Source organism: Lissotriton helveticus, chromosome 12 (genome assembly GCF_964261635.1).
Source record: "Lissotriton helveticus chromosome 12, aLisHel1.1, whole genome shotgun sequence".
Taxonomy (NCBI): Eukaryota; Metazoa; Chordata; class Amphibia; order Caudata; family Salamandridae; genus Lissotriton; species Lissotriton helveticus.
The window spans coordinates 18,846,007-18,918,095 of record NC_136073.1 but is presented as its reverse complement, the minus strand read 5'-3'; the positions used below and the strand labels follow the sequence as shown (position 1 = coordinate 18,918,095).

Genomic DNA, 72,089 nt, shown 5'->3' with positions numbered 1-72,089 from the left:
ATTTTTAAAACTTGTATATATTTTAGTCTGCAGCTTTTAAATTACCTGTTACACCTCGGAACGAGATTAGCGTCGCTCCGAGGCTGCTCTTAAGCTTCCCTGGCACAGCGCTGCTGTTGTTAGGCACTGGAAAGCAGTTCCTCGATCCATCTTGGCCGCCATTTTGAGTTGGGTAAGGCTGCCGGTCGAGTTGCTCCCCCCTCCCGCCCTCCCAGATTACTTAAGGGCGTGATCAGTTCCTCGCGCTCATTGCTTACTTCTCCCCTGAGGCGGAAGCCGGGGGTTCTTTGCTATCCACTTTTTACATTTTTAAATCGTTATTGAAATAAAAATAACGCGATTTTTAAAACTTGTATATATTTTAGTCTGCAGCTTTTAAATTACCTGTTACACCTCGGAACGAGATTAGCGTCGCTCCGAGGCTGCTCTTAAGCTTCCCTGGCACAGCGCTGCTGTTGTTAGGCACTGGAAAGCAGTTCCTCGATCCATCTTGGCCGCCATTTTGAGTTGGGTAAGGCTGCCGGTCGAGTTGCTCCCGCCTCCCGCCCTCCCAGATTACTTAAGGGCATGATCAGTTCCTCGCGCTCATTGCTTACTTCTCCCCTGAGGCGGAAGCCGGGGGTTCTTTGCTATCCACTTTTTACATTTTTAAATCGTTATTGAAATAAAAATAACGCGATTTTTAAAACTTGTATATATTTTAGTCTGCCGCTTTTAAATTACCTGTTACACCTCGGAACGAGATTAGCGTCGCTCCGAGGCTGCTCTTAAGCTTCCCTGGCACAGCGCTGCTGTTGTTAGGCACGGGAAAGCAGTTCCTCGATCCATCTTGCTATCCACTTTTTACATTTTTAAATCGTTATTGAAATAAAAATAACGCGATTTTTAAAACTTGTATATATTTTAGTCTGCCGCTTTTAAATTACCTGTTACACCTCGGAACGAGATTAGCGTCGCTCCGAGGCTGCTCTTAAGCTTCCCTGGCACAGCGCTGCTGTTGTTAGGCACTGGAAAGCAGTTCCTCGATCCATCTTGGCCGCCATTTTGAGTTGGGTAAGGCTGCCGGTCGAGTTGCTCCCCCCTCCCACCCTCCTCCCTCTCTCCTCCAATATGGATAAAAACAATAGGCCACCCCATCCGCGCAGCGGGCAGGCGCGCCTAAGGCAAGCCCGTCTGCGCCCGTCCGCGCCTTGCAGCGCCCAGGGTCCAGGCCCCCTGCCCAACCATTAGAGGATCTGCCCAACCAGATAAGGTATGCCTCCGATCAATTAAGAACTCTCATGCCCATCCTAGAGGCCCCATGCTGCCATTCCATATATCTAGATGCACCTGCGGGAAAGTGCCCCCCATTGCCAGTACACACCTAGCCCTACATTGGAGCAGTCCGAGTTTATAAGTCCCCCTTTTAAAATGTTCCTTTTAAATTGTCGCTCTCTTACCAAACATGCAGTGGAAATGTCAATCCTCCTTGAGGACATTAACCCTGATGCTATATTCCTAACGGAAACTTGGTTAAGGGAAGAAGCTGACCCTGACATTGCCGCTATATTACAGAAAGGATACGGACTACAAAGGGTTGATAGGGTAGAGGTCAGAGGAGGAGGATTAGGCCTACTTTTTAAGGACTGCTATCAATGCAGAACCAGCTCTGCGACAATTCCTACTTGCGAAAGTATGAATTTCGCACTTGACCTATCCCCAACCTTAACCTTCTCTGGCCTACTTATTTACCGCCCCCCAGGCCAAATGGGCGATTTTATGAACTGTCTCCCCTCTAAGGATCGCTGAATCAGCCGTCTCTCTGCCTCATTTCACGGTTTTGGGCGATATGAACATTCACTTAGATGATCCTATGGATCCACTAGCCACCACCTTTCTGAACAGTCTAGCTACCATACAAATTGTCCAGAAGGGTTTTCTACCTACACATAACAAAGGTCACTTGCTAGACGCAGTTCTAAGTAACGACCAGAGACTTAAAACTGGGAACCCAGTCCCGCTCCCATGGACCGATCATTTCTTGGTCCCACTTCTCTGGCACATACCTAACCCCCTCTCTGCACCTCCTCGAGCCACATTAAGAGGAAGGGATTGGGCGAAATTATCCACAGATAAGTGGGTGGAGTGCCTCTCTACCACCCCTCGACAGACCGGGGGCGACGTAGACACACTATACACCCATTATGCTAACTGGCTACAGACCACCTTAGACACAATCCTACCCCAAAAACCTCTCAAAGTGAGAACCAAGTCCAAAAAATCACCGTGGTTCACTCCAGCGTTAAAAGAATCAAAACTAAATTGCCGGAAGCTGGAGAGAACGTGGAGACGTACTCACAAGGAACTGGACAGAAGTAGCCATCGAGAGGCAATTAAAAAATACAAAGCTAAGATTATATTGGCACAAGCTCTATTCTACGAGGAAAAAATTATAACATCCGCCAACTCCCCGAGGGAAATATTTCGGATAGCGAAATCCCTGATTAGTATCCCCTCCAACTCACAGGACCCCCGTGAAGCCCAAACTCGCTGTGACAATCAGGCGGCGTACTTTCATCAAAAAATTCAAGCTATCTCCTCATTATTTGACCTGGTTAGCCAACAGCCAGGGGAAACAGAGACCCCCCCCCCCCTCCAACCACGATCTGTCAACCAGCTGAATTTCCATTACTTGAAGAAGACTCGCTTAACACTCTTATGCTGAAAGTCACAACAGGTTCCCCCTCAGACCCGGCTCCCCCACGATACCTCCTGGAAATTGCGGATACCATCAGACCAATAATCGTAAATATGTCAATCACCACAGGGAGAGTTCCAGAAATCTGGAAGTGTGCACAAGTCAGGGCCCTATTAAAAAAATCCAACCTTGACCCTGAAAAAATGACTAATTACCGCCCCATCTCACTCCTTCCTTGGGTAGGAAAGCTGCTTGAGAAACACATCAACACCAGTCTGATGTCTTACCTGGAAGCCAACCATCTGCTCCATGACTCTCAGGCGGGCTTTCGCCCGGAATTGGGGACGGAGGCGGCACTACTGACTGTCACAGAATTAGCCCGCAGGCACAAGGATCAAGGTGGCACTACAGCAATTTTGCTGTTGGACTTAAGTGCCGCCTTTGATACCGTAAATAGCAACACTCTTATCTCCCGACTAAAACAACTTGGGGTGACAGGAAGTGCCATCTTATGGCTACAGTCTTTTCTGGAAAACCGTACATTCCAGGTGGTGGAGGGTAACACTCATTCTAAAACCTGGCCTCTTAATCAAGGCGTGCCTCAGGGCTCCTCCCTGAGCCCCACGCTTTTTAATGTTTATATGCAACCATTGGCGGAGGTCGTTCACCCTTTTGGTTTTGAAATTGTGACCTACGCTGACGACACTCAGCTTGTGCTGGCCCTGAATCAGCCAGGTCACACCCCGTCGAACTTGAATAGTTGCCTAGTAGCAGTTTCAGAATGGATGGCCTCGTCCCACTTAAAACTTAATGGGGACAAAACTGAACTGATGTTCCTGGGAGAAACAGCTGACCCCAGATCACCTCTACAATGGCCACTTTGTATGGGCCCTCCCCCAGAACCAAAAAAGCAAATTAAAAGTTTGGGTATGTGGCTGGATAATTAATACTCTCACTTTCAACCAGCAAGCCACAGTACTCTCCGCCACCTGCTTTGGGTTGATGCGCATGTTGCGGAAAATTTTACCACTCCTCCCTTTTCAAGCCCGCAGGATAATGGTCCAGGCCATCATCCTGTCCCGCCTCGATTACGGGAATGCCCTATATCTGGGTGCACCGACCAGCACTCTTAAGAAGCTGCAGGTCACCCAGAACGCAGCAGCACGTCTATTGCTAGGCCTGCCCCGTAGCCATTCAGGCACCGATGCCCTAAGGAAATTACACTGGCTACCCATCCAAGCCAGAGTAAAATTTAAGGCGATGTGCATAATGCATAAGGCCATGTGGAAAAACGCCCCCGCAATGATCTGTTCCTTAACCACACCCTACCATCCGCAAAGATCACTGCGTTCAAGCACGGCCTCTTTAGCAATAACACGCAAAATCAAACGAGCTAGGTGGGGCGGACGCTCTTTCTCCCTGAATGCGGCCGTGACTTGGAACTCCTTACCCCCCAGGATTCGCAACGAGTCCAATCTCTTAAAATTCCGTAAAACCCTCAAAACCTCTCTCTTCTCTGAATAAACCAGTAGACCCCCAGAAGTATGCAATTATAGCGCTACGAGGCCTTCGGGTAGTAATGCGCTTTACAAAACCCACTTTCATTTCATTTCCTTTCATTTCAGTGAAGACGTTAAGAATGTGATTAAGCGTTTCCCCTGTGGTGCTCCAAAGAAGTGTTGCCTGTGCCTACTAGCCCTGAGCCATGGTCTACAATTGGCACCTGGAGAAGGACTACGTGAACTTCAAGCAGTCAGAGCCTTCCTAAGCTCGGGCCTAAACTTCTGTCCTTGGTTGTGAAGGAGGATTCCAAGGTTGCTCTGTTGAATTGCGGTGCAGATTAACTATCTGCCTACACAGAAGACTTGAATCCTGCTGTGGAAAAATAGAGCCCCCAGGTATTCATTTGGAAGTTGCAGAACTGTTTTGGGACGTGGTCTTTTTGTCAGATGTGTGCTTTTTCTGCTGACTCCAGAAGTATTGTTTTTCCTCATTTGTCACCGTCAGGACTTTGTCAAGTCAGTGTTTCGCACTGAGATGCGCTTTTTCCAATGTGTTCTGACATATATAACGTTGCGTAGGAAGAGGTTTGTTGTTTCTTGGTCTGTGTGTTGTAGTGTAAGCGACATGAACTGGTGTGCATTGGTTCAATAGCTGAGAATTGACACACCTGATGGCCAACTTACAGCAATGAGTGGAACGTGGCTCTTGCACATGGCACATGCCTGTTATCCAGTATTGGGGTATCTTTCATAGATTCACATGCTTAGAATCATCCCCGACGACGAGGTGGGAGTCTCGCGGTACAATAAAACATATACATTACAGTCATAATAACATCATACTATAGGCTATAGTAGATAGCAAAGTCACTACACTAGCCTATCTTAGTACTTTTGCAAAAAGAACCAAACTTGGAAACCAGCCAATCAGGCAGCAGCACCCTCTTAGAACTTTCCCCACAGAGAGGCAAACCCTCAGATTTTCTACCGCACCTCGTGTGTTAAGGAGTCTCCCTGAGCCCTGCTCAGTTTTTTCCTTAAACCTTTACTTCTTGAGAGAAAAAAGGTCTGATTCTTCCAAGAAAAGTTTGTTTTTGGCCTGTTCTTCATGTGGGAAGAAGAGATTACACTTTGAGGATCCACTTAAAAAATGTATCTACTGCCTTTACCCAGCTCACAGGTCAAGGATTGCAGGATCTGTAGAACCTTTCCTGTCAAGACCTTGAAGGATCGAGAGGGACGTCTTTTGGTTTGGCTGGAGAAATTAAAGTTGTCGCCTGAGGTGGTATCTGAAGGAGAAGGCAGTGTAAGTCCTCATGCATCCACCCCTCTACCCAAGAAGAGGAATAGATCTGGAGATCCACCTGAAAATCAGAGTAAGACCCTGAAGAAATCTCACTCTGAGATTGGTCACTCTTCCTCAAAAAAGAGACATCCTCATTCTCTTCCGAGGTGAATTCTGGAGAAAAGGTGAAGGCTTCATTGAAAACTACCTCAAAATCTCTTCCGGAGCCTCTGTCGACGTCTAAAACAACTTCGACGAGAAAATCTCCTCAGAAGGTAAGTGGATCTTCAGTGTTGAAGAAAATTGCATCGTCGATGAAAACCCCGTCCACGGCGCCGTCGAGTATTCCATCGCCGTCGACGCCTGCTTCGTCGTCGACGATCCTGTCGAAGATGCCTCCTCCGTCGACGATGATTCACCTTCCGTCGACGATGCTACAAGTCCCTTCGGCGAGCCCACCGTCGACGACACTATAGTCGATGTGCCCACCATCGTCGACGAGCCTACCGTCGACGATGATTGTACTCTCGACGACAACGAGCCCGCAGTCGACAACAACAACCTTGACATCGACGACCACATCGCCGGCGATGACTTTTCCGTCGACGACATTCATGATTACAACGTCGACGGTGTCATCTATTACAACAATTTCCACAGAATCTGACTCGCCATCCATGTATATTTCAGCTACACTGAAGCGTAAAAGACCTGCGTCTTTGCAAATTACACCAGTTTTGAGCTCCAAATTAACATCTTCCAGACAGTTTGACCAGGATGTATCTCACATTTCACCTTAACCTCCTAGCCATTATTTGAAGGAGTCGGATGATGATGATGACCCCTTTGGACAAGCACATGACCTTTCTCAACTCCGGATAAAATATCAGGAGGATGACGATGAAGAGGAGTTTTACAAACCATGTGAGTCTTTAAGAGGACCTCAAGAATCGTTCCACCAAGAACCTATGGTTCAGATACCTGCAGCTTTGCTTTAAGACCGTACATCAATGTTAAAGGACTATAATAACCGTTTTCCTCCAGTCACAGTTCCAGAAAGAGCTCCTGCACCTACAGAGATGCAGCCTGCAACACCAGTTTCAGATCCCCAAGTGGCGTTGCCTTCACAATTACTGCAGGATGATGACGGAGACATGGTGGCAGAAGACGAAGAAATTCCAAATTCACCCACTACTGTGGATGAATGGGACGAATATCTTATCTCAACACCAGCTTCACCAGTTCCTCTAGCTGTTGACTCCCCTCCTGAGGACATAGGAGGTTTCCATGCGATTATGGAAAGGGCAGCCTCTAGATTCCATCTTTCAATGCCAGTACAGAAAACAGAATATTTTCTCTATGATTTTAAAGTTCTGAACAGGAAATTCACACCCTCAATTCCTATTATTGATCATATCTGGGAGGAAGGGGTGAAGATTATGAAGACTCCATTTTCCAGTCCGGCAATCCTCCCTAGGATTGACAATAAATACGAGGCGCCAGATGACGCCCCTGCCTGCCTTTCTGGTCACCCTAAACCGAACTCCGTTATCTCTCAAGCAGCACAGAGGAAGTCTCGGAATCCTTCTGCTCCAATAACAGCTCCACCTGACAAAGATGGTAGGCGCATTTACAACATAGGCAAATGCTTTACCAACATGGCGGGCGCTACAGTTCGAGCTACGAATTGTTTAGCTGTCTTAGGCAGATACGATCGACAATTATGGTCGGACATTTCACCTTATATAGAGTATCTGCCTGGTGACAAGAAAATAGAAGCAAAGAAAATTCTCATGGAAGGTGAAAGAGCTGCTTCTGAAGTCATCGATATCTCTATGGATATAGCTTCTCTGGGACTTCGTCAACTTGCCGGAGCAGCTACCCGTAGACATCAGGGCTGGCTGAAATCAACTAACTTTTGCCCTGAAATCCAAATAAAAGTTCTAGACATGCCCTTTGACGGCAATCTATTATTTGGTAAACACATTGATGACACATTGCAAGAGTTAAAAAAGGACACCGATACTGCTAGATCATTAGGTACCTTGCAGTATAGAAAACCACCTTTTCAAGGAGCAAGAGGCAGAGGTTCTTACATTTTTTGCAGAGGTTACCAGAAGTACCAGCAACAAGGTGGCCAGGGTCGTTACGGATATCATTATCAACAGCAATCCTATAGAAGTCCTCCAATGGCCGCTTACAGGCAATAGGGCAGGAAACGTCAACCTCAGGGCAGAGATTCTGTCAGAAAACAGTGACAATCTCATTGCACCTGCACCAGATATGCCAAAAGTATTCAAAATTCCAAGAATTTCCCAACATCTCAAAAATTGGAAGAAAATAACCACAGACAAGTGGGTATTGGATATAATAAAATTCGGTCACACCCTGGAGTTCACCAAATTTCCTCCTCCTCTTCCACCTTTAAAGAAAGACCCACTGCATCTTCCTCTACTCAGAAAAGAGGCGAAGGCTATGTTGTCAAAAGGGGCGATAGAAAAGGTTCCTCGCTCTCAAACAGGAAAGGGATTTTATTCTCGCTTTTTTCTGATAAAGAAAAAATCTGGGGATTGGAGACCAATCTTGGATTTGAGAATGCCAAACAAATACCTTCAGAAAAAATCTTTCTGCATGGTAACACTCCAGGAAATCCTTCAGCTTCTAGATCATGCGGATTTCATGACAACATTAGATCTTCAAGATGCGTATTTCCACATCCCAATTCATCCCAAACATCGAAAGTTCCTGAGATTCACTGTGGCAGGTGCACATTTCCCATTCAAAGTCCTTCCATTTGGCCTGCGCTCGGCTCGACAATTCGGCTAGTGCCTCACGCACGGCTAAGAATGAGACCAGTTCAAGAGGAGCTGGACAATCAGTGGCTCCAAATCTCAGGTTCGTTCGACGACGTAGTTCAAGTAACTCCAGTTATGAATGAAACTCTTTCTTGTTGTAGGTTTTCCAGAAATGTCTCCGTAGGGCTCAGTTTTCAACCTCTAATTCCGGTTTTACATCCTCACTACTGATGCTTCCCTGGAAGGTTGGGGTGTCCATCTTCAAGATCTCAGCATAAGAGGAAGGTGGTCTACAGCAATGGCAAAGATGCACATCAATTTTTTGGAGCTTTGAGCAATTTTCCTGGCCCTGCAGTCCTCTCTACATCGACTCCAAGGGTCTACAGTTCTCATCAGAACCGACAACACGACTTGCATGCATTATTTAAACAAGCAAGGGGGTACCAAATCTCACATTCTGTCCCAAGAAGCTCAAAATATCTGGAAGTGGCTTCTCTTGCACAATATTGCAATCAAGGTGGAACATCTTCCAGGAATCCAGAACACCTTGGCAGACACTCTCAGAAGGACAACAAAATCTTGCCACGAATAGGAACTGAATCAAATGATTCTGGAAAATGTCTTTCAGAAGTGGGGAAAGCCAAATCTGGATCTCTTTGCCACCAAAAGCAATCGGGAATGCCCTTTCTTCGCGAGTTGGGAACCAGAGAAGGGCTCCTGTGGAAACACTTTCATGATGAGATGGACGGAATTTTTGCTTACGCGTTCCCTCCATTTCCGCCGAACCCGAGACTTCTACACAAGATAAAAAGGGAACCATGCTGCATGATTCCGATTGCACCGAAATGGCTACGTCTGCACTGGTTCACAGAACTTCTCCTTCTCTCCAAGTGCAAGCCATTCCGCCTTCCAATAATACCGAATCTGTTGTCAATGAGCGAAGGCCAGATTTTTCATCCTTGCCCAGCTCAACTTTAACTCCATGCTTGGTTTCTGGATTCACAGACTTCAAGGATATAGACTTACCTCAAGAATGCAGAGACATTCTGAATAAAGCAAGAGCCCCTTCTACATTACGGGCTATGCCTTAAAATAGAAGAGATTCTGTTACTGGTGCAGCAACAACAACTTACATCCGCTGGAATGTTCTCCCGATAAGGTTCCGCCTTATTTATTGTCATTATCTAAGTCTGGTCTCATGTTCGCTTCTGTTAAATTGCATCTGGCCTCAATTTCTACATACAGACGATCCTCAGGGGCGGCAATCGTCTCATTAAGCAGTCCCTGAAAGGCCTTTTCAGAAATTTCCCACCTATTAGAGCTCCTCCTCCGGAATGGAGACTGAATCTGGTTCTACAACAACTGATGAAACATCCATTTGAACCCATTCATAAAGCGGATTTAAAATATCGCTCATGGAAGACAGCTCTCCTATTAGCACTCACCTCTTTCCGACGAGTGAAATACAGGCGTTAACTTTAAGACAGCCATATTTGAAGTTTACCAATGATTATGTCCTTTTGAGAACTAATCCCACGTTCATACCGAAGGTTCCTACTTCATTTCATCTCAACGAACCTGTGATATTGCTGACATTCTTTCCTAATCCGACTTCCGTGGCAGAAAAGTCATTACATACTTTGGATGTCAAAAGATGCTTGAAATTCTACATATCTCGGACTGTGTCCATCAGAAAATCTGACCAATTATTTCTCTCGTACGGTGGTCACAAGCCAGGATCAGCTGTATCAAAGGATACTATCTCAAAGGTGGATTGCATCCGCTATTCAATTCTGCCATTGCAAGGCAGGCAATCCATTGTCAAATAAGCCTAAAGCTCATTCTACCAGGGCGGTGTCCTCATCTACGGCATTGTTCGCTGGTGTGTCTCTGGACAAGATTTGCTGTGCTGCAACCTAGAAAAGTGTGCACACTGTCACTCAGCATTATTGCCTGGATCTGGCAACAGAGGCCGAGTCAGCAGTGGGGCAAGCAGTACTACGAAACCTTTTTAGATAAGGTACGCCTTATGATGAGAGTATATTGTTTCTGCCATTGTACAATTCTTTCCTGCATATACCTATTGTTGCATATATGTATGGCTTACTCTTTATTTTAGTACAGATATATTTTTTTTTGCACTGGTTTAGTATGGTGTATTTTGGATTTTTCTTATAATGCCCACCATCCACTATGCATCTATGTAATATTTACTGCTACCTACTCTGATTCTAAGTTTGTGAATCTATGAAAGATACCCCAATACTGGATAAGAAAACGAGTTACTTACCTGTAACTTCAGTTATCCAGTATTGGTATCTTTCATAGATTCACATGCGACCCACCTTCCTCCTCGGAGAGGCTTACCTTATCATTATGGCATACTTACTGTCACTTGTGCTACGAAAATCTGAGGGTTTGCCTCTCTGTGGGGAAGGTTCTAAGAGGGTGCTGCTGCCCGATTGGCTGGTTTCCAAGTTTGGCTCTTTTTGCAAATGGACGAAGATAGGCTATTGTAGTGACTTTGCTATCTACTATAGCCTATAGTGTGATGTTATTATGATTGTAATGTATGTTTTATTGTACCGCGAGACTCCCACCTCGTCAGCGGGGATGATTCTAAGCATGTGAATCTATGAAAGATACCAATACTGGATAACTGAAATTACAGGTAAGTAACTTGTTTTCTGTGTGAGCTATTGAGTCGGAGCTTAGATAGAAGGTGCTGCAGTACTTTTCTACATTGATTGTGTGTGTGGCGGACTACTATCTGAGAGATTCACGTTAAACAATTTTACCTCTACCACTACTGCTTGCTTCGAGACAGTTCACTGCATTGATCATCGTTCTGCAATGGATGTACTCACCTGTAACAATAGTGCTTCAGCGTGGGTGACTGACTTACCTGTAACCTCGATACCACAGTGGAATTGCTTCCCTTGGGTAACATACACTTGTCTTATCCTTAACATGAGAGGATGGCCAGGGAACACTTCCAACAAAAGTTGGATTTTTTTGGGCTCCATGCCTAGTTGTCTCATCTTTTCTTAGGCTACAACACAATTTTTTATAATGCTAAGCTATGGAAGGAGCTCTAATAAATGCTCCGCTCAACACAATTTCCATTTGTACAATGGACATAAATACAACTATATTACAAAATGGTGGACTTGGGAGATAGCATGCGAGTCTGGTGAAGATATGCACACAGGAGATACCCTTTCCATCTATTCCTAAAAGTTCCATTTCAAAACTTATAGTGTGACTTCTCCTTGAAGTCACTCTCAAAAGTCTTCTCTTCTTGCGGAATCTAAATGCCAGCTACACCTCGCCCTCAACCCCCAATACTCTTCCAGGCTGGAAACGTTTTGCATCTAAACCCCTCCTGGATTAACTGGAACCATTCCACATCTGCTCAGAAGCCCCTCAGCTCTGTTGTAACATGTTGTAAACATTACTCATCTGATCAGGACTCACCATTACCATGAAGAACAAACCATCAAGAAAGCAAGTGCCATATCCGCACCTTTACAGATCTTTGTGAGCGTCAGAAGCAAAGAACAAGGCACTATCGGCGTATTCACAACAGCAAGGTACATTTCAACATGAAGCATACAGGTACTGACAATGCAACAAAATAAGAGACACATGTTTCAATCAGCAGCAAAAAGTTCCTTTTACTCAAACTCTTTGGGCAGCGAAACTCCAGTATACCAGGCTGGTAGGGGCTCAAGAGATAACACTGGCCACACCAAAGTGGAGTTGAAGAGCATGAAACAGCTGCCTTCAGTGAAAATTTAAAGGGCACAAAACCTAGCTGTAGTGAGCAATAGTTTAATGGGTGGAATAGACACCAGATGACACCATCATGATTTCAGGAACAAAGTAAGGCCTATGAAAATAACTGCTGCCACAGCCTTAACTCACCAGATTGGCGCTGGAATCGAATGGACCTAGGGGGGCGCTTGGCGAGGAGTAGGGGGAGAGCGAATAGGGAGGAACAGCAACAGATAATTATGATGTGTGGGTTACCCCAAAGAAAGCTCTGAATTTCAAGCCAACCCAGGTGTAAATCTTCGGTCTGGAGTGTTTCTCATACTGGACTCACCCCTTCCAACAGGAAGAACAGAATCTAACACTGCTTCTACAAGGGCGATTGCAACCCAGGCCCTTCCCTGCCCTGAGAGGGCCATCACATTCTCACCAGACAGACACTCATTGCTCACGTCTTGATGGACAGGTGCTCTTACTCAGAGGCATTCTCGCTGAGAAAGTCAGCCTTCCACATGCATGAACTGCACGATGTTTAGTGGGTTGTCATTCACGCCAACAGTACCTCGCTCCACAACCAACAGTGATCAGGAGCGAGACGACAAGAGCTCTGAGAGGGGTTGCTATCGGATAAACCTTGTAACAAGGTCAGAGGCTTCAGAGACAAGACAACTGTGGGAAGCAACCGATCCAGAAAAAGCTTTCTGAAAGTTCTGAAATAAGCTAAGCTTTAGAATCAAAACAGGAGACAGAACTTGAGCTGATTTGTAGAACTCAGGCCCAAAGCAGCGCTTTCACAGATTACACAGCCTTTTCACAAGTATTGCAAAGGATAAAGTCCCCATCGAAGGTATTCCCCTGGATCGATACATTCTTAGTTCTTCCCATGCTTCTCCTTCGTTGCAGTTTGACCAGGCTGCCCTTCCCACCGAGGAAGGAATGGCCGGACTTGAGGTTCCCTACTTTGGTGCATTGTAGCTGACGTGCCTCTGGTTCAAGGGGTTTTCTGGGGACTTCATCCACTCCTTCTTCAGGAGCTGCTTCAGCTGCGACAGCCGCATGTTCGGGTTCTCCTGCTTGAGGCGCGGCATGCTGAGCTCTTCGTAGGCTGCGAATGCGGCTTTCATGCGCCGCTCGGGATGGCGGTCCAGCTCTTCTGCGACACTTGAAACAGAAAAAAAACAAAGGATAAACAACCTTGAACTAAGCCCATGCACTCACTTTGAATTGCCACATATGCTGGGTGAGGGTTCAACTGAAGTAGAACTACAAAGACCTATTTCGGAAAACAACAACATTCCAACTCTAAAGTAATGCCTGCAGTGCTTCAGCAGAGACCTCTCCTCATACTGCCTGCAAAGAGTGAAGCCAACAGAGGGAGGTGTGGTTGGGTCTACTCTGAGGTTCTCTCGTCTCAAGGGAGTCTTAGCCCTGAGCTCAAACATCACTCCTGGGGACTGAAAGAGATGCAAACAACAGCATTCTCAATGTCGGTTTTAATACCAAATAGTCAGCACTAGATTTTATGTCCTGAGGCGCACAAGATTCCTTGGAGCACCACAAGCAAGGTAAAGAGTGTGGGAAGCAACCCTTTTCAGCTTTGACACGCAACATCTACGGGACCATTATGGCAAACAGACTGCATTCTACCAATGCTCGAAGTGGACGTTCAGCCATTGGCCCGTTTGGCTTAGGAACCTTCTTCATCCATTAGCTCGAGACACTGCCCGTCACATCTTGGACCTTCCCACATGAGCATTTTAGTCTTAGTGTCTACCTTTCACGCTATTTCCTTACGCCTCCATTGGAGGAGACGAGGGACTATTTTCTATCTGTAATCTGGCGGCAAAGGGCCTGCTGACACTGCGGCGGGAGGGAGTGCTAACCAAAGCTTCGGGTCAATGGATGCTACAGAAAGAGAGGGCGGCCGCGTGTGCTGGAGCAGCCTTGTTTCAGATGCTTCGGTCTGCGCCTTAGTCCAGCAGGTTTGAAGTTTGCGCAGTGGGAGGAGCTCATCAGAGGGTCACATCTCTTAGGGGAATGTTTTGTAGGGTGCAGTGGAGTGACCCAGGGGGGCAGGCACTTCATACAAAGTAAACACACACAATCAGACACGTTATTTCCGAGCCCTATGGGGAGGAGTGGATGAGTCTGGAGTACTGTTCCCTACTGAACCTGTACGAGGAAGAGAAGCCCACAGTTCACCAGGGAATGGATGCTACAAGTAAACAACAGGTACCTGAGCACGGAGATGGCATCTTCGACGGTTCTCGCTTCCACGGTCCCTTCCTCCAGGACTCGGCGGTTTATGTTCTCTTCCAGCGGGGTTTCAATGTGGCTTTTTGGCTTCTCAGCTGCACGGAAACAAGACAGATATAACCTCGCTATACTCGCCAAATAAAAAGATTGGTCAACCTCTGAAACTTAAGTGCGCGCAAGCGTTGTATGGTCTGCCGCACCCTCGAAAAAGCCTGGCGCCACAACCAGACCACAGAAAACATGACCGCCCTCAAGAACGCCACCCGCACACACCACCAGCTGATACGCTCCACCAAAAGGACAACATTCAAAGAACGTCTGGACAACAACACCCACAACAGCAAGGAACTCTTCAGCATCGTCAAAGAGCTCTCCAACCCCAGCGCCGGAAACAACAACATCACACCCTCGCAAGACCTCTGCGACCCACTCGCCTCCTTCTTCCACCGCAAGATCGCCGACATACACAACAGCTTCGACGACCCAACCACGCACCCAACCACCGAAACAACGCCACCCACCACCACCCTCTGCAACTGGACCCCGGTCAGCACCGAAGACACCACCCGCACGATGAACACCATCCACTTCGGATCCCCAACCGACCCCTGCCCCCACCACGTCTTCAACAAGGCCGACTCCATCATCGCACCCCAACTCCGGAACATCATCAACATCTCCTTCAACACCGCCACCTTCCCGGAGAGCTGGAAGCATGCCGAGCTCAGCGCCCTCCCGACCCCAAGAACTTCCGCCCCATCTCGCTCCTCCCTTTTCCTGCCAAAGTCATCGAGAAGACCGTCAACAAACAGCTCGCCGCCTTCCTCGAGACAAACGGATCCCTCGACCCTCACAGTCCGGTTTCCGAGCTAACCACAGCACCGAGACCGCCCTCATCGCAGCCACCGACATCAGATCCCTGCTTGACAACGGGTAAACAGCTGCCCTCATCCTCCTGGACCTCTCTGCAGCATTCGACACAGTCTGCCACCGCACTCTAATACAGCGCCTCAGCAACATCGGAATTCATGGGAAAGCACTGATCTCGTTCCTCGCCGGAAGAACCCAGAGAGTCCGCCTCCCCCCGTTCCGATCCGCGGCCACCAAAGTCATCTGCGGCGTACCTCAAGGATCCTCGCTCAGCCCCACCCTCTTCAACGTCTCCATGAGCCCCCTCGCAACCATCGCACGCCAACACAACCTTAACATCATCTCCTACGCCGACGACACCCAGCTGATCCTCACCAACGACCCTGCCAACGCCAGAGCCAGCCTACACGAGGGAATGAAGGACGTCGCCGAATGGATGAAGAACAGCCGCCTGAAGCTGAACTCAGACAAGACGGAAGTCCTCATCCTGGGATCATCCCCTCCGCCTGGGACGACTCCTGGTGGCCCCCTGCCCTGGGCACCACCCCCAAGCCAACGGACCACGCACGAAACCTGGGCTTCATCCGGGATTCCGCCCTCTCAATGACCAGACAAGTCAACGCCGTCTCGTCATCCTGTTTCAACACCCTGCGCATGCTCCCAAAGATCTTCTGATGGATCCCCACTGAAACCAGGAAGACGGTCACCCAGGCCCTCGTCACCAGCCGAATGGACTACGGGAACACCCTCTACGCCGGAACCACTGCCAAACTACAGAAAAGACTTCAACGCATACAGAACGCCTCCGCACGACTCATCCTGGACATCCCCCGCCACAACCACATCTCCGCCCACCTGAGAGACCTGCACTGGCTCCCCGTCAGCAAGAGGATCACGTTCAGACTCCTCACCCACGCACACAAGGCTCTCCACGACCTGGGCCCCAAGTGACTCAACAACCGCCTCACCTTCTACACGCCCTCCTGCCAGCTGCGTTCGGCCAGCCTCGCCCTCGCCACCGTACCACGCATCCGCAGAGCCACCGCCGGAGGAAGATCCTTCTCCTACCTGGCGGCCAAGACATGGAACTCCCTCCCCATCCACCTACGTCTGACCCAGGACCATCTCTCCTTCAGGAAGCAACTCAAGACCTGGCTCTTCGAGCAGTAACGGACCCCTCCCCCCAGCGCCTTGAGACCCTCCGGGTGAGTAGAGCGCTCTACAAATTGTTCTGATTGATTGATTGAAGGTTCTTCTCCAGAGTGAGGAGACAACACAGGAGTCGGCAGAAGTGGAGAACAGAGAGTAACCCGAGGGGCAATATCCGCCTGCCACTCGCAGGGACTGCCCTTCAACTGGCAGCAACGGAGCAGAGGGCTCAGGGCACTCCGGACGGGTGGAAGCCAGGAGTATCACACGCACACAAGCAGGAGGCTGCAAATGTACCGCAGGCTCGCTCCCCGGGGGCCAGACAGACACGAAGAGGAGACACTATTCAAGGCGCCTGTGTGCCTGGAGGCCTCTTCTTACAGGGGACCGTCTCCTGCCTGTTTTGGGTGAAAACAGCCCCCCCCCGCCCCCCACTATATACCATGCAGCCCCTTCTAGTAGGATCATCTACAGCTACCCCCCTCCCCCCCCTTGTGACAGGAGGCCGCTTCTAGCTCTACTAATGCCTCTGCTTGATATTTCATGCACCTGGACCAGCAAAAACTTTTATAAAGCGCATTCAAGATTTCAAAAGTCTCTAGATGCTGACATTTCCATGGTCATATCAATAGTAAGAAAAAAAGGGGGAAAAAAAAGATACGAATGGATCCATCTTGGAGTCACAATGTTATACTGCAGTCCCACTGCGCTCTCGTGTGGGACCCCTCGCCTACTGCTGTACGCTTGCATTGCTAGCACTGCACCCCAGGACAGAGCACGGCAGCAACCTTCGCCCTCGCCTGCTGTAAAGCGATTGTTGCAGCAAGCTCGGCTATGGAGCCAGGAAGCCCACTGTACAGCACTGGAGCCAACACTGGGCCATCGCTTGCAGTGCAAACACCCTCAGCGCACATCACCTGCCGCACAGGCCTCTGCTGCTGCACCTGATAACCCTCAGCTCCTTTACCTATACACAGCCCTCGCCCTACCCCCTTAGACAACGTCACCTGCCGCACAGGCCTTTAGTGCTGCACCTGATCACCTGAGCTCCTTTACCTATACACAGCCCTCGCCCTACCCCCTTAGACAACATCACCTGCCGCACAGGCCTCTAGTGCTGCACCTGATCACCTGAGCTCCTTTACCTATACACTGCCCTCACCCTACCCCCTTAGACAACACCACCCGCCGCACAGGCCTCTACTGCTGCACCTGATCACCTGAGCTCCTTTACCTATACACTGCCCTCGTCCTACCCCCTTAGACGACATCACCTGCTGCACAGGCCTCTGCTGCTGCACCTGATCACCTGAGCTCCTTTACCTATACACAGCCCTCGCCCTACCCCCTTAGACAACGTCACCTGCCGCACAGGCCTTTAGTGCTGCACCTGATCACCTGAGCTCCTTTACCTATACACAGCCCTCGCCCTACCCCCTTAGACAACATCACCTGCCGCACAGGCCTCTAGTGCTGCACCTGATCACCTGAGCTCCTTTACCTATACACTGCCCTCACCCTACCCCCTTAGACAACACCACCTGCCGCACAGGCCTCTACTGCTGCACCTGATCACCTGAGCTCCTTTACCTATACACTGCCCTCGTCCTACCCCCTTAGACGACATCACCTGCTGCACAGGCCTCTGCTGCTGCACCTGATCACCTGAGCTCCTTTACCTATACACAGCCCTCACCCTACCCCCTTAGACAACACCACCTGCCGCACAGGCCTTTAGTGCTGCACCTGATCACCTGAGCTCCTTTACCTATACACAGCCCTCGTCCTACCCCCTTAGACGACATCACCTGCCACACAGGCCTCTACTGCTGCACCTGATAACCCTCAGCTCCTTTACCTATACACAGCCCTCGCCCTACCCCCTTAGACGACATCACCTGCCGCACAGGCCTCTAGTGCTGCACCTGATCACCTGAGCTCCTTTACCTATACACAGCCCTCGCCCTACCCTCTTAGACGACATCACCTGCCGCACAGGCCTCTAGTGCTGCACCTGATCACCTGAGCTCCTTTACCTATACACAGCCCTCACCCTCTCCCCTTAGACAACATCACCTGCCGCACAGGCCTCTAGTGCTGCACCTGATAACCCTCAGCTCCTTTACCTATACACTGCCCTCGTCCTACCCCCTTAGACGACATCACCTGCTGCACAGGCCTCTGCTGCTGCACCTGATCACCTGAGCTCCTTTACCTATACACAGCCCTCGCCCTACCCCCTTAGACAACGTCACCTGCCGCACAGGCCTTTAGTGCTGCACCTGATCACCTGAGCTCCTTTACCTATACACAGCCCTCGCCCTACCCCCTTAGACAACATCACCTGCCGCACAGGCCTCTAGTGCTGCACCTGATCACCTGAGCTCCTTTACCTATACACTGCCCTCGTCCTACCCCCTTAGACGACATCACCTGCTGCACAGGCCTCTACTGCTGCACCTGATCACCTGAGCTCCTTTACCTATACACAGCCCTCACCCTACCCCCTTAGACAACACCACCTGCCGCACAGGCCTTTAGTGCTGCACCTGATCACCTGAGCTCCTTTACCTATACACAGCCCTCGTCCTACCCCCTTAGACGACATCATCTGCCGCACAGGCCTCTAGTGCTGCACCTGATAACCCTCAGCTCCTTTACCTATACACAGCCCTCGCCCTACCCCCTTAGACGACATCACCTGCCGCACAGGCCTCTAGTGCTGCACCTGATCACCTGAGCTCCTTTACCTATACACAGCCCTCACCCTCTCCCCTTAGACAACATCACCTGCCGCACAGGCCTCTAGTGCTGCACCTGATAACCCTCAGCTCCTTTACCTATACACAGCCCTCGCCCTACCCCCTTAGCGCACATCACCTGCCGCACAGGCCTCTAGTGCCTCACCTGATCACCTGAGCTCCTTTACCTATACCCAGCCCCGCCCACCCCGGACAGGTGTCCCTGAGTCCATGCACAGCCAGGGGGGCGGGGCCAGGGACCTCCGCAGGTCTCCTGCGCAGAAGGCCCGCCCTGCTGCGCATGCGCCACCCACCTGATCTGCTGGCTTCCTGCTCCTCCGCGCGCAGCGTCTCCTCGATCTGGGCGCGGGTGATTTTTGGCGGGGGGGTCAGGCTCTTCTGCAGCTTGCCCCGCAGGGTCGCCGCCTCTTCATCCAGGAGCCGCTGGGCCTCCTTCTTGCGCTCCAGCTGCTCCAAGCGCCGCTTCTCTCGGTCCTCCTAAGGGGCGAGAGGTGACATGTTGATGGGTCATTGGGGAGGGGGCAATTCATACGTTATATGGGGGGTGGTCAGAGAGGGAGGGAGGACTAAACAGGCTGGAGAGAAACTACCACAGACGCTCATGGGTGGATCACCACAGAGAGCCCTCACTCCCCACCTGCCCAACCTCTGTTAATGCAGCGATGGAACCAGGCAGACCCCTCGCGATGCACCCCTTTCCAGAAACACACCCCCTGTGTCTGGAATAAGCAGACCCAGTGACACTCGCTGCGGGCAATGAACCTACATGCTCCGGCGGGAGTCGAGTCTAAAATACAAGAGCAGACACGAATAGAAGCCTCTGCCCTTCGCCTCGGTGTGAACGTGTCTTTTGTTTCAAGCTCAGGCCCCTCTGCCAGGCCCATGGCGGGGCGGCCCCTCTGCCAGGCCCAAGGCGGGGCGGCCCCTCTGCCAGGCCCATGGCGGGGCGGCCCCTCTGCCAGGCCCAAGGCGGGGCGGCCCCTCTGCCAGGCCCAAGGCGGGGCGGCCCCTCTGCCAGGCCCATGGCGGGGCCGCCCCTCTGCCAGGCCCATGGCGGGGCTGCCCCTCTGCCAGGCCCATGGCGGGGCCGCCCCTCTGCCAGGCCCAAGGCGGGGCCGCCCCTCTGCCAGGCCCATGGCGGGGCGGCCCCTCTGCCAGGCCCAAGGCGGGGCGGCCCCTCTGCCAGGCCCAAGGCGGGGCGGCCCCTCTGCCAGGCCCAAGGCGGGGCCGCCCCTCTGCCAGGCCCATGGCGGGGCGGCCCCTCTGCCAGGCCCATGGCGGGGCCGCCCCTCTGCCAGGCCCACGGCGGGGCGGCCCCTCTGCCAGGCCCATGGCGGGGCGGCCCCTCTGCCAGGCCCATGGCGGGGCGGCCCCTCTGCCAGGCCCATGGCGGGGCGGCCCCTCTGCCAGGTCCATCCATCAGCCCTCGCCTGCACTGCGGCTCCCGCTGCGTGGCGTCACTGACTCCACCAAGGCCCTGTCCCTTCAAGCCTGGTGGGAGCAAGGGCAGCGCCTGGGAGCGCAGAAAATGTATACCCAACTGATGGGTCTATGGTCCTCAGGTGCAGACGGCAATGGCCTCCCTCAGGTGGGACTGGTAGTAGGAGTGCAAGGCTCACCCAAGCGCACAATGACATGTTCAGGTCCTATCTGCCACCTTAAGATCATTCATTGCTTTGAGATTAGCCTTCGAGAGAGAACACCAACTTTTTTTTCATTTTCCAATAAATAAGTGGCATCTGTTTTCACAGGAAACCCGAGTTTAGTCTCAGACTTCTCTTTTCTTAAAAGGAATTTTATTTTAGACATGCCTTTATTCCTTTTCCTTAACAAATATTTATACTTCCCCTTCATTAATTAAATATGCCCTCCCATCTTTAGTTTGATTTAACTGAAGGCTGGAGCTCTCGACTCAAAGCCCAGTTATATTTATTCATATTTTTAATAAAAGCTCCTTGCGACACCTAAAGTGACTGACTCGAGAAAAATAGGTCACAAGTTTAGAAGGCTACGAGGTTGTTATAAAGTGTTGTATCTGTTCTCTACTTTAGAAAAGAAAAGCAGGACCTTACCCTTGGGGCCCACTCACCAAGCCTCTGCTCAGACTGCCAGTTACGTCATTTTGAGAGTCACTCCCACAGCCTCTGCTCAGACTGCCAGTTGCATCATTTTGAGAGTCACTCCCACAGCCTCTGCTCAGACTGCCAGGTACATCATTTTGAGAGTCACTCCCACAGCCTCTGCTCGGACTGCCAGTTGCATCATTTTGAGAGTCACTCCCACAGCCTCTGCTCGGACTGCCAGTTGCATCATTTTGAGAGTCACTCCCACAGCCTCTGCTCAGACTGCCAGGTACATCATTTTGAGAGTCACTCCCACAGCCTCTGCTCAGACTGCCAGTTGCATCATTTTGAGAGTCACTCCCACAGCCTCTGCTCAGACTGCCAGTTGCATCATTTTGAGAGTCACTCCCACAGCCTCTGCTCAGACTGCCAGGTACATCATTTTGAGAGTCACTCCCACAGCCTCTGCTCAGACTGCCAGTTGCATCATTTTGAGAGTCACTCACCAAGCCTCTGCTCAGATTGCCAGTTACGTCATTTTGAGAGTCACTCCCACGGCCTCTGCTCAGACTGCCAGTTGCATCATTTTGAGAGTCACTCCCACAGCCTCTGCTCAGACTGCCAGTTGCATCATTTTGAGAGTCACTCCCACAGCCTCTGCTCAGACTGCCAGTTGCATCATTTTGAGAGTCACTCCCACAGCCTCTGCTCGGACTGCCAGTTGCATCATTTTGAGAGTCACTCCACACAGCCTCTGCTCAGACTGCCAGTTGCGTCATTGAGAGTCACTCCCACAGCCTCTGCTCAGACTGCCAGTTGCATCATTCTGAGAGTCACTCACCAAGCCTCTGCTCAGACTGCCAGTTGCATCATTTTGAGAGTCACTCCCACAGCCTCTGCTCAGACTGCCAGTTGCATCATTCTGAGAGTCACTCCCACAGCCTCTGCTCAGACTGCCAGTTGCATCATGTTGAGTCACTCCCACAGCCTCTGCTCAGACTGCCAGTTGCATCATTTTGAGAGTCACTCCCACAGCCTCTGCTCAGACTGCCAGTTGCATCATTTTGAGAGTCACTCCCACAGCCTCTGCTCAGACTGCCAGTTGCATCATTTTGAGAGTCACTCCCACAGCCTCTGCTCAGACTGCCAGGTACATCATTTTGAGAGTCACTCCCACAGCCTCTGCTCAGACTGCCAGTTGCATCATTTTGAGAGTCACTCCCACAGCCTCTGCTCAGATTGCCAGTTACGTCATTTTGAGAGTCACTCCCACGGCCTCTGCTCAGACTGCCAGTTGCATCATTTTGAGAGTCACTCCCACAGCCTCTGCTCAGACTGCCAGTTGCATCATTTTGAGAGTCACTCCCACAGCCTCTGCTCAGACTGCCAGTTGCATCATTTTGAGAGTCACTCCCACAGCCTCTGCTCGGACTGCCAGTTGCATCATTTTGAGAGTCACTCCACACAGCCTCTGCTCAGACTGCCAGTTGCGTCATTGAGAGTCACTCCCACAGCCTCTGCTCAGACTGCCAGTTGCATCATTCTGAGAGTCACTCACCAAGCCTCTGCTCAGACTGCCAGTTGCATCATTTTGAGAGTCACTCCCACAGCCTCTGCTCAGACTGCCAGTTGCATCATTCTGAGAGTCACTCCCACAGCCTCTGCTCAGACTGCCAGTTGCATCATGTTGAGAGTCACTCCCACAGCCTCTGCTCAGACTGCCAGTTGCATCATGTTGAGAGTCACTCCCACAGCCTCTGCTCAGACTGCCAGGTACATCATTTTGAGAGTCACTCCCAAAGCCTCTGCTCAGACTGCCAGTTACGTCATGTTGAGAGTCACTCCCACAGCCTCTGCTCAGACTGCCAGTTGCATCATTTTGAGAGTCACTCCCACAGCCCCTGCTCCGGCTCTCAGTTGCATCCCTTTGAGGGTCACTCACAGACCCTCTGCTTAGAGTTGGTTACTTCACCATGAGGACCGCTCACAGGGCATCAGCTAGGCTCTAGAGGATTCCTCTTGAAGCTGGAGGTAGCTTTACCCATAAGAGCCATCGATAGGTTCGCTGCTAGATGCGTCTAACTGCCTGTGCGGAGTCGCGAGGCAGGGTTGCAGTCAGTCTTTTCCGTCCATGAATGGATATGGTTTAAGGTGCAGAAAGACAGAAGTGCCATCCTGTAATTGCTGGCTACCCAGTCAATGCCCATGTGGTGGTTTAACTGCGGCACAATCCCATTTCCAGGTAAAATCTCTTATAACTCCACTGCTCGCCCCATAATGTCAGGATAAAATCCAAGCTCACAAGTATAACTTTATGGCGTTTTCTTTCATAGCCGAGCTAACCCCAGTAAAAGCACTCCAAGGCAATCACAAGAACGCAACCTAAATGACCCAAAGACACCTACAAGAACACAATCGAATGGACCAAAGGGCAACTACGAGAAAACGATTTAACGTACCAAAGGACATATACATGGATAGGATCTAAAGCACCCAAGGACATATACATGGGTACGATCTAAAGCATCCAAGGACGTATACGTGGATACGATCTAAAGCATCCAAGGACATCTACAAGGATGCAATCTAGAGCACCCAAGGACATCTACAAGGATACAATCTAGAGCACCCAAGGACATCTACAAGGATACAATCTAAAGCCCCCAAGGACATATACATGGGTTCGATCCAAAGCATCCATGGACGTATACATGGGTACGATCTAAAGCATCCAAGGACGTATACGTGGATACGATCGAAAGCATCTAAGGACATCTACAACGATACGATCTAAAGCACCAAAGGACATCTACATGGATACAATCTAAAGCACCCAAGGACATATACATGGGTTCGATCCAAAGCATCCAAGGACGTATACATGGGTACGATCTAAAGCATCCAAGGGCATCTACAAGGATACAATCTAGAGCACCCAAGGACATCTACAAGGATACAATCTAGAGCACCCAAGGACATCTACAAAGATACAATCTAGAGCACCCAAGGACATCTATAAGGATACAATCTTAAGCACCCAAGGACATATACATGGGTACGATCCAAAGCATCCAAGGACGTATACATGGGTACGATCTAAAGCATCCAAAGACATCTACAACGATACGATCTACAGCACCAAAGGACATCTACATGGATACAATCTAAAGCACCCAAGGACATATACATGGATACGATCTAAAGCATCCAAGGACGTATAAGTGGATACGATCGAAAGCATCTAAGGACATCTACAACGATTATTGTATTTTATTGAAGTTCATTGTATTTTATACTGTAATGATTTTAAGTAATCGCACAGTTTACTAATAAAAAAACACTGTTACTTCCCTGGAAGGAAATAACTTTAACTATCCCAATACTTAAGTTTACGAATGCCCTTCCACATACACTTACGAACAATATTTAATCATTTAAAACACTCCAAAAACCATACTCTGCTAAGCTGCACAACAGTGATAAGTGCCTTGTGAGGGATGCTTCCAAGACCGTACATGCCATCTTAAAAAACGCAAAAAGACAACTCAAAATCGGAACCATTCTGACTTGCAACACAAGTCCATCGTCCAACAAAAATGTGTGGACTCTCCATACAAGCAAGAGATTTTTTAAATGTCAGAATCATGTGTTGCCCCTCCATGCGACAGCTGCAACCTCACCTCATCGATACATTATTCTTGAGGGATAACAGCCACAAATACTGAAGGTAGGTTTTTCTCCTAAAGTCGACTGGTACATTACGCCAGTGCTTTGATAGGCTACAGACGAGAGTGGGTGTATTAGAGAGGTGGTACAGGCCAACAGTCAAGAACCATGACACCAGAACATAGAATAGATAGCCTCATCAAGATCAAAGATGAAGTGATGGTCCTTTCGGAGTCCATCAAGGAGGAACAGTGGACATGGTTCCTGCGAGCCTAGTCGCGTCTACCTAACACTATGGGGTGTCAAAAGCCGCTTGACACACCACTGCATGGCCGTTTACCTCCTCCAAATCACGGGTGGAGTTGTTGCTTTTTAGTGATGCAGCTCTGGAAAGAAACCTAAAACGGCGGTCTTCTCCATGGGAAAGATTGTTTATGGAGTGACAGGGGACCTATCAGTTACTGCTTAAGTCGAGTCTTGAATATCGAATATGAAACCTCAGGTGTCCACTTTGTGGAGAACCACAAGAGTCCCACACTGAGACAGACTGACACACACACACACACACACACACACACAAGATGTTCAATTGGGGCAAGTAGCTTGGCGCTGCATTTTCTTACCATAGTTCCTACCACCAAGGGGGCTAAACAAGGTTTTCTTTTGCCTCCCCTTTTATTTAAATTATGTATTTAAAGTCTTAGCTGCTGCCTTCTTGATGTAAACAGTGTCACCTGCGGTGGCCATTCTTCATACAGCGACGCTCACTGCCACCAATAAAAGGCTACTAGTCAGCCATCATCCAGTGGAGTGGCAGAGCCTGCTGAAAGAGTACTTCCTTTCTGTCAACTACGCAAAGGCCAATGTAATGTGGTTTGGTCAGTGTAAATGAAAATTCGTCTGGATGGATAAAGGGTTACAGATTGAAAGTGTGACTGAAGAAAGGTAGTATATTCCGTGGAAAGCAGGCATCGAAACATTTCCAAATGAAAGAAGGACTGGGACTAAATCTGGGGCTAAATTTATCATGTCTCAGCTGGACGCAAAACTGCTCAATTGGAGTGCATATAATCTTAAAAGCAAATTACCTAAAAAAAAAAAAGGGTGGAACGGACTGGAATGAAAAGGCATTCTCCCCCTTGGCAGGGGGCAGGGACGTGGGTCTGAGGACCAGGGACGTGCATCCGGGGGCCAGGGACGTGGGTTTGAGGACCAGGGAGGTGGGCCAGGGGCGTGGGTCTGAGTACCAGGGACGTGCGCCTGGGGCCCAGGGACGAGGGTCTGAGGACCAGGACCAGGGTCGTGTGCCTGGGGCCAGGGACGTGGGTCTGAGGACCAGGGACGCGTGCCTGGGGCCAGGGACGTGGGTCTGAGGACCAGGGAGGTGCGCCTGATCTCGGGGCCAGGGACGTGGGTCTGAGGACCAGGGAGATGCGCCTGATCTCGGGGCCAGGGACGTGCGCCTGGGGCCAGGGACGTGGGTCTGAGGACCAGGGACGTGTGCCTGGGGCCAGGGACGTGGGTCTGAGGACCAGGGAGGTGCGCCTGATCTCGGGGCCAGGGACGAGTGCCTGGGGCCAGGGACGTGGGTCTGAGGACCAGGGACGTGGGTCTGAGGACCAGGGACGTGCGCCTGATCTCGGGGCCAGGGACGTGCGCCTGGGGCCAGGGACGTGGGTCTGAGGACCAGGGACGTGGGTCTGAGGACCAGGGACGTGGGTCTGAGGACCAGGGACGTGCGCCTGATCTCGGGGCCAGGGACGTGCGCCTGGGGGCCAGGGACGTGGGTCTGAGGACCAGGGACGTGCACCTGGGGCCAGGGACGTGCGCCTGGGACCAGGTACGTGCGCCTGGGACCAGGGACGTGGGTCTGAGGACCAGGGACGTGGGTCTGAGGACCAGGGACGTGGGTCTGAGGACCAGGGACGTGGGTCTGAGGACCAGGGACGTGGGTCTGAGGAGAAGGGACGTGGGTCTGAGGAGAAGGGACGTGGGTCTGAGGAGAAGGGACGTGGGTCTGAGGAGAAGGGACGTGGGTCTGAGGACCAGGGACATGCGCCTGGGGGGCAGGGACGGCCGGATGAGGCTCGCCTCCTCTTCCGGGCCTCCACCTTGAGCCGAAGGCGCAGCCGGCAGAGGCAACACTGCGTGCCCGGCTCGCCCCTCCCTCCCTCCCGCCCGCGGTGCAGGTGTGGGTTTCATGCAGGATCTTAATTACGTGTCCCATCCATAATTAACGGGGCTCCATAGCGAACTGATCAGGTGTTAAAAGAAATGGCTTATCTCTAAAGGGCGACGGTTCCCCCAAACAATCGCCCTAATGCGGCCTCTTTGGGCAGCAGAGCGGAACAAAATGCGGCGCCGAAGCCCGTGCTAGCGGCGCTCCTCCTTTCAACCTGCAGGCCAGTGGTGCCCCGTGGAGCTCGGGACTGCGCAGCACGCGCGCACACACCCGTGGGCGTGGGCAACAGGTCAGACCAAGAACACACAGAAAGAAATGGACCCACGGAGAGGCTGTGCTCTCTTCCACCAGGGGTTAGACCTCGCTTTCTGCTGCATCGGTTCTGCAGGAGCACCGGATTTAAGCGGCAAGATAACACCACATTATGCGGCAGAGTTAGCTAAACGACGTGGCAAGAAAAGGCGCATTTCGTCTTCGTATCACCCGATTAAGAGTCGTTTTCACATACTACCTGGGAACAGGTTTCACCTCATTAGTACTCCCAACTGGGCGCAGGGCCAGATACGCTCTCATCCGGGTTACCGGGCAGGCCGAAACCCCTGGCGCAGGACCCAGCCGAATGGTGACCCCTTTGCCCAATTGGTCGGTCTTAGATCTCCTTAAAGTCACTGCCAAACTATTTGAAGACAGGCAAATGTCCCTATGTTGGAGGCCCCCTTCCTGGTCAACTCTAGAGGACCCCACCACTTCACCCAGACGGAATGCCCCATAAAATGTTAGAGTGAAGGCCGCCCCCAGCAGATTGCCTTCGAAGGGGGAATCACAAACCAAAGGCAGGAGGTCCACCATAGCACATAAGGTCGGGATGTTCAAAGGCCTACGAGAATCCCGCCTAGGTCCCTCCAGTCTAGCCCAGCCCGCCACAGCTTTCCTGACTAAAAAAGAGCAACCCGGGTCGCGTACCCCTGCAAGTTTTGCAAAGAAGCCTATCGCTGACAAGTTAGCCTTAACGAAAGAGACAGCCCTGCCCTGATCCCTTAACTTCTGTAGGTACCCATGAATAGCATCTGGAGCAAACAATTGAGGCAACCCAGCCTCATCCACAAACGACCTGTAGGAATTAAAATGCCTTTGGTAAGATTTCCTGGTGCGATCGTTCAGGGAAGCACCTACCAGCCCCGCTAATGCGGGGCACCAATTGTCCACAGTGATGGTGGGAACTCTGTCATCCGCTCCTCTGCTTGCGGGTGGAACCTCCGGAATTCCTGCAACTTGGAACGAGACAAAGCATCAGCAGCATTGTTGTCAACCCCCGGTATATGCGCTGCCTTGAAAGTCAAGTTCAGCTTCAAGCATACCAATACCAGTTGTTTCAATAGTCTGAGCACATGCACACAGGAGGCCCCCTGCCTGTTAATAGCTTCCACTACAGCCATGTTGTCAGACCAGAATATCACTGCCCTGTCTCTGAAGCGGTCGGCCCAAATTGTCACCGCTACAACTATAGGAAAGAGTTCTAGGAATGCTATGTTTTTTGTCAGGCCTGTCCTGTGCCACTCTGCTGGCCACTCTGCCCCACACCAGGAAGGACCTAAAATGGCTCCAAAACCGATGCTGCCGGCCGAATCAGTGAACAGGCCGAGTTCCGAGCTGGACACCGGAGGGGCAGGCCATACCACCCTACCATTGAAATCTCTGAGGAAACTGCGCCAAACCCTCAGATCCTCTTTCACCTCTGCCCTCAGCCGAACACGGTGGTGTTTGTGTGTTAACCCCCCCATTGACCTGGCTATGGATCTAGAGAAAGGGCGCCCCATGGGGATGATTCTTAGGGCAAAATTGAGCTGGCCAACAAGTACCTGAAGCTGGTGAAGAGTAACCTTAGGTCCCGCCAGAGTGGCGTCAATCGCTCGGGAAAAGGCCTGAACTTTGTCTAAAGGCAGTCTGCACTCCCCCGCCACCGTGTCAATTTCTATCCCCAGAAAGGAGATGCACGTGGCCGGGCCCACTGTTTTTTCCGGGGCCAGGGGAACCCCGAACTCCCGAAACATTGACACCAGTTCCTTGAGTGCTCTGGCGCACTCCCCTGACTCTGCCGGACCCATCACCATGAAATCGTCCAGGTAATGTACCACATTAACACAACCTGTCCTGCGTGAAAAAACCCATTGCAGCATGGAACTAAAGGTCTCAAAATACTTGCAAGACACCGCACAACCCATGGGCATGCACTTATCAAAGTAGAATTGCTGCTGAAACTGGAAACCCAATAGTTTGTAATCCTCGGGATGCACTGGCAACAGACGGAAGGCAGATTCAATATCAGTTTTTGCCAACATCGCCCCCCGCCCTAGTTCCCTCACCAGCTGCACAGCGGTATCAAAGGATGAGTAAGTCACAGAACACAAAGCTGGGTCAATGCAGTCATTCACAGAGAAACCTTTAGGAGCTGAGAGGTGATGTATCATCCTAAACTGCCCAGGATCCTTCTTAGGCACTACTCCTAGGGGGGAACAAACATAACCTGCTAGAGGAGGAGCGGGGAAAGGGCCAGCGACCCTGCCTAAGGCCACTTCCTTCTCTACCTTTGCTGCTACTACTGTTGGGTGCATTCTAGCTGACATGAGATTGTTGCATTGGTCAACAGGAGGAACGCCTAGGGCGGGAATGCGGAAACCTACAGAAAAACCATCAAACAAAACCTTGGCTGCTGCCCTATCTGGGTACTGATTGAGCCAGTAAATCAATTTCCCTAGGTCCACAGGAGAAGGAAGCCTATTGCTGAGGAGGCTTGTGCTCCTTGTTCCCAGCCCCCCCGCGCTCTTTGAACTTCTTATTACATTTAGACTCCGGATGCGAGGAGTGACCACAATAGGAGCAGGCATGTCTGAATTTGCACTGCCCTGCGGGATAATTACATGACTTTCTATTGAATGCCCAGCAGGCTCCTTTCTTTTCCCCTGGGCCACCCTGTGAGGTCCGAAAAGGCTGTTTCGTGTGGTGCCCCCCACCATTAACGTTCTCAAGCCAGGCATTTATTTCCACCTGGTCCCAGCCAATACTCGGGTTCTCCTCTTTAGCCCACCGGAATTCCCTATCATAATCCAGCCATGCAGACCCCCCATGTGTCGCATGCGCTTTCACAATTTTATTTGTGTAGTAAACCAATGGTATCGCTAACTCTGGCCTTTTTTCTAACAGCACCGTCGTGTACACTTGGAAGCCAAAGAGCCAATTAGTGAGAGACTCCTCCACCCTTGGCCTCCTGCCTTTGAAGGAGCCCTCTTTACCTTCTCTCTCCCTGAACTCCATGTCCCTCCTAGTAGGCCTGATGAGCGCAAATATATCCACATATGTCCCTTTCCAGATTTTCTCTCTCATTTCCGTGGACACATGCGTGGCTAACATTCCCGGTTGGGATAACACATTCCCGTGCACCCCCCTCGGCGCTATCTCTGCCTCCCCGCCCTTGGTCGCCACCTCGCATGCCTTACCTCCTACAGGTACCGTTGCTACTGCTGGTGACGCTCCTGTAGTCCCACTGGGCTTTGCATTCCGCGCCTCTACTACGAGTGCTAACTGCCTCTGGATTTCTAACAGCGCCCCCTGTTCTACAGCCTGCCCAGGTGCCCATGGGGCTGCCGCTACTGTGCTGGGAGTCTGCCCCGCTGCCGGGGGTGTTAGCTGTCCCACTAGGTTAGCCACAGATGCTAAAAGCCCAGCCATCGGGTCCTGTGTGCCTGCTGCCGCCACCACCACTGGTTGAGGGGGGGGAGGTGCTGGCACATTCACCACGGCCTGGTGTGGATTCCCCGGGGCCAATGCTTTCAGTGCTTCCCTGATCTCTGCCAATGTTGAGCCCACCGCGTCAGCTGGCGTTACCGCAGGTATGGGTGCTCCCCCCACAGGTCCTGCTCCTAGAGGTAGGTCCGCCCTAGGTATGACTGGCATGGGAGCAGTAGGAAGTACATCTTCTAATGGGGTAGCAGGTATCTCCTCTAACAGAGGGGGGACGGGACCTACTGATCTCTCGTCCTCAGCTACCCTGCCATGAGATTTCCGCCCTTTCTGTGAAGTACCCCCTTTACGTTTTTGCTGGGCTCTAGGCTTCTTTACTAGGGGGGGGAAAGCAGCCCTGGGTGGCACCCCTTCCCTGCGCGGGCGCTCGCTAATGCTCTCCTGCTCTGGCTCATCCTGCGAGGCATCGCTATCACTCGCACTCTCCTGATCCTTGCCCAGCTTAGCTAATACAAGTTTTAATAACTGCGCAAGCTCGGGGTCCTTCCCCTTCCGTTTATGGCTAACTTTCTTGGGGGCCATCGCTCTCTGCGTGAGGACCGGTGCTCCCACAACGCGATTTAGCGCGGGAAACTGACTTTTGTACCCTCGAGGTGAGCGCTACTACTAACTTCGCCAATGCTGCCTCGTGCGCCCGCCCAGACTCCTGCTGTGCAAGTACCAGCCCCGCTCCCCGGTCTCCCCTAGCCGAGCCGCCCACGCCGCCACAAAGGAACCCGGACCCCAGGAGCCCCACCGGCAGCCACCAACCACCGGAAGTGAGCCCCCAAAAAAACCAGCGAACCCCCTCCCGCAATCAGCGGCTGCAAGCAGGCCCCCAGAACTCCCGGCCCCTTACCTGGCACAATGGACTTCTCTTCGCTGCGCGCGCTGATCTCCGCCGTCTCTCCTCACAGCCGCCGAGCCTCGCCGCCGGGCTCCGGATCACCGCCTCCAAGCAGCTCCTCGCACTCCCTCGACAATCCAACGGGAGGTGCGAGCGTCGGGGGACGAGGGGCAATCTAAGTCAAATTAAGTTTAAGTCAAATGGTGAGGGGGTGGAAAAAGGAGTCGCCCGGCGAGGTCGTCAGCTGGGGTGGCAGAGGGCAAAGAGAGACAGAAGCCACGGTTCCTGACCCTAAATAGGGCAAAGGTCTCCGCCCCCCGACACCCCAGCCGGACATACGTAAGCCTGACCCGGAAGTACTTGGGCGACCGAGTGCCGATTGGGCGACCGGCCGCCCATGATCACGTGACCGGGGGCGTGGCCCGGGGGGCCCGGGTCCTAAGGGCGCGCTTCATGATATTCGCGCTTGGCAGAGTCGTTTTCACATACTACCTGGGAACAGGTTTCACCTCATTAGTACCACTTTGACCCCCAAATACAGAAATAATCAACAGAAACCGTCGCATAGGGCCTTCCACAGCGCTGCAACACATCTCGCCACGTTTTTAGTAACGTTTGATCTGTTTGAGACAGAAGCGATGTTTTGTTGAAATCTACAGATTACGCGGCAGATGATGGATTATGTAGCAAAAGCATGCAAAAAAAACCCCCACAAAAGCAAAATCGCATTATTCCGTCGGCCCTGTGCTGCTGCCCAGTACTAGAAGGAAGCTTACCCATTTTTGCTGTTGCGCACCTGCTCAGTGTGACGAAAACATGGCGGGTTGCCCCTGTAGTGGGCACTGCCTGTTCAGGAATGAAATGAAACCTTGCGATTTGGTCAGTTCTGCACCTGTTCTGTTTGTGAAAGAAGCCTACACTGCTGCTTGAGCTCCAAATAATCTGTGTGTGGGGGAAGCTTGCACTGCTGCTTTTTCTGCTTCCAGTTTGTATCAGAGAACTTTGCTCTGGGGCTTGTTCTGCTGCCAGTCTGTATCAGGGAAGCTTGCACTGCTGCCAGTCTGTATCAGGGAAGCTTGCACTGCTGCCAGTCTGTATCAGGGAAGCTTGCACTGCTGCCAGTCTGTGCATCAGTGAAGCTTGCACTGCTGCTTGTTCTGCTGCCAGTCTGTGTATCAGGGAAGCTTGCACTGCTGCTTGTTCTGCAGCCAGTCTGCATCAGGGAAGCTTGCACTGCTGCTTGTTCTGCTGCCAGTCTGCATCAGGGAAGCTTGCACTGCTGCTTGTTCTGCCACCAGTCCGAATCAGGGAAGCTTGCACTGCTGCTTGTTCTGCCACCAGTCCGAATCAGGGAAGCTTGCACTGCTGCTTGTTCTGCTGCCAGTCTGTGTATCAGGGAAGCTTGCACTGCTGCTTGTTCTGCAGCCAGTCTGTATCAGGGAAGCTTGCACTGCTGCTTGTTCTGCCACCAGTCCGAATCAGGGAAGCTTGCACTGCTGCTTGTTCTGCTGCCAGTCTGTGCATCAGGGAAGCTTGCACTGCTGCCTGATCTGCTGCCAGTCCGTATCAGCGAAGCTTACACTGCTGTATGTTCTCTTGCCAAAAGCACATAGAACAAATGATGGACGAATGCTGAACAAATCAAACATTTACCCCCCCCCCCTCACAGATCTGGGTTTAATCCATCATTTTTTTGTTGATCCCACCACCGAGTTTGGACCCAGCCATACACAAATCAGTCTTGACCCTGTGCCCCATGGGAACAGTCCAGCCCAAACTGCCAGGCCAGGTCCTCCCTGGACTGGAAACAAGCATCCTGGGACTAGTTCGGAGGTACCACCCCTCTTCATTCAGGCTCGATTGAATCCAGTGGCACAGCAAGCACGGGACCCATGTCCGGGCATATCCTTCCCACTTAGAGCAATGATGGATTAAACCCAGATCTGTGACTGGGGTGAATGTTTGATTTGGTCAGCAGTCCATCCATCATTTGTTTTTTTTGCGTTTGTTCTCCTGCAAGCCTGTGCATCAGTCAAGCATGCACTACTGCTTATTGTCCTGTCGGTTTGTGTATCAGGGAAGCTTGCACTGCTGCTTGGCAGCTGGTGGTGTATGGAGCGAAGCTTGCACCACAGAGCACTAAGCACCACTGGTAAATGGATACTCATTTATTTAAATCTATGCTTTCGATCTAATGGGGAAATGAGCAGGACTTGAAGGATCCGATAATGTGTTCGCTCACAAACAGAACACCGAGGAAGGAATCAAAGAACAGAGCCCTCCTCTTTCAGAGTTTTTAATCTCTTTAATTGGAACGGTTGTCCGCTGCCGAAGAACCTGCATTATGCATGCATGAGGGACACGAGTCTCAGGTATCGCGACACAGGTCGCTGGAAAGGAAAACTATTCTAATCTCAGTGGCTTAAGTGTGGCCAAGCGAGGACGGAGCAGGTACACCTGCAGGCACCTCCCAGACCAGGGGTGCCGCTTGTAGGCGTAAATAATTCACCCAGACCCGAGGAATGGTGTGCACAGAAGAATTGCTGTAGGTAAACAAGAGGAAGCAACAACTGTGTGAGGTCAGCATGATCATCCCTGTAATTGATACAAGTGGTAAGTAATTCAGCTGCGGGGTTACGTAAAGGTTTCCAGTCATCCTGGCTCTGCGGCACCTCTGCTTACAAGGAGTGCCTCTGAGCAGTGATTCGGACAGGAAGGGGGAGGGGGTGCACAGTGCTTGCTGCACATCCTCTGATCTCGGGGAGGCCTCCTTGGATCAGGCCTTACCTGGAGAAGATGTGAACTTCGAGTCAGCCCTTCCAGGCAGCATCCCTGCACGGCAGGTGCAGGGATGGGCAAATGTAAATGTAAAAATGTAAATTGATACTTGTATAGCGCACTACTCACCCGCAAGGGTCTCAAGGCGCTTGTACGAATACCGCTGTGGAACCCATCATGGCTTTCCCTGTGAGGTGTCCACTCCTGAGCACCCCCAAGGTGGAGGCCAGGCATCCTTAGCATTGTGGGGGCCGTTGTGGAGATTAAGCAAGCTATTGCCCAGAGTTGCAGAGTGGGACTCCATGATTGGAATAGGCACTGAGGCGAGAATTATCAGGTCAGTGGAATTTTGAGCCCAAGACCCGCCGAGGCGGGGAATTGAACCCTGGTCCCGGGCTAGACCTCTGCATCAGGGTCTGCCGCTCTAACCATTGAGCCACACTTCTCCACTGGCGACAGCGATGAAAGCAACATGGAGATCAAGGAGGTGCTGTGCCAACTCCCGCGCTCGGTTCAAGAAGGACCGCGAGCCTCTTTCGACTGAGCCCAGCAAACTAACGCCTGGATACCCTCGTGGGTGATTAGCAGTGCTATACAAATCCCGTTTAATTGATTGAAGCAATTAGAAGGCAGGCCAGTGGTACAATAACCAACATTTACCCAAACCCACTCGCGCTCACTCACCACCAACACTCTACATGCAGGACGGCGGGTTCGGGAGCAGATGTCAGGACAAAGTGAACATCACATTTAGTTTAACTTTGCATTTTTGGCATTATGTTACCTAGGTAACCACTAAAGGAGGATGGCACTAACATACCATCACCACCTGAAGTAAAGTCTTACAACCTACACCTCTGTAAGAACAAAAATGTATTGTACGCCATGAGAATGTGCTCATTGTCAAGTACGGGATGAAGCAGGTTCACCTCCTCAACACCACTGCGCTCACTGTACTAACAAACCACCCCATACCCTCGGCACCAACTTGACATCTTCATGGAGCCATTTAGGCCCACCGTCCCCTGCTCCGCGCGGACCAAGCATCATTCCCGAGACACTAGAGGAAGAACACAGTAACACGTGCCCCAGCGTTATTATTATTAACTTGTGATCAGTTTGCAGATTATAATTTTAAAAAGTTCCTAGCTCGACTATGCAGCCAATGAGGGATTATTGGCAAATTCAGTAAATCCATAAATATGTGGAAAACGCCTCAGCGTTGCATAATTTCTGTGGCCGACAGTCAGTACATCTTCTTTAGAGGCCAGAACAAGAAACCGCCGACAGCAATGCACTAGATATAGGCAGCCAGGGAAGACTATCTATATAGTGACTGACACATTATGGAGACGAACTTCACAGGCACACACAGAAGAAACGGAGCCACTGTGAATACTCTGTAGAATCCAACTAAAGAAGCACCCCACAGGGATGCTCTGGATGGCGGCAGCCATGGCAGACAATCCACTTAGTTAACAAGAAGAGACCTATGGCAACCCCCAGCAGGAAAAACAAAATAAAAGTCTTAGTAGCATTTAAAATAAGTAAAAAAAACAGAAAGCACTGATTTAAATTACTTGCAAAAGTAGTATCTACCACAATTGTGTGACCAGGGCCAGATAAAACAATGTATACAATTATGAATAAGATAAATTATCACAAGCTTACAATGAACCTACAAAAGTACCTTATTCTGAAATTGTCCTGATGCAGGCCTGTGAATGTCAAATACAAGGCGAAACTAGTTCAAGTCATCAATGCCGCTAAGATAGGGTTTGGAAAATTGCTTATTGGCCTACTGTGTAGAATACCAAGGGATTTACCACAATGTTGTGGATATTCTGAAGGGTATGGGACAAGCAGTACTCGTGGTAGTTATTTGTACGGCACTTGCTAACTATGCGGATTCTATATTATTTTTTGACAGTATACTTACATTAAGTCTTCGAAATGTATCAAATGAAAACGCTTCCAAGATTTGTTTTGAATATAAGAAATACATGGACTGAGCAAAAATTCCTGTGCTTACAACAAAGGTCCAAAAGGTGGCATTACATTAGCTAAATACTGCAGTGCAGGTAGCATTGTGCCACCATTTTTGTCAAGCCAAACTAACAGGTGGTAATCTTGTGGTGCAAATTATTTTTGAAACTTCTACAACCAGTTTGTGCTGAGTGTCCGCAACATTCACCCATGAGGGTATCTCGGCGCTTGTACGCATACCGCTGTGGAACCCATCCTGGCTTTTCCCTGTGAAGTGTCCACTCCTGGGAACCCCCAAGGTGAAGTCAGGCATCCTCAGCGTTGTGGGGGCCGTTGTGGAGATTAAGCAAGCTATTGCCCAGAGTTGCAGCGCGGGGCTCATGATTGGAACGAGGCTATCAGTTCCCGGGAAATTGAGCCCGAGACCCGCCGGGGCGGGAATTGAACCCTGGTCCCGGGCCAGACCTCTGCATCAGGGTCTGCCGCTCTAACCATTGAGCCACACTTCTCCATAATCAGGCCAAAACATAGTCTCTCTCTCTCCTTCGTATTTTTCTATAATTATTGCACGAGAACAATTCATATAAGCATCAAAACTGGAATTTAATGTAACAAAGATATAAAATAAGAAAAATCAGCCTCGACCACAGATGATAGGACTACTAGGACACCACAGGTCTTTGCACCAGGGGAGATGCTAACTCTGGCATGTCTCTCTCGCGAGGACATGAATGACTGAGGGTAGACAGCCGGTGAAGCAGGTCAAGGCGGGCGCTGCGGGCACCCGCCCAGGGGGGCACCGGACCCCCACCCCCTCCCTCGGCTGCCTTGACGTCACAGAAGGCTTCCTCTCTTAGTCATGGCTAATTGAAAACAAATCCACTTCCTTCCATTCAATCAATAAGACTTTGAGGGCTGCAGCCACAATCCTGACAGCTCCTCTGTACCAGCCCCTGGACGGGGAGGAGCTGACGTCCACAGCAACGACAGGGCGGCCAATCAAAGCCGAGACGAGCGACCCTGTGAGACCCAGGGAGACTGCGAGGAGCAGAGGAGACATGGAGTGGAGCTGGGGGTCTGCAAACTTCACAGCCTAAGTGCACAACCAAACTCCCCCCTGAGACCAGGGGCAAAGGGACTGACGCCCGAGCGCCCTTCAAGGGCATACTGTGAGAGTGATGGGCCACAGCAAAGGAGAGATGCGGGCACCAGGGAAACTCACGCCACGCACAGGCTGTCCGGGGGCCAGCAAACCCAGGAGGACTGAGCCCTCCGGCGTGCAGGCCCCTCAGGGAGCAGCCACCAGGAGTGACGCTCCCTCCAGGAGTCAGCGCCTGCTCGTGAGTCCGCTGCAGTCAATGCGCTACCTGCCTGCAGCCCAGGAGGCCGCAGCACGGCCTTGCCATGCAGGGTCTGGCTGCAGCACCACACGTGGAGCTCAGTCCCTGGCATCTGTGCCCCGCCCCGAGCAGCATCAAGACACACTCGCCCATGTAGGGGATGGGGGGCCCTCGACGAGCCCCCAGCGCAGCGAGGCCGGTTCTGGGCCAGCTCGAGCCCGGGGCGCGGCGCACAATGGCCGCGTTTGTCACCCTTCAGCGGGAGAGGACAATGTCTGCCGAGGAGGGAGGGAGGGAGGGAAGCCCCTGGCAGCACTCTCCGCCGCTTCCAAGCACGGGCTCGTGAAGGGAAACAAAACCAGCGCCGCGGGCCTCCTTTCTAGCTCCTCGCACCGTGGCCCATCCCGGCTTCCATTAAGTAGTAGCAAAGCGCCTCGAACCCCTGTCCGGAAAGAAGGGCCCGTGAGTGCAGGCCAGGGTATGGCGGCCTCCAGGCAGCACTGAGCTCTCCGTCCAGAATATCAGGCTTCCCAGTCCGAAAGGACCCCTCCCCACCTGGACGCCCCTGAAACACGGGCCCCGTCCCTCGCCCTTCAACTATGCGGCATTGTATCCGACACGTTTATGTAAGTCTAGGAAACCTGGTGAACACGCCGCGCACACGCCTTCCAGAACACAGAGAACACGGGTGGAAACAGGACATACTGCACCCGTGGCACAGCACTAGAACAATACTGTGCTGACAGCTCCATGGTGAGGCCACGCACGCTCGCTGCTTCCATAGAAGTAAATAATAAAGGTTTTATAATCCAGAATCTATGGAATGACACGCCTCGAGGAGAGGTCTGGGGGTGTGCATGCCTGCTGAGTATCCGGGTGTGCACGTGTGGCGGGTGTGCACGTGTGGCGGGTGTGCACGTGGCGGGTGTGCACGAGTGGCGGGCGTACAGGTGTGGCGGGTGTGCACGAGTGGGCCGCTGCACCACAAGCCTGCGGGGGGGGGGGGGGGGGGGGGATGCAGCATAGAGCTGCACACAGATGACGGTAGATGGGGTGGTGCACGGAGAGGTGGACCGGACAGAGGGGCCCCTGCTCGTGGCGAGGACGCAGTGGAGCCGAGATGCTTCCGAGCAGAGGTGGGCCGTGTCCCCCCGCCAAGACTCCAAGAGAGGTGTCTTCAGCTCTTCCCACGAGGAGGAAGCCTGACCCCTGGCGGCACACTAATGCAATCCAGGCTGCACAGCCGGGAAATCACACAAGATTTATGTTCACTCCTTTAGGCCCCACGAGGCTGCAGCGTGGACACCCACACGAAGCCCCCTCGCGGAACTGCACCCTCTGTCAAGCCCCTGCAAACACCAAAATACAAAGACATTTCACGGGAAAGGCGAAAGCCTGTCCGATCATCAGGGCGACAGCTCCCCCTGCACCACCCCTCCCCTCCCCACGCTCAAGGAAAACTCGCATCCCCCGACCATGGGTAGAGTGGCCAGCATGAGAGGACTGACTCCCACTCCACACGCTCAAGGAAAACTCGCATCCCCCGACCATGGGTAGAGTGGCCAGCATGAGAGGACTGACTCCCACTCCACACGCTCAAGGAAAACTCGCCTCTCCGACCATGAGTAGAGTGGCCAGCATGAGAGGACTGACTCCCACTCTACACGCTCTCAAGGAAAACTCGCCTCCCCGACCATGGGTAGAGTGGCCAGCATGAGAGGACTGACTCCCACTCTACACACTCTCAAGGAAAACTCGCCTCCCCGACCATGGGTGAGTGGCCAGCATGAGAGGACTGACTCCCACTCTACACACTCTCAAGGAAAACTCGCCTCCCCCGACCATGGATAGAGTGGCCAGGATCTGAGAACACTGACTCCCACTCTACACACGTTCAAGGAAAACTCGCCTCCCCCGAGCATGAGTAGAGTGGCCAGCATGAGAGAGGACTGACTCCCACTCTACATACGCTCAAGGAAAACTCGCCTCTCCGACCATGGGTAGAGTGGCCAGCATGTGAGAGGACTGACTCCCACTCTACACACGCTCAAGGAAAACTCGCCTCCCCGACCATGGGTAGAGTGGCCAGCATGAGAGGACTGACTCCCACTCTACATACGCTCAAGGAAAACTCGCCTCCCCGACCATGGGTAGAGTGGCCAGCATGAGAGGACTGACTCCCACTCTACATACGCTCAAGGAAAACTCGCCTCCCCCGACCATGGGTGAGTGGCCAGCATGAGAGAGGACTGACTCCCACTCTACACACGCTCAAGGAAAACTCGCCTCCCCGACCATGGGTAGAGTGGCCAGCATGAGAGGACTGACTCCCACTCTACACACTTAAGGAAAACTCGCCTCCCCGACCATGGGTGAGTGGCCAGCATGTGAGAGGACTGACTCTCACTCTACACACTCTCAAGGAAAACTCACCTCCCCGACCATGAGTAGAGTGGCTAGCATGTGAGAGGACTGACTCCCACTCTACACACTCTCAAGGAAAACTCGCCTCCCCGACCATGGGTAGAGTGGCCAGCATGAGAGGACTGACTCCCACTCTACACACTCGCAAGGAAAACTCGCCTCCCCCGACCATGGGTAGAGTGGCTAGCATGTGAGAGGACTGACTCCCACTCTACACACTCGCAAGGAAAACTCGCCTCCCCGACCATGGGTGAGTGGCCAGCATGAGAGGACTGACTCTCACTCTACACACTCTCAAGGAAAACTCGCCTCCCCCGACCATGGGTAGAGTGGCCAGCATGTGAGAGGACGGACCCTCACTCTACACACTCTCAAGGAAAACTCGCCTCCCCCGACCATGGGTAGAGTGGCCAGCATGAGAGGACTGACTCTCACTCTACACACTCTCAAGGAAAACTTGCCTCCCCCGACCATGGGTAGAGTGGCCAGCATGTGAGAGGACTGACTCTCACGCTATACAAGCTTAAGGAAAAAACTCGCCTCCCCCGACCATGGGTAGAGTGGCTAGCATGTGAGAGGACTGACTCTCACGCTATACAAGCTTAAGGAAAACTCGCCTCCCCGACCATGGGTAGAGTGGCCAGGATCTGAGAAGACTGACTCCCACTCTACACACTCTCAAGGCAAACTCGCCTCTCCCGACCATGGGTAGAGTGGCCAGGATCTGAGAAGACTGACTCCCACTCTACACACTCTCAAGGAAAACTCGCCTCCCCCGACCATGGGTAGAGTGGCTAGCATGTGAGAGGACTGACTCTCACTCTACACACTCTCAAGGAAAACTCGCCTCCCCCGACCATGAGTAGAGTGGCCAGCATGAGAGGACTGACTCTCACTCTACACACTCTCAAGGAAAACTCGCCTCCCCCGACCATGGGTAGAGTGGCCAGCATGAGAGGACTGACTCTCACTCTACACACTCTCAAGGAAAACTTGCCTCCCCCGACCATGGGTAGAGTGGCCAGCATGTGAGAGGACTGACTCTCACGCTATACAAGCTTAAGGAAAACTCGCCTCCCCGACCATGGGTAGAGTGGCCAGGATCTGAGAAGACTGACTCCCACTCTACACACTCTCAAGGCAAACTCGCCTCTCCCGACCATGGGTAGAGTGGCCAGGATCTGAGAAGACTGACTCCCACTCTACACACTCTCAAGGAAAACTCGCCTCCCCCGACCATGGGTAGAGTGGCTAGCATGTGAGAGGACTGACTCCCACTCTACACACGCTTAAGGAAAGCTTGACTCCCCGACCATGAGTAGAGTGGCCAGGATCTGAGAAGACTGACTCCCACTCTACACACTCTCAAGGAAAACTCGCCTCCCCCGACCATGGGTAGAGTGGCTAGCATGTGAGAGGACTGACTCCCACTCTACACACGCTTAAGGAAAGCTTGACTCCCCGACCATGAGTAGAGTGGCCAGGATCTGAGAAGACTGACTCCCACTCTACACACTCTCAAGGAAAACTTGCCTCCCCCGACCATGGGTAGAGTGGCTAGCATGTGAGAGGACTGACTCCTACTCTACACACGCTTAAGGAAAGCTTGACTCCCGGGCCATGGGTGAGTGGCCAGCATGAGAGGACTGACTCCCACTCTACACGCTCAAGGAAAACTCGCCTCCCCGACCATGGGTAGAGTGGCCAGCATGAGAGGACTGACTCCCACTCTACACACGCTCAAGGAAAACTCGCCTCCCCGACCATGGGTCGAGTGGCCAGGATCTGAGAAGACTGACTCCCACTCTACACACTCGCAAGGAAAACTCGCCTCCCCCAACCATGGGTAGAGTGGCCAGCATGTGAGAGGACTGACTCTCACTCTACACACTCTCAAGGAAAACTCGCCTCCCCGACCATGAGTAGAGTGGCCAGCATGAGATGACTGACTCCCACTCTACACACTCTCAAGGAAAACTCGCCTCTCTGACCATGAGTAGAGTGGCCAGCATGAGAGGACTGACTCCCACTCTACACACTCTCAAGGAAAACTCGCCTCCCCGACCATGAGTAGAGGGGCTAGAGTGTGAGAGGACTGACTCCCACTCTACACACTCTCAAGGAAAACTCGCCTCCCCGGCCATGAGTAGAGTGGCCAGCATGTGTGAGGACTGACTCCCACTCTACACACGCTCAAGGAAAACTCGCCTCTCCCGACCATGGGTAGAGTGGCCAGCATGTGAGGACTGACTCCCACTCTACACACTCTCAAGGCAAACTCGCCTCCCCGACCATGAGTAGAGTGGCTAGAGTGTGAGAGGACTGACTCCCACTCTACACACTCTCAAGGAAAACTCGCCTCTCTGACCATGGGTAGAGTGGCCAGCATGTGAGAGGACTGACTCCCACTCTACACACGCTTAAGGAAAGCTTGACTCCCAGACCATGGGTAGAGTGGCCAGCATGAGAGGACTGACTCCCACCCTACACACGCTCAAGGAAAACTCGCCTCCCCGACCATGGGTCGAGTGGCCAGGATCTGAGAAGACTGACTCCCACTCTACACACTCGCAAGGAAAACTCGCCTCCCCCAACCATGGATAGAGTGGCCAGCATGTTAGAGGACTGACTCCCACTCTACACACTCTCAAGGAAAACTCGCCTCCCCGACCATGAGTAGAGTGGCCAGCATGAGAGGACTGACTCCCACTCTACACACTCTCAAGGCAAACTCGCCTCTCTGACCATGGGTAGAGTGGCCAGCATGTGAGAGGACTGACTCCCACTCTACACACTCTCAAGGCAAACTCGCCTCTCTGACCATGAGTAGAGTGGCCAGCATGAGAGGACTGACTCCCACTCTACACACTCTCAAGGAAAACTCAGCTCCACGACCATGGGTAGAGTGGCCAGCATGTGTGAGGACTGACTCCCACTCTACACACGTTCAAGGAAAACTCGCCTCCCCCGACCATGGGTAGAGTGGCCAGCATGTGAGAGGACTGACTCTCACGCTATACAAGCTTAAGGAAAACTCGCCTCCCCCGACCATGGGTAGAGTGGCCAGCATGTGAGAGGACTGACTCTCACGCTATACAAGCTTAAGGAAAACTCGCCTCCCCCGACCATGGGTAGAGTGGCTAGCATGTGAGAGGACCGACTCTCACGCTATACAAGCTTAAGGAAAACTCGCCTCCCCGACCATGAGTAGAGTGGCCAGGATCTGAGAAGACTGACTCCCACTCTACACACTCTCAAGGCAAACTCGCCTCTCCCAACCATGGGTAGAGTGGCCAGGATCTGAGAAGACGGACTCCCACTCTACACACGCTTAAGGAAAGCTTGACTCCCCCGACCATGGGTAGAGTGGCCAGCATGAGAGGACTGACTCCCACTCTACACGCTCAAGGAAAACTCGCCTCCCCGACCATGGGTAGAGTGGCCAGCATGAGAGGACTGACTCCCACTCTACACACGCTCAAGGAAAACTCGCCTCCCCGACCATGGGTCGAGTGGCCAGGATCTGAGAAGACTGACTCCCACTCTACACACTCGCAAGGAAAACTCGCCTCCCCCAACCATGGATAGAGTGGCCAGCATGTGAGAGGACTGACTCCCACTCTACACACTCTCAAGGAAAACTCGCCTCTCTGACCATGAGTAGAGTGGCCAGCATGAGAGGACTGACTCCCACTCTACACACTCTCAAGGAAAACTCGCCTCCCCGACCATGAGTAGAGTGGCCAGCATGAGAGGACTGACTCCCACTCTACACACTCTCAAGGAAAACTCGCCTCCCCGACCATGAGTAGAGTGGCCAGCATGAGAGGACTGACTTCCACTCTACACACTCTCAAGGCAAACTCGCCTCTCTGACCATGAGTAGAGTGGCCAGCATGAGAGGACTGACTCCCACTCTACACACTCTCAAGGAAAACTCGCCTCCCCGACCATGAGTAGAGGGGCTAGAGTGTGAGAGGACTGACTCCCACTCTACACACTCTCAAGGAAAACTCGCCTCCCCGGCCATGAGTAGAGTGGCCAGCATGTGTGAGGACTGACTCCCACTCTACACACGTTCAAGGAAAACTCGCCTCCCGACCATGAGTAGAGTGGCTAGCATGTGAGAGGACTGACTCCCACTCTACACACGCTCAAGGAAAACTCGCCTCTCCCGACCATGGGTAGAGTGGCCAGCATGTGAGAGGACTGACTCTCACGCTATACAAGCTTAAGGAAAACTCGCCTCCCCCGACCATGGGTAGAGTGGCCAGCATGTGAGAGGACTGACTCTCACGCTATACAAGCTTAAGGAAAACTCGCCTCCCCCGACCATGGGTAGAGTGGCCAGCATGTGAGAGGACTGACTCTCACGCTATACAAGCTTAAGGAAAACTCGCCTCCCCCGACCATGGGTAGAGTGGCTAGCATGTGAGAGGACTGACTCCCACTCTACACACGCTTAAGGAAAGCTTGACTCCCCGACCATGAGTAGAGTGGCCAGGATCTGAGAAGACTGACTCCCACTCTACACACTCTCAAGGAAAACTTGCCTCCCCCGACCATGGGTAGAGTGGCTAGCATGTGAGAGGACTGACTCCTACTCTACACACGCTTAAGGAAAGCTTGACTCCCCGACCATGGGTGAGTGGCCAGCATGAGAGGACTGACTCCCAATCTACACGCTCAAGGAAAACTCGCCTCCCCGACCATGGGTAGAGTGGCCAGCATGAGAGGACTGACTCCCACTCTACACACGCTCAAGGAAAACTCGCCTCCCCGACCATGAGTAGAGTGGCCAGGATCTGAGAGGACTGACTCCCACTCTACACACTCGCAAGGAAAACTCGCCTCCCCCAACCATGGATAGAGTGGCTAGCATGTGAGAGGACTGACTCTCACTCTACACACTCTCAAGGAAAACTCGCCTCCCCGACCATGAGTAGAGTGGCCAGCATGAGAGGACTGACTCCCACTCTACACACTCTCAAGGAAAACTCGCCTCTCTGACCATGAGTAGAGTGGCCAGCATGAGAGGACTGACTCCCACTCTACACACTCTCAAGGAAAACTCGCCTCCCCGACCATGAGTAGAGGGGCTAGAGTGTGAGAGGACTGACTCCCACTCTACACACTCTCAAGGAAAACTCGCCTCCCCGGCCATGAGTAGAGTGGCCAGCATGTGTGAGGACTGACTCCCACTCTACACACGTTCAAGGAAAACTCGCCTCCCGACCATGAGTAGAGTGGCCAGCATCTGACAGGTCTGACTCCCACTCTACACACGCTCAAGGAAAACTCGGCTCCACGACCATGGGTAGAGTGGCCAGCATGTGAGAGGACTGACTCTCACTCTACACACTCTCAAGGAAAACTCGCCTCCCCGACCATGGGTAGAGTGGCTAGAGTGTGAGAGGACTGACTCCCACTCTACACACTCTCAAGGCAAACTCGCCTCCTCGACCATGGGTAGAGTGGCCAGCATGAGAGAGGACTGACTCCCACTCTACACACGCTCAAGGAAAACTCGCCTCCCCCGACCATGGGTAGAGTGGCCAGCATGTGAGAGGACTGACCCTCACGCTATACAAGCTTAAGGAAAACTCGCCTCCCCGACCATGGGTAGAGTGGCTAGCATGAGAGGACTGACTCCCACTCTACACACTCTCAAGGAAAACTCGCCTCCCCGGCCATGAGTAGAGTGGCCAGGATCTGAGAACACTGACTCCCACTCTACACACACTCAAGGAAAACTCGCCTCCCCCGACCATGGGTAGAGTGGCCAGGATCTGAGAAGACTGACTCCCACTCTACACACGCTCAAGGAAAACTCGCCTCCCCCGACCATGGGTAGAGTGGCCAGCATGAGAGAGGACTGACTCCCACTCTACACACTCTCAAGGAAAACTCGCCTCCCCCGACCATGGGTAGAGTGGCCAGCATGAGAGAGGACTGACTCCCACTCTACACACTCTCAAGGAAAACTCGCCTCCCCCGACCATGGGTAGAGTGGCCAGCATGAGAGAGGACTGACTCCCACTCTACACACTCTCAAGGAAAACTCGCCTCCCCCGACCATGGGTAGAGTGGCCAGCATGTGAGAGGACTGACTCCCACTCTACACACTCTCAAGGAAAACTCGCCTCCCCCGACCATGGGTAGAGTGGCCAGCATGTGAGAGGACTGACTCCCACTCTACACACTCTCAAGGAAAACTCGCCTCCCCCGACCATGGGTAGAGTGGCCAGCATGTGAGAGGACTGACTCCCACTCTACACACTCTCAAGGAAAACTCGCCTCCCCCGACCATGGGTAGAGTGGCCAGCATGAGAGGACTGACTCCCACTCTACACACTCTCAAGGCAAACTCGCCTCCCCCGACCATGGGTAGAGTGGCCAGCATGTGAGAGGACTGACCCTCACGCTATACAAGCTTAAGGAAAACTCGCCTCCCCCGACCATGAGTAGAGTGGCTAGCATGTGAGAGGACTGACTCACACTCTACACACTCTCAAGGAAAACTCGCCTCCCCCGACCATGGGTAGAGTGGCCAGCATGAGAGGACTGACTCCCACTCTACACACTCTCAAGGAAAACTCGCCTCCCCCGACCATGGGTAGAGTGGCCAGCATGAGAGGACTGACTCCCACTCTACACACTCTCAAGGCAAACTCGCCTCTCCCAACCATGGGTAGAGTGGCCAGCATGTGAGAGGACTGACCCTCACGCTATACAAGCTTAAGGAAAACTCGCCTCCCCCGACCATGAGTAGAGTGGCCAGGATCTGAGAGGACTGACTCCCACTCTACACACTCTCAAGGCAAACTCGCCTCCCCCGACCATGGGTAGAGTGGCCAGCATGTGAGAGGACTGACCCTCACGCTATACAAGCTTAAGGCAAACTCGCCTCCCCCGACCATGGGTAGAGTGGCCAGCATGAGAGGACTGACTCCCACTCTACACACTCTCAAGGCAAACTCGCCTCCCCCGACCATGGGTAGAGTGGCCAGCATGAGAGGACTGACTCACACTCTACACACTCTCAAGGAAAACTCGCCTCCCCCGACCATGGGTAGAGTGGCCAGCATGAGAGGACTGACTCCCACTCTACACACTCTCAAGGCAAACTCGCCTCCCCCGACCATGGGTAGAGTGGCCAGCATGTGAGAGGACTGACCCTCACGCTATACAAGCTTAAGGAAAACTCGCCTCCCCCGACCATGAGTAGAGTGGCCAGCATGTGAGAGGACTGACTCACACTCTACACGCTCAAGGAAAACTCGATATGAACGAGGGGAGAGGTTGAGAGCAGTCAAGGTTGCAAATTTGTGCAAGATTGGTCTGTGTCCACTCCATGTCCCTTATGTTCCTTCTCCCGGTACCACACACACACACACACACACACACACACACACACACACACACACTGTCCCTTCTTCTGCCAATACTGTTTAAGGATGGCCCACTCCATGGGCCCTCCGAGTACTGCTGACAGACTGTCCACTCCATGGGCCCTCCGAGTACTGCTGACAGACTGTCCACTCCATGGGCCCTCCGAGTACTGCTGACAGACTGTCCACTCCATGGGCCCTCCGAGTACTGCTGACAGACTGTCCACTCCATGGGCCCTTCGAGTACTGCTGACAGACTGTCCACTCCATGGGCCCTCCGAGTACTGCTGACAGACTGTCCACTCCATGGGCCCTCCGAGTACTGCTGACAGACTGTCCACTCAATGGGCCCTGCCAGGGCAGCTTACAGACTCTATTCCATCCGTGGTATTTATAGCGCGCACAGCTGCCTCCTAGGAGGTGTCCAGGCGCTGGCAGAAAGCTCCTAAGTAAAGGAGCTATCAGTCTGCACCCCCATCAAACAGGTGTCAATAAGTTGGGTTTGAGATGCAGTCTAAGAACAGATTCCGAGGGGCTGCAACAAGCTGAGCGGTCATGCCCTGCACAGCTTGGAGGCCAGGCAGGTGCAGGGAAGCCCGCCTCTCCTGGCTTTGAGTATGCCAGGAAATTGGAGAAGTCTGAGATTGTTGAATCGAAGAGCACTGGAGCAGTAGGAGATTTTTGGTTCGAAGAGCATTGGAGCAGTCTGAGATTGTTGGATCGAAGAGCAGTGGAGCAGTCTGAGATTGCTGAATCGAAGAGCACTGGAGCAGTCTGAGATTGTTGGATCGAAGAGCAGTGGAGCAGTCTGAGATTGCTGAATCGAAGAGCACTGGAGCAGTCTGAGATTTTTGGTTCGAAGAGCATTGGAGCAGTCTGAGATTGCTGGATCGAAGAGCAGTGGAGCAGTCTGAGATTGCTGAATCGAAGAGCACTGGAGCAGTTTGAGATTGCTGGATCGAAGAGCAGTGGAGCAGTCTGAGATTGCTGAATCGAAGAGCACTGGAGCAGTCTGAGATTGTTGGATCGAAGAGCACTGGAGCGGTCTGAGATTGTTGGATCGAAGAGCACTGGAGCAGTCCGAGATTGTTGGATCGAAGAGCATTGGAGCAGTCTGAGATTGTTGGATCGAAGAGCACTGGAGCAGCCTGAGATTGCTGGATCGAAGAGCATTGGAGCAGTCTGAGATTGTTGGATCGAAGAGCAGTGGAGCAGTCTGAGATTGTTGGATCGAAGAGCACTGGAGCAGTCTGAGATTGTTGGATCGAAGAGCACTGGAGCGGTCTGAGATTGTTGGATCGAAGAGCACTGGAGCAGTCCGAGATTGTTGGATCGAAGAGCAGTGGAGCAGTCTGAGATTGTTGGATCGAAGAGCAGTGGAGCAGCCTGAGATTGTTGGATCGAAGAGCAGTGGAGCAGTCTGAGATTGTTGGATCGAAGAGCAGTGGAGCAGTCTGAGATTGCTGGATCGAAGAGCATTGGAGCAGTCTGAGATTGTTGGATCGAAGAGCAGTGGAGCAGTCTGAGATTGTTGGATCGAAGAGCAGTGGAGCAGTCTGAGATTGCTGGATCGAAGAGCACTGGAGCAGCCTGAGATTGCTGGATCGAAGAGCACTGGAGCAGTCTGAGATTGCTGGATCGAAGAGCATTGGAGCAGTCTGAGATTGTTGGATCGAAGAGCAGTGGAGCAGTCTGAGATTGTTGGATCGAAGAGCAGTGGAGCAGTCTGAGATTGTTGGATCGAAGAGCAGTGGAGCAGTCTGAGATTGTTGGATCGAAGAGCAGTGGAGCAGTCTGAGATTGCTGGATCGAAGAGCTCTGGAGGATCGAAGAGCTCTGGACTGGAGGTGGGCTCGAGTCTTCTCCTCATGTACAGAAGACTTTTATGAGTGACGGCTCTGAAGACGTGCCCCTCAATGTACTCCCTCAGGACCCCCAACAGACCTCCCCCAGCCCTCGCGCGCTGGCACTGCCACAGTACCACTTACAAAGGTACCAATCACTGCGCCGGGAGCAGGAAGTACAGATGACAGACGAAGGAAAAGAAGAGATGGTTTCTCCTCGCCGACTCAGTGCCCTTCAATCCCTACTCAACTCTGGCTCGCTGTGTGACCGCGATGCACTCAACAGCCTTTAGCAATCAGTGCAGAAAGACACCCCTGAGATGCCTATAGTCACGTCACGGCCTGGAGGCCCCGCAGCACTTCCTTACCCAGGGATGACGTCCAAAAAAGCACAAGAGGCGCTGCAGGAGTCTATAGCAGGCCTGTGCTGCCATCTAGTGGAAGAACGTGGGAGGAGAGGAACAGATGCCAGCGACAGCCAACGAGTACAGCAAACTGGAGCAAACAGGCCACACTTGTCCGTATGACAAATGAATCCTGCAGGATGTGCAGGGGAGTTTAATAGGCTCCTGGAAGCTTTGCTCACTGGTCTAGGATTTTAGGCGCTAACGTGTGCAACGGTAAACTGGGCGCCTTAACTGTGGCCTTGCTGACAAACCCTGGCTCCTGGAAGGTGAGGTGAAGGTAAACGCGATCAGCTGCATGTAAGGCGGCGTTGACCAGCACTGAGAGAATGATTGGGATGGCCGAATCAGTATGGATACCAGCAGGGCCCTTGAAGCCCTCTGCGCGTGGGAACGGGTGGATGCCTCACGCGCCCGTTGCCCCTCTTTCCTCGAGGACTCTACCCTCATCCCAGACCACCGGTTCCTCAGACTGCAGTCTGGTGGCGTCTAGACGCTCATTTTCGCACAGGAACTCCAGTTTCTCCTTAGTTCAAGTTCAAGTTCAGAAATTTGTATAGCGCACTACTCACCCAGAGGGTCTCAAGGCGCTTGAGGGATGGAGGGTGCTTTACTTATCGAATAGCCAGGTTTTTAGTTGCTTTCTGAAGGAGAAGTGGTCCTGAGTAAGGCGGAGGTGAGTGGGGAGAGAGTTCCAGGTTTTGGGGGGACACAGTTTTGCCGACACCGCAGGGTCCCTCCGCGCACAGCGGCCTGCCTGGCGCTGCAGTGGCTGCTTCCAGCTCACCCCGTGACCCCTTCGCTGAGCAGGGTCTCCCTCATGCAGGGGCACCATAAAGCCCCCTTCTGAACAGTCTCTCAGCTTCTTCCCTTGGAGAAGGGTCCGGGCATCCCCACCTGGCTGTCCAAGTCCAATTTTTTAGGATTCTGGCCCTGGCAAGGGGATTTGACGGAGAATACCCCATTCACTAATAGACGCTGGACCAAGCTTTTTTGAAATCGTTGAACTGTTTTAAAATACTAAATACTGCTACCATTGCTGATATTTCATTTTACTTGCACCGTCACTTTCCTCTGCTCAGTGGCGTCCTTCGCTATGGCGAAGGAGTGTCGCCCCACTGCTTGCTTAAAAACCTTCAACTCTTCATTCTACATCACGCATACCTCACTCCAGCCCAAATAAATCGTTTCTTCCCTCAAATAGGTGCAAATAATGATGGATTTAACCGAGATCTGTGACTCGGGTGAATGTTTGATTGATTCAACATTCTGTCCATCATCTGTTCCTTTCTGCATTTGTCGCTCTAAGTGGGAAGCGCACGCCCAAACTTGGGCCCCATGCTTGCTACGCCACCAGATTAAAGGTAGCCTGGCTGATGAGGGGTGTTACCCAAAACCGGTCCCAGGATGCTGGTTTCTGGTCCAGGGAGGACCTACTCTGGCAGTTCGGGTTGGACTGTTCCAATGTGGAGCAGGGTCAAAATGATTTGCATATGGCTGGGTCTGAACAGGAATGACGTAGCGTGCAAAAAAAGAGCGATTTAACCCAGATCAGTGACTGGGGGTGAATGTTTGATTAATTCAGCATTGCCTCCCAGAATATGATCCTTTTTGCGTCCCTAAATCGGGTGCAGCAGAGGAAAAAACTCTACACTATGAAGAAGTTTGGGGTCTCTGCAAGCGACCCATCTCCCCTCAGCGGGCTTTTTCTTCTCTCACAGTTTTTGCAACACACTGGGAATGATGATCTCCCCCATAGCGGCCCCCATTTTATTCCTTGCTTGCCACTGCCCGCAACCGCTCCCTCACCTTCGCTTACTCACAACATACTGCATCCCTTCTTCCTCACTGATAGACCTAGCCTTCACAGCCACGGTCCCTTCGCCCCAGGTTCATCAGGCACGATGCATCCGGCCGTACACCCCTTATTCCCCCTCCCCCCCTCCCACCCCACCCACTATCCCAGTTTATACATCAGACCTTTTTTTACACAGGCTCGACAGACCCAGACTCCTATGCAAAAGCACATGATGACCATAATACTATATCCACCGTACGTACTTAGTGGACTTGCCTGCTGTTTTTCAACTTGCATATGCCAACTCAGTCCTACATGGAAAAGTGCGATTACAATGTACTATACTGTCGACGTGACCTATTTTCCATGTTTCTAAAACTCAATAAAAAAGATCCCCTCCCCCCCAAAAAAGGGTGGGGGACTTGCGATTAGTTATCGCAACTATCTCTCCAGCATCTTCACTCCTCTCCCCAATACGCTTAGGTATAAGGTTTTTCCGTCGTCAGTTATGCTGACGACACTCAGATAGTCGTGTCAGTTCAGTGGCTGGTAAACTGGAAGAGACAGCTAGTAGATTCCACAGCTGCATTACAGAGAGTAGCAATTGGATGTCCAACAACAGCTTAGAACTTAACTCTGGGAAAACCGAGGTGCTCCTGCTCGGTAACAATACATCATTCCAGCCCCCTAAATGGTGGCCAGAGGAATTAAGAGCACTTCCCACACTGGGTTCCAAAACTAAAAACCTTGGTATTATTTTCGACTACAGACTGCCATTCCATAAAAACATCGATCCGGTGACTACCTCAGCTTTCTTTGCTCTCAAAATCTTGAAGATTTTTTTCCATTCATTCCCCAAAACATGCAGAAACAGGTGGTTACTGCACTTGTGCTCTTTAAACTGGACTACTGCAATGTACTATATGTTAATCTACAGTAGAAACAGATAAATAAACTGCAAGTCCTGCAGAATGCCGCGGCACGCATGATTCTTAGGATCCCCTGGGCATCACTCTTGTTCTTAAGCCTAGGCTCTGCTCTGCTGGTTACCTATTCTCAAGCGAGTTGATTTCAAGGCACTAAATGGCATTGGCCCTGAACATCTGAAACAGAAATTCATTTGGTACCGCACGTCCAGAATCTTCGGGAAACGGCCACTACAACGAAGCGGTTTCCACGAAATCCTTAACCACGCATGCAGTACAACGCATGCGTGGTTACCACGAAAGCCTTTACCACACATACCTTTACTACGAGGTTTGTAGTAAAGGCATATGTGATAAAGGTAAAAAGTAAAAAAAGGGGGGCATGGGGGGGTCGAGACCCCCCCCCCACCCCCCCACAAAAAATTACCTTAAGTCACGTCGGGATATGCAGAAAATCAGCGTCGTTTAAGAGAAATCGGAAAATAAACTTCCGCTTTCTCTTAACGACGTATGACGTCACCACGCAAGTATTCTAGGTAAAGGTTATGTGTGGAAAACGAATTCCGTTGTAACGCATGCGTGGTAAAGGCATGCGTTGCAACGGAATTCGTTGTAACGTCATACATTCAGAATCTTCCAGTTCTCTTCAGCCCTCAATGTGCTGGTCCCCAAAGCCAAAATAATTCTTTGAGGTGGCAGGAGTTTCATCTACTGTACAGCCAAGAGATGGCACCCTTTCCTCTTTATCTGAAGAAATGTACAGGTCTTCATGCCTTTAGGAAAGTCCTGAAAACATGGCTGTTTAATCAAGTTTTTCCTCTTTCTCCCATGTCAAGATTCCAGTCATCAATCTTCTTGTTTTCAGGCTATTTTCATTCCGCAGCAAAAGCACCCAGACACATTTAAGCAGTAGTATGCTTTACAAAAAATTATTTTCATTTCATACAGTTATCCATTCAAGAATCATGGCACAGGTTTCCAATTCATCTATAAACCAAAGATACAGATAGCAGGTGAGTATTCCATCAGTCAGCTCTAAAACCAGTTTTGCACCTTTCCTTACGCCACTCAGACTGATACAGTCACATTCTTTGTTACAAGGTGGTAGTAGGAAAGTAGACGGAGCCAAAGGTTTTTTGGCAGGAGAAAGCCAAAGCAGCAGTACAAACGAAAGGGAGTTTGTCCCACTTTACTAGTTCTATAGTGAATGTTTGGGAGGGAGAAAGCGCGTGTGGTCTACGAAAAGGCAGTGGTTGCTGCATAAGCTTCAAAAGGACACTCGGTCTCCTCTCCTCCACAAGGAAAAGTCTGCCCCACTACAAAGAATCCAAGAAATGTCAAGAAAGAGCCTTGCAATTAACACTGTTGTCTAATCACTATCCCCAACCCATTATCTTAGGTACCATTTGCAGGTAGCAAACACAAAATGGATTCCAATGAAGGTGTGGTCAGGCCTTTCACACATTTCCCAGACACGCAGACATGTGCAATGTTCAAGTCCCACTGGGGTGGATTAAGAACCAAACTGCAGGGGACTGGTTAATCACTTCAAAAAGGCATTAGAGGCTAGTAGGCAACTCTCCTTGGCATGTAAGCAAGTAAAAAAGCCTGCCTTTCCACCATAATGTTCTTGCTGCCACCTCTGTCGTCCTTTACAGCCTCCTGTGCTGATAGCAGTCACACTTGGTAAGGAGGGTAGATTGTTCTGAGTCTCAGTTTGTCACAAACATGCCTTCAGTGCACCAGCATGATTGTTGTGTGCCCTGAAGAGGGAGGAACCAAACTATAGCTTGATAGGATGATCCTGAGGCAGGGATGCATGGTTCTCCAGAGCCATGCCTCAGACCTTCCTCCAGCACAACAGATGCAACAAGACGACAGGGACCGAACCCCAGTATGTCAGTGGCACACCACAAGCAAAGTCTCCCTCCCCAAAGAGGAGCAAAATATACTAATCATAATAAGTAAGTAGACAGTGGGCGGGTTGAGGAGCAAGAAATGCAGGCCAGGGTCTATGATCATGCCAGCTATTTGTAGGAGGTGCATGAACGCCGATATACACTCGCGGACAATGCATTGTGTCAAATATGATTAGATATCCAAGTAAGGGAGGCACTGACGGGAAAGCTTCATGAGATCTTTAACATCTGCCCTTCCGTTGGAGATTGGGTGCCACCTTTCCCAGATAAAAACACCGATTTGTTTACGTTTTAAGATCCTGCAAAGGCCTGGAAAAGATGCTTCAATGGAAATATAATGGAAATCTCCTGTATTTATTTACAACATGACCTCTGTGGACTTGTCAGTCAGGGACCATTAAGGCACCTCTATGGTACACATCAAAGTTGTTTCATTTTATATTTACAGTTTAATGCATGTTCCGGTAAGGGAGAAATATCGGCTTTTGAGTCATTTTTCATATTTTTGGAACAGCTGGGACATTAAAATACTGGTAATGTCAATAAAACAACAACAAAAACGGCCAGGTGGCAAAACTAGTTGGAAAGGCTGTGTTCGTCTTTAGATAGGTCTTTGCAAACCCTCTGTAAAGCCTGGGTCTGCAAATCCCGGCCCAGTCTATTCGTCACAGTGTCAAGGTACAATGGGGGAACACAGAACAAGACAAAGGGGTCTTGAATGTAGCACCAGGTGATAAGCTTAAGCCAAAAGCCCTCTCTGTGACTGGAAAAGTCATATTACCACACCCTAATAGCTTGTTCTGACACACTCTATGTTGTTTCTTCTTTGAACGCTACACTATGTCCACCTGTTGTACATTTTTAGTTGTCAGTAGAGCGGGACTGCCCCGGGTAGAAAGTTGTGGCTGACAGAAGTAAGAAGATGGGTGATGCAGAATGTAAAGTACTGACCATGTAAAAAAACTCGGGTTGAGGACATGACATATTGTTGATTTGCCCCCCTCCCCCCGTTACTAAAGAGACTCAAAATGGTTAAATAAAACACTATCTTCACCGGCTTATATCACGTGAAAACCGTACGAGGGAGAATAAGCTTTATATCACTTTATTTCCAGCACTTTTAATCTATCTGTCCCCTCACCCCAATATTTTTGTTGTCACACCCGAGCATTTCAAATTATTTTGGGCCTATCTAGTAAATGCTGATGAGCAATGGCATATCTGCTACTTCTTTGTGTCCGGGCACCTTACTCTAGAGCAATGCGTCTCCAGCCAGTCGATCCCCAGCTATCAGTAGCTGGAAATAAACTTCAGAGTAGATCCCAGCCGTGGCTTCATTTTTAACTAAGAACTGCAATTATTGTTGAATTTTCCTTTTTAGGTCGAGCTTAGAGCAGCGCATGCGCTGCTTGCTTGACTTTTAGTATGGGGGTTTTGCTGGCCTGAAGCTTGCATGCACGCTTGCGTGCACGGGTGCAGCCGTCATCTGCCTTTCTTATCTCTTTCTCCGCGCTGGCCATTTCTTTCACTTTCGCAGCCGCATCGGCCTTTCTTATCTCTCCTTGTTATTCAATGGAACGCTTGCCTTTCATAAATCTTTTTCTCTTCGCTCACAGCATCACGATTGCTCACAGGCGGCGTGGTTGAATTATTGTTTCTCTGGCCTAAGCGGCTGTGGGAGCTCACTCGAGATTTTATTGTTCCATGAGGTATTCCATTCAGTTTAATTTCTGTGAGCACGGATAGCGCTATGCTTAAACGCCTTGACTCTTTCACTTTTTAGTTTTCTATCAGCCCTCGCGCCCCTTTCTATTATAAGTGTAGGTTTCACATTAGCTGATTTCATCATGTAATTCGTGAGCGCGCTGATACATGGTACTCCATTTATCACGGTTAGTGCTCCTTCAAACACTGAGTAACTAGGAGGTTCTTAGCATACCACGCGCCACTATTTTTACGTAAGCCTGCATTTGAGCTTGCATCTGAATTATTCAAGCCAGTCTTCACGTTATCCGTGAGCGCGTTGCCTCATTCCTCACTATTCATGTTACTCCATTATTCATGGTTTGCGCTCCTCCAAACATTAAGTAACTTGAAGGTCCTTAGCATACCACACGGCACTATTTCAATGTTAGCCTGCATTTAACTTCGGCTCCAAATTTAATTGCTGGCTTAGATTAAACGTGCATTAGCAGTCCTCTGCTAATTATGGCGCTCACTTAGGGTGCCTGGTTTCATGGTATTTCCATTCCTGCCTCGCGCCTTCCTTCTTCCCTCCCAGCCTCCCTTCCCACCCTCCTCTTCGCTCCACGCACCTCCAGCAGCCCTCTCGTGTTCAACAGTGCCTGCTTGAGGTGCCCCCCCCCCCCTCCTTGGGCATATCGTGGTGTGTGTACTGAGAGGACATTTTTACGGCACGCAGCCCAACGCTTCTCAGAGGGGCTACATGTGTTACAAGGGTGCGGTCAGCCCGGCTTTCTGACATCTGAGCCCTCGGATCACGGAGCAACTCAGCGCCATGATTAGGCACATCTGTTGTAGGGCAGGCTGTGGGACCCAACTCACTGGAAGTTCTAACAGAAGAGCACCCACCCCCTGCTGTCACCGCTCCAGCATTTTATAGTCTTCACTCCAGCATTTTATGGTCCGAATTCAGAGACAATCAGGGTTTCCCGGAATGTTGTGATTTCTGCATTGGGTTCCAGAGCTGGGTTCCGGTGCTGCTTGTGGTAAAACGCTTCGACGCCTCGTCAGCCGAAGTAAGCGATATATAAATGCAACTACAATTACTCGCCCTACCAAAGTTCACTTTCTCCGATGATGCTGGCTGACAGATCTCAGGAGCATCTTGACCTAAGATGACTGACTCTTGTAACAAGAGCGCCCTATTCACTGCCAGACCCTGCGTCCCGTCCTCGAGTGTCCTCTTCCAAACCATGTGATCGCGAACTTAGGGCAACAGTTTCACTGATGGAAGACAAGCCATAGAGAATTCCTCCCCTCCATCTGAGAAGAGCAGGTCCTCCAACTGAAGAGCATGTCTCTGTTCCACCAATATCCTCCCCGGTGTCTGCCTGGCGCACTAGCGCTCTGAAGTGACTGCAAGGTGGCACTTAGCACTCTGCAAAATAACCAAAATACCTGGGCTAGTAGAAGGGGGGAGAGTGGCTTCGATTGGACAGGTGAGGTTGTTACAACTAACCTGTGTTTAGATAATATAGTGCTTCTACTCCAGATAGGCTTTTTGGCGCTAGAGACATTGATTCAGATCATAAAGTAAGCACCTACAACTTCAGCTGACTACAAAGCACCTCTCAGTTGCCAAGTTGAAAACCGTGGTGATGCCATTCACAAATTTGTATAGCAAGCGATCCACCACTTTCATGGCCTGGCTTCCAGGAGTCCGGGGGTTAATTTCACACAGTCTCCAGGTTTCCATCCCAGAAGGTGTGTGGTTCGGCCCTATCTCAGTGGTGTGAAGGGATCCGCAGATGCGTTCGATGGATGTGTTTGTTCAGTGAGCTGTGGGTGCTGGCACTGCCACCGCTCACTGCATACCTTTAGAAAATGTATGTTCCACGCAGGACTCCTCTTGGAACCAGCAGCGAGTCACATTGAGATCTTATATATCCAGAGGAAAGAAATCCTGCTAGTTCAGCTTTATACACCCCCGGCATTGAAACAATGGCTTTCCTATTTCTTTCCCTCCCTTCAATGTCCTCCCACTCTCTCGCCTCCCTCTGTCGTCCGATCTCTAACCCTGGCTTTCCTCCCCACTCCCTCCCTAACAGTCTCTCGATCCTTTTATATTTATCCCCCTACTTGCTTCTTCTCGCCATCTGCTTTTTCTTTGTCTCTTTCTCATCCCTTTGCTTCTCCCTCCCTCCCTCCAGCTCATCTGCTGCCCTCTTCTTCCCCCATCACACTTTCCTGGTTTCCTTTTTCGTATCCCTTTATGTTAAATTGCATCTCTAACCAAACTTCCCAACACCTCTGGCAAAACACTTATAAGGTCCCAGAGACGAGACCTATTGGCTATGCCAATGCTTGTTAAGTTAAGGCATGGCTATGTTCATGTTTCTTTTACATTATTATCAGGCTGCAGATAGCAAAGCCTGATAATGAGCAGTCCTCCACTCAGATTTATGACCCATGTGGGTCACAGAGGTTCAGAATTGAAGCACTGAGGTATTTAACGCCTTCGATGCTGAGCTCGTCATGAGGTATACCTCTAGGGTGCTCATGACGAGCTCGTCATGACCACAGCCATTAGCATTATGGCCCAGCACAGCAGAGGAAAATAACTCAAGCAGCCAAGGTGTTAACTCCTAAATAAAAGTCCTTCTCAACTCCGTACTGGAGCATGAGAACAAAATGATATTTCTGAATGCTTTTAAATGAGAGAAAGTTACAATGAAGAATTAACTTATTAATTAAGATAGCTCTTCATTTTAATTTCGCCCCTTTTTAGGGCTCGGGGCGGAGCTCCGAGATCCTAATGTAAAAGAAAAAAAAAAAAAGTTTAAGGGCTCGGGAAAGACAGATTCCTTAGTGCGCGTGTTTTTTTGTATTATCTGAATGTTGATTGGTCCTCGCGGTGATGTCTTTTTAGTAGTCGTGATGCGATTGGGCAGATGTAATTGTCGGGCGCCATTTTGGGCATTTTCTCAGCGGTTACGTGCTCGGCAGTGCATTAATCTTAATTAGGAGCTGTCAGGGTGGCCGTGTAATACATTCCAGATGGTGTGCGCGCGTTCACCATAGAGCAGTGCGTTTGTCGGGCGCGCGTCCTCCTCACTTGCAAGCCCAGTTCAGATAAACCACACTGGATATAAGTTTAAAAAGGCCTACAAGGTTTTGTTTAATCCAATAACACACGTGCCCTAGACATGTTGAGACAATGCGTTTATGGAATAACCATCAAAACTGAAACAGCAGTTTGATCATGAACAACTAAACAATGCAAACAAATCTGTACTTCCCCACCCCCAAATGTGGCAGGCTAGTGCCCTAAAAAATTAAAAGGAAGAGAAGAATTTTCAAAGAGCACCAAGATGGTAAAATGGCAAAGGATGAAATCGCACGTCAGATTTCTGAACAAGTGGTAGGTAGTATTTCTCGACGCGCTACTTCATCAAGTTAGATGCCCTATGTGGAAAGCACGCATGATACATTTTTATAGCCACCGTCAACAGTTTAGTAAAACACTACTCGTTTGGAAAGGTGGAAGCTTGCTAACGGGTCCAATTGGGAGAATGGAGGTCACTGGTTAACAGAGTATCTTCGCGAAAAGGAACAGTATTCTGAGAACGAGATATGTATCGAGGGGCCAGAACATTACTAGTGCCACAAGGGCGGGCTCGACCTATGACAGCCGGCAGACCAAAGTACACCCCTTACCCGCCGGGCTCCCTGTATAACAGGAAACATAGAGGGGACACCGCCCCACGCAACGCCATGCGTCACGCCTCTTCCCTCGCGCCACCAGTCGCCACGCCTCGAACCACCCTCGGGCCTCACGCGCTGTGCTCGTCCATTGGCTATGAGACGAGGGCTCGCGATTGGCAGTTATGAGGTCGCCCAATGGGAGAGGCTCTAAACCGGCTTCCATCGCCCTCCCATTCACTCGGTGGTAGGTGAAAGGAGGGGGTGTGGGCGAGTGTTAATAGTACGAGAAGCTTTTAACAGCATACAATTGCATGAATATAGAACAAGCGTCGAAACTTAAACCTTACTATGCATTGACGTGGCTACCATGTCAAACAGCCCCCGCTGTCAGCTGGGAACCGAAGACAAAAACTTTGCTTCACATAAATGAATGAGACTACCTCTAATTGGCAGCTGGAGTCAAATTAACTGTTCAAGAAGAGAATCGTAATTAACTAGAAACAAGTGCCACGGCCAAACCCTTTTATATACCCCACAACATTACCCAGGCCATATTAGACGTGCAAGCAAAGTGGGCACCACACGCAAGCAAGGGTGTAATATCCTGTGCACTTTACAATTAAACTCACAAAAAATGAGTGGAAACATTGGGAGGGTGCAAACCAAGAGCGGACCATCTAGGTTCCAAGTTCACATCGCCCCGACCCTTTAACACTTCCCCACCTGTCCCCAAAATATGAACACATGGGGATATCGTTACACTCTGAAACAGTTCCACAAATTGAAATCAACAAGCATAGAAACGAACAATAAATTGGGTCACAAGCAGGGGCCCAAACCAGAAATAAAACAATTAAACAGCTGATAAGATGCGAACATCGTCATTTTGCAGCATAGCAAATACATATTTTTCTACACCGAATTAAATATACAATCCCATTAACCCAGTATTTCAATCCCATTAAACCCGACTAGTTTGGTAATAAAACTCACCTGATGTAGCTGCAGCTCGGTGGCACATTAGTACAAAGAAGAGTAAAGGCACCACACATGCTACCATAGTGCAGGGGTCTCCTTTGGCTGGATAGGGACACTCAGAGCTCTAGAGTAGTGAGTAGTGAGTAGAGTAGTGAGTAGAGTAGTGAGTAGAGTAGTGAGTAGAGTAGAGTAGTGAGTAGGACATCACAGGCAGCAGCTGTGCAAGCTTCTTACACTCACAAGGAGACCACAGGCAGCTGAGGTGCAATCTTCTCCCACTCACAAGAACGACATCACAGGCAGCAGCTGTGCAAGCTTCTTACACTCACAAGGAGACCACAGGCAGCAGAGGTGCAAGCTTCTCACACTCACAAGAACGACATCACAGGCAGCAGCAGTGCAAGCTTCTTACACTCACAAGAAGAACATCACAGGCAGCAGCAGTGCAAGCTTCTTACACTCACAAGGAGACCACAGGCAGCAGAGGTGCAAGCTTCTCACACTCACAAGAAGGACATCACAGGCAGTAACGGTGCAATATTCTCACACTCACACGAAGGACATCACAGGCAGCAGCTGTGCAAGCTTCTCACACTCACACGAAGGACATCACAGGCAGCAGCTGTGCAAGCTTCTTACACTCACAAGGATACCACAGGCAGCAGCAGTGCAATCTTCTCCCACTCACAAGAACGACATCACAGGCAGCAGCAGTGCAAGCTTCTTACACTCACAAGAAGAACATCACAGGCAGCAGCAGTGCAAGCTTCTTACACTCACAAGGAGACCACAGGCAGCTGAGGTGCAAGCTTCTCACACTCACAAGGAGACTACAGGCAGCAGAGGTGCAAGCTTCTCACACTCACAAGAAGGACATCACAGGCAGTAACGGTGCAATATTCTCACACTCACAAGGAGATCACTGGCAGTACACACCACATGAACACACTCCATAACACATAGCAACAATACATTGGCATTTACAATGGCATTAGCTGAAACTCAAATAAATCCGAGCCCGATTGCATTTCTAATGCTTGTTACAAAGTGTCACGTTTACAAACAGCAGGCATCTCGCTCCCAGTGGCTGGTAGCAACAGTGCCATATTTATAACTAAAAAATACATTCCTTTTCTTTTAAATGACAGACATTTAAAGTGAAAACATTATCTTAATATTTTTCCTACTTTAAATTAAGCAAATTAAGTCCTAATGTTGTATGAAGCATGTTTCTTTACTTTAAATTCCTCACATTTAAACAAATGACTATTTTTGAGTTATAAAAATGGCACCATGTCTACAGGCCACTGAGAGCCATAAGCCTACTGTTTGTAAAGACACTTTGACTTGGATAGAAGTTAAAATGATTAGTTTTATGAAATGCATATAAAAATGAAGTTACCTCTTGAGTTGAATTTCCTCCCATTTCAAAGTGTCGCATTTACACACAGCACGCATCTTGCTCCCAGCAGCTGGTAGACACGTTGCCATATTTTAACCGAAAAATACAGCCTTTTTTTTTTTAAATGGGAAAAGTTTCGACTGCAGAAAAATGTTTCATCAAGTGCAGAGAAATATTTCTTTTTATCAATATTTTAGCCCAACATTTTTCTGCACTTTGTTTCTCCTATTTAAAAAATGTTTTTTGTATGTTTGTGCTGTACATGTAACGGTGCCAAATATGGTAAAATATATGTCCTGAGACACAAGTACATATGACCCAGGCTTCCAGTCACCCATCAACATATTTCTCAATAATTCACACACATGTTCATGCATCCTCACAGACCATGTGCTCACTGACGCACATAGCAGCCCTATCATAGTACCAGTAGTGACAGTATTTTGTTCAAACCAAAGTATCGGGCTCTATGGACATTAGGTTTAAAGTCAATGAAGCTGGGTGAGGGAATGTCTGGTAAGAATGTGCAAGTAACTTGGCCCGCAGTAGCTCACTACTATTTTCACTGATCTAAAGTAGCTCTCATTACAGAAAAGTTTGGAGACCCCTGCTCAAGAGAAAGACTCCTTGATTAGTTGATTAGTCAACGCCAATCACTCGAATGACCCTCCTACCACAAATGAGTTCAATGCTTGCATTTTACAGGAGTGTACTTTCGTTTGAATGTATTCCACCACGCAGATTCCCTTTCTTATCTCCTGTACATGGTTACACTTACTGTTGCCAGCCCTTTCACTGGTGCTTAATTTTAAATTTCCGTTTGGTTTTATTATTTCCGCAGACACTCGCTGATTTGATTGCAGCATTGAAGTTCTACATTCTGTTTCACGTACTTTACAGTGTGCCTAGGTATGTAAATTTAATACTGTATGTTTTCTTGCTTGCATTATTGCAAACAGAAGGAAATAGAAAGTGGTATATTTTGCCCAGAATGTAAGAGGGCATTTCACATAAACATTGTAGCCTAACAGAGTAAAATATATATGCAGAATATGGAAAAGCATTTGCATCTTCATATGTGCCCTTGTTGATCCCGGCTAGCTACTGCCAAGCAATGCTCACGCCATCCTGTAGCACATTTCCAGGAGGCCCAATTCTTAATGTGCTGTGGCTTTTTGGGTGGGCACCAACTGCCATTTTGTCCTTTTATTTTGCAAAGAATTCCCACCAAGGTACATTATACAGCGATTTAAAGCAACAGGCGAGTTGCGTAAATGGCCAACATGGCCATGAAGTGTTTTATTTTCCTTTCTATTAAAGACGCAAAAGTAGTACATTCACATAACCTTTACGTCCATCCTTCAAAGGGAACCCAGGGAAACAGTAATTCCCAGCAGTCACCGAGAGACGAAATACAGCCTCCAAGACCTCTTACATGCTCTGATCATTGGCAATGAAGGACACACGCTTCTCATCAGTCTCACAACAGGACATTTTCCAATTGTCTAACTCTGGTGACTTCAGACATTTTTCTGGTTGCAAAATGCACACATTTTTTGTCAGCCACAAAGCCTTGCATTCAAATATCTCATGGTAGGTCATCCTTAATGTGGAAAATACCTACCTGCCCATTGTATCTGGTGGCAACCTTTATGTAATGAACAGCAAGGGACACCTGATAGCGAACAGTGGGAGACCTGCCACGCATTATATTTCGAAAACTCAAATTGACAGTAATTAAGAGTTATGAAAATTCTAGGAAAGAAACAGGTGCTACTCGAGTGGGTTCTGGACGCATGAGTGCGTTAAGCATCCATACTAGGCAGATAACAGTGAGCCTCCTACATCGAACATGAAAACGTTCAGATAATATTCTGAAACGAAGTAGCGTTCTACCAAAATCTTAACAACTAAATACAATTCTTTGGTGTGGCCTCCACTAGACCATAAATATCGGAGGCCCAGGACACGTCTATGACAATTTGACTTCGAGGGACAAACTAGCTGTGATACAAGGAGAATAGGAGGATGTAAACACAATCTAGAAAGCATAAATAAGAGCCAGACAACAGGGAGAGAATTCAATATTTTACGGTTTCATTCATAACACCACCACCTACACCTTATGTACGGTGACTGTTGCAGAGTGTGTATGTGTGGTACAAATTTCCTGCATATACTCACACCATCCCACCAACACAAGTGCAGCAACTTAGCCGCAGGATGTACAAACCTTTTACATAAACCCACACTGTAGCTCCACTACCTCCAACTGAGGCACAGTATCCTTGCTCAAGGATGAAGATATGTGGCATAAACTTCTTACATATACCCATTACATAGCCACCAACCTCCCATTGGGCAGACACTGGTCACAAATCCATTGTTCATTCTCAAGGTCACACTACAGCACAGTTCACAGCCCTTTTAGCTGCAACTGACAGTAAAGTAACTTGAAAAGCAATAACACCATCAGCCGTTCAGACTCGACAGCCGAGAACGGATTTTCGACTGAAGTGGCCTTAACAGCCCACAAGGAAACTCACAAGTTTTAAGAGAAAGGTAGATGTATTTTTCCTGCAGCCTACCAAGTTCTCTCTTAGCCAGAGATCGCGAGAGGGGGGTTCACAATCTAAAACGAAGAAGGCAGAAGCGTTTGCCTCTCTTGGTAAATGAGGATCAAAATGGGTGATATACCTTATGAGGCAGTTAAATTGGTCCCACTGAGATGGGTAATAATTAACACCAATTATTTCCACCCAGTGACCAGAAAAGCAGCAGAAGTGTAATGCAATTGTATTAGTGATCATTAATACAATTGAGGTACTTTGTATGCGTCATAAACACACACTGCTCTGGGCAACAGGCCTAGGATGGCAATACACACCACCGAGGACACTTGCCTTCCCAACGCATCCTCCAAGGCGTTTAGATACATAACGCTTCTAAAGGATAACCTGGCACATTCTTCCCAAAGCAGACTACCCTCATGAACCTTCACAAAAAGGCTGCATTCATGCCTGCACCAACAAACTACACCTAGGTCTGAGCACTAGCCACTCACACTGATCCCCATGGTATATCCATTCACACTTACCCAAATGGATCACCCACAAGCATCTCCCCACGAATGTGGTCCATCAACAACTCCACAAGCAAGAGGCCCACTCCTAGGTGGAAAAACTGATACTCCCAACCAACAGCCCCACTGTGCACACTCCAGAGTACAAAGACAAGGGGCCTGATATGAATCAGCCCACAAACCGGTCCCTCACCTCTTTAAACCCACTTACCTTTCTTTGCTCTTTCCTCAAGACATGTTTGTCATCATCCTTCCAGAGAGCATCCTCCTGCTCCTGCTGCCGCTTAGCATCCGCTGCTGCTTTAGCATCTGCCTTGCGAGCCCGGGCAGCGGCGGACTTGGTGTTCTCGCCCTGGAACTTCTTGGGCATGCCTCAGGGTGGGCTGCAACTAAGGGAGAGGAATGAGTAAGAACAGCACAGCGCCTTACATATACTGTTAACACTACAGAGCAGACGCTTTGTTTACGTCATATAACATTTCATTTTAGAAACATCGTTGAAGTACCTCAATACACCCCACTTTGCTCTTCCAACTCATGCTGTAGAGGGCTTGCATTGGACATAGCTTTCGAGGTGGAGCAACAACACTACATATGTACAATATGTTATGTTAAATTAATTTCTAGAGCGCACATATACCTGGAGTTGTCTTGGCGCTTACGTCAGACTGAAGCCTAAAAACCTGGTGCTTACTGGTTTGTGAAAAGGGAAGTTTTGAGAGCTTCCCTGAAAGGGAGTAGAGAATTAATGGTTTTGATGTGACGTGGCAAGGTGTTCCGGGATTTGGAAGCACAACTTACAACCCCTCGCCCCCTCCCCCACCCTCCAAGGCACGTTTAAATATTGCAACCCCGTCATTTTTGGCTGTGGAAGAGCATAGTATTCTCAATGGCATATACCAGTTGAATTTCTAATTCAAGTAGGCAGGTCCTATTCCATGAAGGGCCTTAAAAGTAATGCAGAGGGCCTTGAAGGCGATTCTCTGTCCAACAGGCAGCCAATGCAACTGTTTTAGTGCCACTGATGCAGATTGAAACTTGGAAATTCTCAACAATAGTCGTGCTGCAGCGTTCTGCAGGATCTGCAATGTATTCAGATGTTGCTGGTGCATATTAATATAAACAGCATTATTGTGGTCCATTTTCGTAAGGACCATAGATTGCACTACTCCTATTGAAGCTTGGAAGGAATGCAGGGCAAGACTTTTTTAAAAGGTCCTAAAAATGTAAAAAGAGCTTGAAGTACCCGCATTTACTTGAGCCCATAAGCTGGTCATCTACTAGAACTCCCAGGTTGCGTACTTTCCTAACTGGGGTTGGGATAGTACCCAGCTCCTGAAGCCACAAGGAAGGAGACCAAAAGGAGATTTGGTTACCGTAAAGAAATACCTCTGCTTTCTCAGAGTTCAGTTTTTGGCAATTTTTTGCCATCCAGTCGCTGACTGCCAGCATACAGTCATGAAACCTTGAGCAAGTGTTCTGCTCAGCTTTAGTCATAGAACCCACAATCTATGTATCATCGGCGTAGAAGGTAAGCAAATACTGCATGAATAAAGTAAAGAACTAAACACTACCAGGTTTGTAGTGGAACCTTTTGTATTGAGATCCTTGTGTAAGAAATGCTACACCTCTAACCAGCACTTGCCATTCTCTGGACACATGGGTTGTGGTCACAAACATCCAACGGCGAATAGCATGCATCCTCAGCGACACGATAGGCCTTTTATTTGGAGCATAATAATATCATGCTCAGTCACAATCCAAAAGGTGGATTATAGGGATCTGTAGTTACGTTTCTCCAAAATAAAAATAATAATAACATTTATAATAATATTGATTTCATCAGAAAAGTATGGCTCGGAGGACGTGAATAACAATGAGAAAACCGGCCAAGCATTCTCCTTTCATTGTGATGAGAAAAGCGAAGGCCTGAGTCATGTAGCTTATGGAGAGAAGATTGAAAAGATACCCTTCTCTTAAAAGGAAAAACCTGAAAGCACAGGGCAGCTCCTTGAGACTCCGGGAAACAACATTTCAGATGATCAGGAATACCACTATATAAAGGCCAATTAGATTTCCAGCAACAATAAAAAATGTAATGCAGACATTTTGAAAATCTGGCTTGGGTATCATCTTCACACACTTATCTTAGATACCACTACAGTGGTGTTTCTATGACAAGGCAAAGCACATTTTAATGAAACGTAATGAAATATAAGGTGGATTTGTAGAGCGCTGCTTGTCACCCATGAGGGTTCCACGCGCTGCGCAGGTGAGGGTAAGGTTGGGTCTAAATGCAGGCAATCTCGATGGTCCTGCAAGAAGACTAATTGAATAGCTAGGTCTTCAGATTCTTGTAGAATTAAAGATATATACCTGAAAGTTGATGCACTTGTGCCAGACAGGAACGGGCAAAGAGACTCACCTTAGGACGAAATTTGGATCCCGTTGTGTACGGTTCTGTAATCTGGAAGGTGGGTTTGAATATGGCTTCTGCTGTGGTAGTCTGCACAGAACATATCCTACCTAGGATTATAAATGCACACCTCTTAAATTATCATCAGGCACCTTCAAATATACTATTGATCACTGCTTCCAATATAGAAAGACGAAATAACAATCACACACTGCATTTTAAGTAGGTCCAGGCTATAGAAATATTATAAATATACACATATTCAAATATGATCATTCCATTCAGGCTTTGTCGTTCAGAATGGGGTTTAGAAATCAGGAAATATAAACATACATGCCAAGAGTTGGTAATATTCAAGAGAGAGATTTAGAATACAGATAAAAATTACAGGGAGTTTGCTTGCATTGGAGTTGAAGCAATCTTGAGACAAAACTAAGATAACATACGCTCTGAGTTGAAAAATCAGGAGTTTCCTGCCTGAACATCATTTTTGTCTGGAAAAACCATAAGTCGCCCAAATGAATTTGGAGCTTAGACGTGTATTTACAAACGCACCCACAACAAAATCAGACATGGGTCCCTTTAGAAAATTGGCACATGGTGCATAATACAACTTTTCCCTTTTCTGGGACTTTCAAATCCTCTACTGATCATAGCAAGGGACCCTTCTTTCCCATTCCAGTTGCTATTTTCGGATGAATCAATGGATTAATTTATTACCCAAAGGCCAGAGTAAAACAAATCTAACTTGGACAATAGCGTGAAAAAATTGAAAGGAGACGTGTGTGGTTTTACGTCCTGCATTCAACAAACACATAAGGATCCTGAATGTTAAACAACGGGCTTGAGTATCAATATCAACAGCACTCATTTTTACACCTCAAGAGGGAAAGAGTGAGGTGCCCGTGCAGAGACTTGACTCTGCGTGTAGTGTAGCCAGCACAATGGCTTAACCTTTGCTAATCAACGACTATAGTTGATCTGGCTAAACTGAACTCTCAAATTCTACCAACTGCAAAATGCGGTCATTGGGTAAATGAAGCCCGGGACTGCAAATGAAGCGTCCTAGAGAGATGGAGTTTGAAAGCCAAGCTTTAAGGATTCACAATTGTTTGCTGCACATGCTCATCGTACCAAGATAATGTACGATAAGAACTTAGTGTCCCCACTAGAAACGTATAGCATCAGTGGGCAAAGAGTGAGACTGCGTTCAGTATTGTCATTACTCACAGAACCACTCTCCAAATGCAGGAGGCTGCATTCACCCCAGAGACACCCCAACTGCCCCAAGAGCCAGGGGCTTAGCTACTACTGGTGCTGCAGGTGCATGGGCGCCTGGGCCCGGACCCACTGAACCCTGATAATTGCTGTATTTTACTACCCCAACCGCAGTCAAAGTGGCCATTTTCCTTGCTTGGACCAGGGCCCATTGCATTCTTGCTTACACAGCAAATCAAGTATATTGAATCAAGTACCATTACACTGGAGGAGAGCAACGCCTATTACACACAGTGAGAAGAATCAGCAGCGCTACAGTAAAAGTTCGTTGTAGCGCATTACAATGAGGTGTCATTTGCTGCACCGCAGGCCTGCCATCCTGTGCAGTCTCTTCTTCCTCAAACCACTGGAACACTGAAACAGAATGCAACTGAAACGAGCCAGGACTACATCTCCCACAATGCACTGCCTTGTCAATTTAAGGCTTAAAGTAAGTAAATGGCCACAATGACATTCCGCTGCCCCTAATAATCTTGGGCTATCATTAGCGGCGATAGAAATCTGATGGGTGCAGAGGGCCAGCCCACCCCCGGCCCTGTAGAGGGGGGCACTGGCCCTGGGGAGCCTGGCAGCCCCGGTCGCCCCACTCACCGACGCCCGGCGGGTGACCGGGCCCCAGCACACCCTGCAGGGCCCGGGGCGCGCGTTCAGCCCCTCACACCGGGGGGCGCTCTACCTCCCAGACACCAGTGCAGAGGCGCTGTGGGGATGGAAAGAAAGACCCGGAAGTGACGTCGGGCGGTATGTACAGCCCGGGTGGCTGCCGGTTACGGATGCAGCAGGAAGGATTTCTGCCAGACTCATGCCACCCGGGAGCAGAGGTTAGAGTCCGGCGGCGGGGCCGCTCACGGGGGTCTCCCGTGCCTCGCGGCCCCCCTCGGTCACTGAGGGGGCCGGGGAGAGCCTGGGGGTCGCTCACTGCGGGGGCGGGACACGCACCGTGGAAACGCAGCGACAGCACGTGCGCCTTCCGGAACACAGCACCAGCCAATGAACAGAAGCTCCACCAACCAATCGGAAACTACTATGGCGAGGGCATGCCTCTAATCACAAGGCTCGACAGCCAGTGACATCTATTGTTCACCCAATCGCAGACTCGGTTTCATTTTCAGCCTGTGCTGCGTTTTCCGGTGCCGTGGGAGCTGGTGGCGGGCGAGATCTACTTCCGGGAAGGATGGCGGAGGAGGGCAGCCGAGCGCCGGGCGAGCTGGGCCTGAGCAGCAAGCAGAAGAAGGAGCGGGAGAATGCGGCCCTGCAGAGCAGCCTGCGGGAGAGTGGGACGAGAGCCCCGTGTGAGGGCGACAAGCCCCGGGGCGGAGGTGAGAGCGCCCAGGAGGAGCAGCAGGGGGGGTCTCCTCGAGGCGGAGAGCAGGCCCCCTCCGAGGAGGAGCAGGACGAGGCCCCCCCGAGCCTGCCAGCCGGGGACCAGGAACTCACCCTGACCGACCACCTCAACAAGAGGCTGCTGCTCTCCTTCCAGGAGAAACTCAACCAGGCCGGCGACGGGCTCCTGCAGAGGGTGCAGCAGAGCCAGGGCGGGGAGGAGGACAACCAGACCCAGGAGGAGTGGTGACAGGGGCAGCAGGGCAGATCACCAGCCCAGGCAGTGGTGGTGGTGGTATGCTCATGGCAAAATGCACCCGGGCCTGTGGTGCGCCAGCGTGAGAGGCACCAGGAGAACACATTAGCATCATGCTTGCTGGATGCATGCGAGGAATAAACACTGAGACATCTCCGAGTCCATGTGATGTGGCTGAGTGATACTGCGGGCTTCAGGCTGAGAAATGACCAACTTGAGGTTTACAAGTAGTTTGTTAGCCAAGAGCACAGAGCAAAGCAAGCGAACACGTTTTGAGTAAACAAATAATGGTTGTAAACGGGTTTGGTGACAAATCAGTGCAATGCTAATACAAAATGGGCAGGAGTGGCTTAGAATAGTGAGCTGTTGCCCTATTGCATGCATGGGCAGGAGTACGATTCATGGATCTTCTGAAAGCTGGCAAGGAAGAACTGGTGAACAAAGTAGAAATAAATTAAGCGCAAAATCGACATATTACCTGCGCAGTATGGTGTTTGGGACATGTTTGCATCTACCCACCAACAACTTGGTATGCGGTACAAGATACGTAGGAACATCGCCTAGGATACTGCACTACAACGTTTTTGCAACTCTAAAACACCCCAAGCAATTTCTGCAACGCATGACTACTGATGCCAGCATCATTGGCATGCATGTTTTTAATGAAAGGTGGTAAACTGAGGAATAAGTGTGGCTTTATCTGGTAACTGGTCACTTGAAGCATCCTCAAAGGAACGGAAAATTGGGAGTGAGGTGTGCTACTGTACAAGTAGGCTATAGACGGTCACATGAACCAGTAAATATTTCTGCAACTGGACGTTCATGTATAAGTGACCTGTCTGTAATACACACAGTTGATACACTGATACTAGTCATGGATGTTGTGCAATACTCACTGAGCCAATCTGATGGTGCGTCTTACCGAAGAATGCATATCACTGTAAAATAGGTGCTTCTGTCCTCGTTGGTATTGAAAGGGTCAGTTCAATTGAACAAAGGTGATTTTTCAATGTTGACTGGTACTGAAGATCTAACTTAACAAAAACTGTGCCTCTGGACCAGTAGGTGGAGCAATGCAGCACATCTGCCTCCTTAAGCCACAGTTCACTTAGCATGTGTTAAAAGAAGGTTTATGTTCAGTTACCCAACATCAACATGATTGAAAATTACTAGAACCTTTATGAAGGAACTTTAGCGGTTGTTTGGTGCTGGTTTTTCCGCAGCCTGGCAGAGATCCATGGCATAGATCTGTGCATGCTTGAACAATGCACGCAGTCCTAAATACTGAGTATTCTAGCAAATTCATCGCCTTTGGAAAACAACTATTTCTATCAACTCGTGACATCTAAAAGATGACCAGCAACCTTGAAGTCTGGAGTAGGGACAGTGTGACCGAAGACATCTGCCACCATCAGACATATTGCACAAAAAATTATCATTGTTACAGGACGTGCAACTAGACTACTCGAGTAAAATATGGTCTGCAGGGTCCATCGTTAAAACTGAATATTTGACTGCATAACTGAATAGATGAAACCTGAGCTGTTGTTG

General features: G+C 50.3%; 1 protein-coding gene across 3 annotated transcripts; it reads right to left on the bottom strand.

Annotated features, from left to right (window-relative positions):
- Positions 1 to 11,916: 11,916 nt before the first annotated feature.
- CCDC124 (coiled-coil domain containing 124) lies at positions 11,917 to 69,950 on the bottom strand. Of its 3 annotated transcripts, none has more exons than XM_078670078.1 (6): positions 69,899 to 69,950; positions 67,691 to 67,791; positions 65,477 to 65,654; positions 19,364 to 19,547; positions 14,270 to 14,384; positions 11,917 to 13,194 (listed from the first exon to the last, which is right to left on the bottom strand). In XM_078670078.1, exons 3-6 carry the CDS (start codon positions 65,633 to 65,635, stop codon positions 12,990 to 12,992), a joined length of 663 nt encoding a protein of 220 aa, XP_078526204.1. In that variant the 5' UTR covers positions 65,636 to 65,654; positions 67,691 to 67,791; positions 69,899 to 69,950; the 3' UTR covers positions 11,917 to 12,989. The 3 variants fall into 3 exon arrangements, with proteins under 3 accessions (XP_078526204.1, XP_078526205.1, XP_078526203.1); XM_078670079.1 differs by having other exon boundaries at positions 69,157 to 69,931; XM_078670077.1 differs by having other exon boundaries at positions 69,551 to 69,928.
- Positions 69,951 to 72,089: the final 2,139 nt, after the last annotated feature.

Coding starts and splice junctions, on each gene's coding strand:
- CCDC124 (XM_078670078.1), bottom strand. CDS start 65,635: ATGCCCAAGAAGTTCCAGGGCGAGAACACCAAGTCCGCCGCTGCCCGG. Junction 19,548..65,476: donor TGAGGAAAGAGCAAAGAAAG/GTAAGTGGGTTT, acceptor CTCGCCCCTTAG/GAGGACCGAGAGAAGCGGCG. Junction 13,195..14,269: donor GATGCCATCTCCGTGCTCAG/GTACCTGTTGTT, acceptor TTCTGTTTCAAG/TGTCGCAGAAGAGCTGGACC.